The 72,089-nt window shown below is 35.4% G+C and overlaps 4 protein-coding genes, 1 long non-coding RNA gene and 1 pseudogene across 16 annotated transcripts in view; 3 read left to right on the top strand and 3 right to left on the bottom strand.

Annotated features, from left to right (window-relative positions):
• Positions 1 to 23,352: 23,352 nt before the first annotated feature.
• Positions 23,353 to 23,999, bottom strand: LOC147280498 (uncharacterized). Its single transcript, XM_086252218.1, has 2 exons — positions 23,831 to 23,999; positions 23,353 to 23,792 (listed from the first exon to the last, which is right to left on the bottom strand). Exons 1-2 carry the CDS (start codon positions 23,997 to 23,999, stop codon positions 23,353 to 23,355), a joined length of 609 nt encoding a protein of 202 aa, XP_086108344.1.
• Positions 24,000 to 27,129: 3,130 nt separating this feature from the next.
• On the bottom strand, positions 27,130 to 33,126 carry LOC147280497 (Myb/SANT-like DNA-binding domain protein). Of its 8 annotated transcripts, none has more exons than XM_086252329.1 (8): positions 33,006 to 33,039; positions 32,636 to 32,799; positions 32,363 to 32,415; positions 31,890 to 32,215; positions 29,136 to 29,482; positions 28,943 to 29,036; positions 28,333 to 28,838; positions 27,130 to 28,102 (listed from the first exon to the last, which is right to left on the bottom strand). In XM_086252329.1, exons 5-8 carry the CDS (start codon positions 29,469 to 29,471, stop codon positions 27,536 to 27,538), a joined length of 1,503 nt encoding a protein of 500 aa, XP_086108455.1. In that variant the 5' UTR covers positions 29,472 to 29,482; positions 31,890 to 32,215; positions 32,363 to 32,415; positions 32,636 to 32,799; positions 33,006 to 33,039; the 3' UTR covers positions 27,130 to 27,535. The 8 variants fall into 8 exon arrangements, with proteins under 8 accessions (XP_086108455.1, XP_086108463.1, XP_086108460.1 ...); XM_086252337.1 differs by lacking the exon at positions 33,006 to 33,039 and adding an exon at positions 30,501 to 30,568 and having other exon boundaries at positions 32,636 to 32,965; XM_086252334.1 differs by lacking the exon at positions 33,006 to 33,039 and having other exon boundaries at positions 31,890 to 32,010; positions 32,114 to 32,215; positions 32,636 to 32,965.
• Positions 33,127 to 42,415: 9,289 nt separating this feature from the next.
• LOC147280496 (uncharacterized) lies at positions 42,416 to 44,144 on the top strand. The gene is made up of 3 exons (XR_015123642.1): positions 42,416 to 42,604; positions 43,409 to 43,499; positions 44,118 to 44,144. It is a non-coding gene; the product is annotated as an uncharacterized LOC147280496 (long non-coding RNA).
• An 11,910-nt stretch (positions 44,145 to 56,054) lies between these two features.
• On the bottom strand, positions 56,055 to 62,399 carry LOC147280495 (Galactose-binding protein). Of its 2 annotated transcripts, none has more exons than XM_086252396.1 (5): positions 61,485 to 62,399; positions 60,389 to 60,597; positions 57,209 to 58,515; positions 56,991 to 57,076; positions 56,055 to 56,384 (listed from the first exon to the last, which is right to left on the bottom strand). In XM_086252396.1, exons 2-5 carry the CDS (start codon positions 60,543 to 60,545, stop codon positions 56,138 to 56,140), a joined length of 1,797 nt encoding a protein of 598 aa, XP_086108522.1. In that variant the 5' UTR covers positions 60,546 to 60,597; positions 61,485 to 62,399; the 3' UTR covers positions 56,055 to 56,137. The 2 variants fall into 2 exon arrangements, with proteins under 2 accessions (XP_086108522.1, XP_086108523.1); XM_086252397.1 differs by having other exon boundaries at positions 62,045 to 62,398.
• A 2,317-nt stretch (positions 62,400 to 64,716) lies between these two features.
• The window catches only part of LOC147280490 (urease accessory protein F pseudogene), a 54,280-nt pseudogene continuing 46,907 nt past the window's right edge, over positions 64,717 to 72,089 (top strand). The window contains exons 1-3 of one of the 3 annotated variants that reach the window (XR_015123260.1): positions 64,717 to 64,912; positions 66,050 to 67,070; positions 67,144 to 68,437. The product of XR_015123260.1 is annotated as an urease accessory protein F pseudogene, transcript variant X1 (transcript). Of the gene's footprint in view, positions 64,913 to 66,049; positions 67,088 to 67,143; positions 68,438 to 72,089 lie in introns of those variants that run through there. The other 2 variants (XR_015123261.1, XR_015123262.1) reach the window with 2 other exon arrangements.
• The window catches only part of LOC147280494 (TMV resistance protein N-like), a 5,374-nt gene continuing 1,807 nt past the window's right edge, over positions 68,523 to 72,089 (top strand). The window contains exons 1-4 of the mRNA XM_086249942.1: positions 68,523 to 69,264; positions 69,588 to 70,432; positions 70,862 to 71,951; positions 72,074 to 72,089. The exon at positions 72,074 to 72,089 is cut by the window's right edge and continues 260 nt beyond it. Coding sequence (XP_086106068.1) covers positions 69,933 to 70,432; positions 70,862 to 71,951; positions 72,074 to 72,089 — 1,606 coding nt within the window. The 5' untranslated portion in view covers positions 68,523 to 69,264; positions 69,588 to 69,932. The remainder of the gene's footprint in view (positions 69,265 to 69,587; positions 70,433 to 70,861; positions 71,952 to 72,073) is intronic.

Below are 72,089 nucleotides of genomic sequence, written 5' to 3'. Positions count from 1 at the left end.
TGGAGCATCACCGGCTGATGGGGTATGTTAATTTATATATTAATTCTTTTACGTGAAGAGAAGCTTTTGCCCAAAAAATGGTTCACATACTTATCACATAGTTGACCAAATGTCCTTATTTGAGCCAAAATGAAAATTTTAGTCTTCAATTGATACAAAGTGAATGTCATATCCTAACTTGCAACATTAGGTATAACCGTATAAGTGAGATTTTTTTGTTAAGTTTTACAAAGTGAATGTCATATCCTAATTGTGATTTTTATCTACATTTTCACTCCAGACTACTAGATAGGAAAAACTACCATTACTAGAATAATGGCCTTTTAACAACTGATGCAATAGGTACTCTTGCACAAGAGTATGTCATTTTTTCACAAATAACTTCTGATTTGAGCTTCAGTATCAATACATAGTGTAAGTAATTGAAGTTTGTATATTTTTTTAATGAAATCCACTTACACAATTTTCACTAGAACCCATTCATTTTTTCAGTTACAACCATTTTCCTTAATTTTTTAAACTAATATATTAAATTTATCCATGCCATTATTTGTATCCAAGCTCATTCAAAATACTCATTATTAAATACAAAATATTTCAAGTGCGCGCGTCCACCAATTAACAAAAACTATGAAAAAACACATTCCGTCAAGGGTTCCGTCATTGGTGCTGATAAGTGCCAACGTGGACAAGTTGACTTGGTTTTTTAATTAGATGACATGGCAGATTTTTCCTGCCCAAAATTTGACACATGGAGATCCAGGTATCAAGTTTTGGGTGGGAAAAATTCGCCACATCATCTAAAAAACCATGTCAACTTGGACACGTTGGCACTTAATAGCTCCAATGACGGAACCCTTGACGAAATGCGTTTTTTCATGGTTTTTGTTAATTGGTGGACGCATTTGAAATAGTCCCCATAGTTCATGGGAGTTTTTTGTAATTGAGCCTTAAAATTATTAATTTATGTCATTTTGTGGTCCAACAACTAACTTCAGTATCTCTTGTTTATATTTTTCATAATATTTTATTCCAACTACAACTTTTACACTTCATCCCATTCATATATCAATACGTTACTACCATTTTCCCATAAACTTTTCATTATTCATTTTTTCTTTTACCTTATATTATTTGTATCAAGGTTCAAACCCAAATAAAATTGAATATTTATTCAATTTGTTAATTACTCTATCCGGCTTGGGTTGCTTTAAGCCATCTTTCTGGCTTCCTTTTACTTTAAGCCACCATGTAACTGTGTTAATTTAATGCTTATCTGCTCTCTCTCTCTCTCTCTCTCTCTCTCTCTCTCTCCCTCTCTCTCTCTCTGTGGTGCAATTCCACCATGGTCGTCGCTCCACCATCCCTAATCTTGTAACCCTAACCCTAACCCTAACCATCTCTGGCTGGGCATGACAAAGATTATAGCCCAATCTATAGGGCCTTCTCTCTTTTAACCCCACAGTCTTGGGCGATGAATCTATTATTTCCGTCGCCCAAAGATACATGGGGAGACGAACCAAACTCGTCTTCTGAGGTAACTTTGGGCGACGAATGACATGGTGGTCGCCCAAAGTCGCTTTGGGCGACGAACTTATAACTTCTTCAGCTTATGCGACTTTGGGTGATGAAAATATTCGTCTCCCAAATATTTTCTTAATTAATTTAAAAAAAAAATTTTTTACTTTTTTTTTTCTTTTTGTCCAAAACCTATATAATAGAACACAAATTAACACAATTATAAGTTTTTTTATTTAATAAATTTTTATTAACACAAATTAGCAAAATTATAATTTCATACAAAGTAGTAATAACCCTAATGGTCAATCTATTCTAAACCATTAGCATCATCGTAATTCATGTCTGGCGGAGGTTGATGAGAGGATGGTGGCGGGCCAAACCTAGGTATCGCCTTGGTCAATGCAGCGTACAACGCCTCCTTCTCCACTCTCTCAGCTCGTAGGTCCTCCTGCAACTTCTTCACTTGAGCGGACAGCCCTGCGACGATTGCAGATGGCTGAGAAGAATACGAAGACGAGGATCGAACGTCACGAATTCATCCATATCCCATGCCGTGTATTTCCTTACCGAGCCGAACACCCAATGAGTCTATCATAATACGAATTTCGACATCAGGATCGGGTATGGGAATCAACTCCAACGAAGTACCCGAAGGGTGCTGCTCGGCTAAGCTCTCCAAATATATTCTCGATTTAGCCACCATCTTATCATTGAAAATGTTATATACACAAGTAACCAATTAGAAAAATAAATATAAAAAATTGTGAAAAAAATTAAAATATAAAAAACTAACATGTTTTGCCTTGGCTGTATCACAACCGGGATGAACATAGATATCCTCGAAAGTGTCTATCTCCGGGAATTGCGACCCGCGCTGAAAAAGAAAATAATTTTGTCAAAAACGCAAACAATATTAAAGAATATATATGTATTAAATTAAATAATGACGAACTCGACATTGCGATTCCACCCAATATGAGATGGGCGTCGGACCACTATGATGGTTAAACGGCTTCCCTTTCCGGTTTCTGGCGTTGGCGACTGACTTCTTATGTTAAATATTAAGCAAATTATAAATTTATTAGTGTACGTATACAATAATAGAATAAGAAAACAATAATCGGTTTTTTAAAGTCTTAAAATGATAAAACGTATCAAAAACGACGGGCTCATGAAATGATCACACAAAAAATGCCACTGGTCAGGCCGCTCTACCAACTCCATAGGGGGGTTTGCCAATGCCTCAACTGCCGACAAAAATCCCTTGAAATGCGCGTGTAGTTCGTGCTTCCACTGCCTATAGGACTTGATGAGTAAATCTGTCATGTACGTGACGGTGAGGGATCATCCATCATAATGTCAAAGTTAACTTGAAAAAATTGTTAAGAATGATCAAATTTATCATTTTGAATTAATTATTGAGCTATACTCACTGAGATGGAGTGGATCACTTTGTGTTGAATCTCTGCAGGCAATTTTTTCCAAGTGGTTGCAACCATGGTGCACTAGGCAAGGATAATAGCCCCCACGTCGTGCGAGAACAAACTGTCGACGTTAGGATCTAACGGTCGTCGGCCGTTTTGCACACACATGACTCGAATGCGCGCCCCAGTATTGCGCACGATCCGAGAGGACTTCAACCCACGACCTGGTCCCCTTGTCGCAGTGGATGACGTCGCAGTAGATGAAGCGGAAGCGGTGACCTGACTAGAGCGGTGAGATCGACGGGCCCTCCGTGGCATAGAGGGGCTCCCAGTACTCGAGGATGGCTGAACTACATCATCGAAAGCTGACTCCATCGCCTTCCACCTTATAACTAAATTATATTTCTCAAACTAATTAATCTACATTTTGTAATTAAACTAACTTTTATATTTAAAAACTAACAAACTAACTAATCTACATACAAACTACCTAATAAATTTTATAATTAAAAAACATATAAAACTAACTAATTAATTTTATGATTAATTTTAACATACAACAAACTAACATAATATACTAACACCATATATAACACTTTGCTTTGGTTCCTCCTTTGGGGTGAATTTGACATAATAACAATAATCTAAAATGCACTGAAGCTCGCATACCATATGTAACATTCTAAGTCCCCAACACAGAAATCCACAACAGTCATATTAAGGTGAACATTATGCAACAACATTTCATTAGACCCAACAAGAAGGATGTATGCAGGTGCCAACAACCACGATGGTTATCTAGCATAAGAAAATACCAGCAAACTAATTTCCCTAAGAACAATGATGAGGATTAAACTAATTTATTCAACACTAATAAACAAATTTAAGAACAAAAAATTAAAAACACCAGCAAACACCAGCGAAAGAACAATAAAGGAGCGATTGAGTCTTGAGTCTGACCTGAAAAATTTTCCTGGGTATTACTATTCCCTTGGTCACCTGCACTTGATCTCTTTGAAAAAAAGTTGAAGCTAATGAGCAGAAAAACGCCCAAAAAAAAGAACAAAAAAAACCCACCAAAAACCCACAATTGGGTGGGTTTGCTGTAGGTGGGTTCCGGTGGGGTTGCTGGTCGAGGTGGGGGTTGCTAGTGGGGATAGGTTTAGGAGAATGGGAATAGAGAGAGGCGGCAAGGAGAGGGGAAGGAGAGAGAAAGAGGAGGCCGGGGAGGGTTTTGATGGGGGTGGGGATGGGTTTCGGGGATAGAGAAAGAAGAGGGGTGGGGATGGGTTCCAGGGAGAGAAAAAGAGGAGGGGGTGGGGATAGGGATGGGTTTCAGGGAGAGAGAAATAGGATAAGAAATTGGGAGAGAGAGTTTTGGGCGATCGGGAGAAATAGGATAAGCAGCGACGACGTCTAGGGGAAGCGAGAGATGCAGCAGCGAAGCGACGACGGGGCTAGGGCTGGGCGGGGATCGGCGGGGATGGGGGTTTCTGTGGGCTGGGCTGGGGCTGGGCGAGGTAGATTTGAGAAGATCAGAGAAATGAGAGAGGTGAGAGAGATGAGAGAAAACAGAAGAAAGGAAAAAAAATAGAAAAGAAGAAGAAGAAGAAAAGAATAAAAGAAACAATTTTAAAAATCTCGAGACTCAAAAGGTTCTTGGGTGACGACTAGGAATCTCGTCGCCTAAGAACCTCTTAGGCGAAGTTCGTCACCCAAACATTAAAATATATGGCGGGCTTAACCTTGCCAAATTTTTCAGATTTTGGGCAACGAAGAAGGAATTCTGTCGCCCAAAAGAGTCTTGGGCGACAACTTTCCTAGTTCGTTGCCTAAAAGCTGTCCGAATAATTAATTTTAAATAATTAATTATGTTGTTAATTTTACATAATCAATTATGTTGTTAATTTTATATAATCAATTTATTAATTGTAACGATCCGAACTATTCATTTATTAGTCCCTCACTAAAAGATAATCTCTGTAAAAAATCGGTCAAATTGGAATTCATCTAGCCGTTCGATTATCATTATTAAAATCATGATCATTTATACGTTCGATCTCTGATACTTAACTTCTAAAACTTTGATTGAGCTAATTTTTTGCATAGATGATCTTTGTGTGAGAAACTAATAAATGAACGGTTCGGATCGTTGAAAACACGATCGATATATGAGATTCTATATATAAATGAACGGTTTATATATTTGAAGAATAAAATTTCATTAACTCTTTCATTGAAATCTTGTCGTTTCAATAATTGTGAAGACCACAATGTGATTACAACGATTAGAGCCATTCATCATCTATGTTCATACTCAAAGATCATCCGTGCAAAAAATTGGTCAAATTGGAGTTCATCTACCCGTTCGATTATTATTATAAGAACCATGATCGTTCATATACCCTAAACACCAAACCTAACTTCTACATCTCTGATTGAGATAAATTGTTGCATGGATGATCTTTGAGTGGGGCAATAAGAAATGATCGGTTTGGATCGTTAAAAACACAATAGAAAAGTGAGCTTCTACATACAAATACACTTGAAGAGTATAATTCTATTAGCTTTTTCGTTGAAACTTTGTTGATTCAACAATTGTGAAGACTACAATGTGATTTCAACGATCGGAGCCGTTCATTTTATTCATTTATACTCAAAGATCATCTCTGCAAAAAATCGGTCAAATCGAAATTCATCTACTCGTTCGATTAGTATTAGAAAATTCACAATCGTTTATAAGTTCGAGCATCGTTACCTAACTTTTACATCTCTGATTTAGTTAATTTTTTGCAGGGATGATCTTTAAGTGGGGAACTAAAAAATGAACGGTTCGAATCATTGGAAACACGATCGCATCGTATGCGATTACATACATAAAATTGTACACAGAAAAAAGGCAATGAGACTTTGGGCAACGAACCGCACATTTCGTCGCTTAAGATCACTTTGGGCGACGAACATTAAAATTCCTCGCCTAAAGTAACTTAGGGCAACAAACTATTTCCTCGCTCAAAGTTAATTTAGGCGAAGAATTTTAATATTCGTCGCCCAAAGTCTCTTTGGGCTACGAAATTTGACATTCCTCGCCTCAAGTAACTTTGAGCAAGGAAATAGTTCGTTGCCCAAACCTTAATTTGAAGAATAAAATTCTATTAACTCTTTCATTGAAACATTGTTCTTTCAATAATTATGAAGACCACAACAAGATTACAACGATCAGAGCCGTTCATCATCTATGTTGATACTCAAAGATCATCCGTGCAAAAAATCGGTCAAATCAGAGTTCATCTACCCGTTCGATTATTATTATAAGAATCACGATTGTTCGTACACCCTAAACGCCAAACCTAACTTCTACATCTCCGTTTGGGATAATTTTTTGCATGGATTATCTTTGAGTGGGGCACTAAGAAATGATCGGTTCGGATCGTTAAAAACACAATAGAAAAGTGAGCTTCTACATACAAATACACTTGAAGAGTATAATTCTATTAGCTTTTTCGTTGAAACTTTGTCTATTCAACAATTGTGAAGACTGCAATGTGATTTCAACGATCGAAGCCGTTCATTTTATTCGTTTATACTCAAAAATCATCCCTGCAAAAAATCGGCCAAATCAGAATTCATCTACTCGATTGATTAGTATTAGAAAATTCACGATCTTTCATAAATTCGAGCACCGTTACGTAACTTTTACATCTCCAATTGAGCTAATTTTTTGCAATAATGATCTTTGAGTGAGGAATTAAAAATTGAACAGTTTGGATCGTTGGAAACACGATCGCATTATATGAATAACCTACATAAAATTATACAAAAAAAAAGGCAATGAGACTTTGGGCGACAAACATACATATTCGTCGATCAATGTATAGATCAACCACCATTTTGGCGCGTGATTTGAGGTGACGAAGTATTGTCGTCGCCCAAAGTCCCTTTAGGCGAGAAACATCATATTCGTTGCCCAAAGTGATCTTGGGCGACGAGAACTGTATGGGATTAGGCGGCAAATTTTCTGGAACTTTGGGCGACGAATTTAAGTTCGTCTCCCAAAGTTTCGTCGCGCAAATATGTTTTTCTTGTAGTGTATGTAAGAGAGGGTTTGGACACGTACCTATGTTTAAATTCAAAGGGTGCCTTATCATTTGAACACTTGTATCTAAATTGAATGGATGCAACTAACATTCCATTTGAAAAGGGATCTATGTTCAAAGTGAATGGATGTCTCTGGCACCCATTCAGTTACATAGAAACTCACATATGCCAACAATTTGAATATATCAGAAATCCAATTGGTTTAATTCTTTGCTTTTTCTCCTCTCCTCTTCCTCATATTATACAATTTCCTTCTTGAATTTTCTAAGAGAATTCTTTGATTTTGATATATCACAGATTCTAGACTTTGTTGTATCCTGGAAGTGATTTGCCAAGAACCTGTTAGCAAAATCGTTTGAGTAGAGGCAAATAACACTTTAAGGAAACGATCCAAATCGTACCTCAAAGTTGTTCTCCAAATTTCTACATCTACTCTAACACCATTATCCTGCGCTGCATCACATAGTCAGCCATTAAGGCAGCAATGATTATCACCAATTCAAATTGTATTATTATAACATTAAAGCTAAAAACAAGGGAAACTGAAACTGGAACTGTATAAATTACCTATTAGGTACCCCGGCCAGCAAAGGAAACTGAAATCATATTTGTAGGTGATTAGTTGCTAAACACCATTGGATACAAATGACAGATTGCAAAACTAACCAAAAGATACAATTAAGAACAGTTTGCTTAGGCAAAAATTCTAGTAGTGTACGTTGAATAGCATCATCAACAGTAAGTACTTTTGGTAGCTAGGTTTGGTTTAAGAGCCTGAGTTTAACAGCGCAATTAAACTAAAATTTCACATTATATATTTGGTTTGTAAGAATTAAATGGACTAATACATTGTTCTACTCGGAGTCAATATTACACTAATACTTAAGATACAAGTAATAGGTTTATTAATAAGACATAAATCAGCAAGTCCATCTTAAATAGATTACTTATCTGAGTTGGACTAGGAAGACTTAGTTACCTAAAGGCCTTATGTTATAAACAAGGCAATGATCTAGCAAAGTCTTTATAGAGTCCTATTAGGATTGGATTCTGGAGTCCTTGATGGGAGGAACTAGGATTCTATGAGTACTCTATATAAGCACAGGTCCCTGGTCACACAGCTATATACTTAGAACCAATAAGCTCTGCCCCATTGTATGAGAGGTTCATTCATTGCTGTAATGGCTAGAAGACTTGAGCATCTTGAGTGGAGGTATTTAATTGCCAGTAATATGTCTTCATCAGGTTAGTAGTTAGTTATATATTAAGGTTATATGCTTATCAATAGAATCGTATTAATGTCGAGTTATACTTGTGTCTGTTGATTTGTGTATGCTACATAATTTATGTTTTCAGCTATTACATGTGGTATCAGAGCCTCTATACACAAACTAGAGATCAAGATAAAGTTGTTTCAGTTTTTCGATCACATGGTTTTACTGATAAGTTCATGTAACTAAATTTATACTAATGCTTGAAATCAATATAATATATGTATAAAGCACTGAATAAATAAAGCATGCTATAGTTTGTTCAATGTAACAAATTTCAACGAATATAATATTATACATATATATTGGTATGGCTTGCATTATTGGGAATTTGGGAAACACCAAAAGGTGCACAGAGATTAAAAGGAAGCACCATGCGGTGCGTTTTGGGTTAATCAAAGAAACACTCTATCAGACCATTTCCCCATTTGTTTTCTTCCCGCGTTTTTTTGGGGGTTTTCCTCTTTTAGTGTTTCTTTTTGGGCACAATTTTGGTTGTTTTAATCAATGGGTTTTTATTTTAAGATCATTCCAGCACCTATTTCATGCTTTATTTCACCAATTTTTATTGTTTTTTCATGAAATTTGAAGGATTCATCAATGTTAGTTATTGGGTTTTTCCAATTTCAATTTTATGGCAGATTTTGCATGAATCCTTGCTGTGGATATATTCTGAAACTTCTATTAAGCATGATTACAGTGATTATTTGCTTCGATTTTCACTTGCTTGATGAAATTAATTTTTTTTTTTTGGTTCATGATTTTCTGGGCTTGTTGTCATCTTGAGTTATGATTGTTTATTCATCTATACTTGCTGGAATTACTTTTGTATGATGAAAAATTTGTTGGAAAATCAAAGTTCAGGAAATTTCTTATTGGCGGTGGATAGTTTTTCTGTTTCTACTAATTTTGTGGCTGCTAATAGAGTATCTATAATATGAAATTTTATATGGATATTATGATCTTAAGATTGCAGGAACATAATGCAAAAGGTTGTGATTAAGACAAGCAATATTTTTGCTTGACAGTACTGTTTATTTATTTATTTTTTCCTAACTTATTTTTGCAGAATTGTTTTATTTTGAGCACTCTGTTGGGCTAGATGGCATCTGGGTCATCTAGCATATGTTTTTCCTGCAATACATGTTTTATTAGAGTGTTTACATGTTTTGCTATGAACATAATAAAAGAAAAGGATCAATGCTTCTGGTAAGCTCACAGCAAGTGGGCAAGTATTTTATGATCTGCACCTAAAGATTGTCTGTTGAGCATCAAGAATTATATGTGCAGTTCACAAATACATACATGAATTTTTATTTGGTACGATCCTGTGGAGTAATTAAGTTTCATGTTTACAGTCACATAACTATATATATTGGTTGTTCCTTTACTAGTTAATAAATTTAAACATAAGTGTTTTCTATTACCTTATACATAACCATATTGTTTATTATCTTATTGCTGAATTTTGTGCATATATACAGTCCATGTATTTTGTATTCATCAGTTAAGTAAGCATTGGTAATTCAGTATATGCAAGGATTAACTAGGTTATGTATTCTATCCGCTGCAGAATTGTAATAAGTTTAACAATTCAAATTGAGAACATGATCTAGTAGATATGATCATAGTTTTCAAGGTGTCAGATAACACAAATCCTTCTGCATCTTGGGAGTTATGATCAATAAAGCAAGTTCTCATATCATAAGAAGGTAATTCTGCATTCTTTAGGTGGTTGTTGGTTCTCTTAAGAGAGGGAAAGCCATCTGAGCACTTAAAGTGCAGAATTGACATGTCACAGCCTGACTATGAGGCCAGTTTCTTCTTTTGGATATAATTTCTACTAAACAAATTGCAGAAAGCATATTCAGAACAAGGGCACTCATAGCAGATTGGGGACATGATTCATTGCATTCATCTTTTCTACATGAACACAACAAATTCGATTCATGTAGAGAATATTCAGTTTTTGGTTTTTACTAAATAAGGGTTTTTCTCCCAAATCAGACCATTTGTTCTTTTCCATGTTACTTAAATTATGTATACATGTATATCTGCAAATTTTTTCATGAGGTTATGTGTTAATAAATTTTTCACTCCGCTGCATATATTATATATCTGATACGTAACCTTATTAGGTTGTTTACTTATTGATTAAATCCTATATTGTACAAAATGGTAATTCAGAACATGCAAGAATCAATAATGTTATGTACTTACATATATATAATCCACTACAGAATTGACGTTAAACCTATGATAAGTTTCTTGGGTTTTGTTTATAGTTCTCATTATGTCAGAAATAACAAATCCTTCTGCATAATGAGTGTTGTAATCCAGCTAACAGTACTTGACATCATATAGATTGAAAGTCTGAAATTTTAGGTGTTTGTTAGCTTTCTTTAAAGGGATAATTAAAGCCGTCTGAATACTTAAAATACAGAATTCACATATTGTTTCCTGCTTATAATATCAGTTTTCCTATGTAGTTGGAAATTCTGCTGAACAAATTGCAGAAAGACCATCTAGAAGAAGGGATCTTATAATGGAATATGATACATAGTCTTAACTATATGAACATAACAAATATGTTTCATGTGGTCAAGGACACCTGCAGATTGGGGTACATATGAATATATTTTCAATGCAGATATGAAAATATATTCTTTTAAGCATATTTAATCAAATTTAAGTGTTATTTGGTTCTAACTGCAGCATCCATGAGTTTTTATAATCCAACATTGAACCTCTTAATGGTCACAATTTCAAGAAGTGGAAGCAAGACGTTGAAATTATGTTAGGCCTCAATTTAGCTTTAAGAGAGGATATTGAGGGATATTGAACAAAAGGGATTGAGACTTTTTCCAGAATAGGGGTCTCAAATCCGATTTTGAAAACCAATCCTAATAGATGATTTTTTCAATCTGGGTTTTGATATTTAACTTTGCTACAAATTGAGTTGATTGGGCTTTTTGGCTAAAGAGATCGATCTTGTTTTCATTTTGATTATAATGGTAGCCGTATGGAAACAAGTTTACTCGTATTTTTTAATTTTCAGTGTTGCATTGATATCTGCAATTAAATTTCAAACAGCTTTGTTCATTGAACCTATTTTCACTTATTTGTATTCTTTTAGCTGGCAATATATTTCATGTGCATTTTTGTACAAATTTTGTTTGAGCTTGTTATATTTCTTGCCCAAAGGAGTAATATAACAACGCATGAAGTTACAGTTTCAATAACAATATTCAGTCAAGTTTGTTCTTGTCTATTTATGTTAATTAAACTTATATGACTAATGAGTTTTTGTTTACATCATTAGTTGTTAAATTTATATGAATCTTTTTATAAGTGGATTATTTGATTCATGAATAACATCAAGTTTTAATAGATTCAATATAGGTAAGGATTTTAGATTTTGGTTCCAATTCAGTTTTAGATTAATACTTTTAACTGTATGACAAATTCATTAAAGTTTTATTACATGGCTTGGTTGATTTGTCGTGCTCTATGTTTTAAGTATCAATTATGACTTGTTTCTGTTATTGGTTTGGTTCTGACCACATAATAAATCAAACTAATTTAATGGATCAGATTCTTTAGTGCAAATCAAATATATATTAGTAAATTGGCAAACAAGAGTTTATGGCTATTTTGGTTTCGGCAAATTTATTTATTTAATTTCGATTTTTTTTTTTTTATGGTTCATTGTTGTGTATAATATGTATAAGTTTTGTTATACATATATATATATATATTTATTTATTTTTTGGCTGTCACATAATACCTTTTGTGTCCAGTGGTTATGCATATGTGATTACTGCCAAGTCTTACCCTATATGACTTTCATGGCTATTGTTTTAGTTCTTAATTGGTGTCTCTTTTAAGTATGTATAATGTTATTACTAGTTACATATTATATGGTACAAATAAAGTAATCATTTGGTGAATCTTTTTAATGTCATGAATTTTTCCATAATGTTAAAATCAGTGTCTTAGAAATACAATGGTCATGCTGTAGAATCCTTTTTGGTACTTCATATCTCTTTTTGCATGACTATTATGTTGTGTGATTTCTAAGTCATTGGGGGGGGAGATTTAACAGTATTGAGTGCAGTTGTGACATTTTCAGTATACAATTTTTCAGTGTATCAGTCTAGGGATAGTAGCACTTTAAGAAGGTTTAATGTATGGTTTTCGGCTAATGGACAATTTTTTTGATTATGTGATAGTGTTCTAAAATTTTTGTTCACATAAGAAATTTAAAGTTTTTTCCCGGTAACTCACTTAAGTAATTTTCAGCTGCATGGAGAAACATTCATGATCAGTTTCTTAGTTTTGCATATTTTAGGTGAATTCAAAAATACTTTATTTACTATTTTGAGTATGCAATAAAGGACATTTAGTAGCATATTATGTTTCTTGTCCGAAAGTGTAACATAATCATGCATGTAGTCTCTTTGAACATAGAAATTGTGTTCATTAAATTTCTACTTTATAAGTGGCTTTTATGAGACCCCTTTTTGATTAGTGGGAGCTAAAATATTTGTAAACTTAAGGGTTAATGCTCACTTATATGTGGATGCTTCACTTTTAGATGCTTCAGTTCAGTGGGAGCTTTAGAAATAGTGAGAGCTTCAGTTTTGTCAGTACTATTGATTTTCTGCATTTTAGTTGTTAAGGCAGACAATAAGTGCCATACATTCAATTTCGGTTATTTGAATTTTTTCAGTTATATTAAAATTGAACTAGACTTATCATGATTTCAGTTTGTCAACTCAATTCTAATATATATGGTTTTTCAGTTTAAATTTTAAAGTATATATATACATACATTGTGGTATTCACATGTGTACCTATATAGATTGTGACATTGTCATTAAGATAATGCAGACAGTAATTAAGGCATAATGTCTGTGCATGTGTATAGAGATCTTGCTAATAAGATTTGGTGATCTTGCATTTGGAGAAGGCAAAATCATTAAGAAGGACCGAGTTTACAAGTTTAATACTGTGTAAGACACAGCTACTTTGTAAACCAATTTTCATTTTCATGCCTTGTAAATGACTTATGTGGGATATGGTATTGGCATCAATGACTATGAGTGGGTTAAGCAGTTTAATGACTTAATTGCTTCTCATAATCTGGTGTTCAATATAATATCTTGACAAAGTTGAGCTAAGTCTTGTTAAATAATAAAACCAGCGCAAATTCAGATTACTTGCAGTATTGTGTAAATGTGATGATTAAGAACAATGATTGTCCAAGTGGGAGAATGTAAGAATTAAATGGACTAATACATTGTTCTACTCGGAGTCAATATTACACTAATACTTAAGATACAAGTAATAGGTTTATTAATAAGACATAAATCAGCAAGTCCATCTTAAATAGATTACTTATCTGAGTTGGACTAGGAAGACTTAGTTACCTAAAGGCCTTATGTTATAAACAAGGCAATGATCTAGCAAAGTCTTTATAGAGTCCTATTAGGATTGGATTCTGGAGTCCTTGATGGGAGGAACTAGGATTCTATGAGTACTCTATATAAGCACAGGTCCCTGGTCACACAGCTATATACTTAGAACCAATAAGCTCTGCCCCATTGTATGAGAGGTTCATTCATTGCTGTAATGGCTAGAAGACTTGAGCATCTTGAGTGGAGGTATTTAATTGCCAGTAATATGTCTTCATCAGGTTAGTAGTTAGTTATATATTAAGGTTATATGCTTATCAATAGAATCGTATTAATGTCGAGTTATACTTGTGTCTGTTGATTTGTGTATGCTACATAATTTATGTTTCAGTTCTTACATGGTTCACACATGCATCATTTATATTCTTTCTTTCTGTAAATTTAATAGCTAAATATCTCCAAGAGCTGATACTTTATAATTTCAACATCACAATACAATAAAAAAACTTTCACCTCATCTGTCACCTCTATTTTCTCCCAGACCAACTCATGACCTACTTATTTGTGTCATTAAGTTTTCAAATTTTCTTCTAAAGCAATTGATATACTAGCATGGATCCATGATCCCGCCTTTAATTCATTAGGTCTTGCAACGTTAATAAATACTAGCATGCACCTTTGGCCAAACTGAGTATGAAGATTGAAGAAATTAACTTGGTTATTTCTTTGCTTAGCTCTTTGGAGCTTGTTGTTATCCTGGCTGCTACTGGTAGCATGGTTCTTTTTTTATTAATCATTCATTTACCCAAAACAAGTAAAAATAAAAAATAAAAACTTTGTAATTGTGTAAGAACTTAATTATCTCTCATGCATCTTTAGAAATAGTACGTGGGGTGGGTAATCTCAGATATATGAGAGGATGGTTATGGTGATTATTTTATTTAGTATTATAGGATTTAAATTACAAACGAATTGAACTAAATCCTCAATATTATAACAGAGTCCTAGCATAAAATAATGTGTTTTCACGTCCTTGTGGAGAGGACAACCCAAATTCAAAGATACAACTTTGGCTATTTGAATCAAGCCTACATATTTGATTGGTTACAAATTGATCAAAAGCAACTGCATTAATAATATAACACCAGGTTATTAATTTTTCATTCAATCAAGAAATTAAATATTATAACATATAATTTCCAACAAGCAACTCCAAGGAGCAGGAGGAATAAAACTCTAATGTCTAAAGAAAGTGGGGAGGAGGTGCATTGAGAGTTTGGTGGACAAATCTTTGACATTGATTTGCCTGCAAAATGAGTGTACGTAACACATTGAAAATCAATTTGATGTGAGCTGTCTGTATAAATAAAAATATAAAAGTATAATGTCTAAATAAAGTGGGGGAGGAGGTGCATTGAGAGTTTGGTGGAAAAATCTTTGGCATTGATCGATTTGCCTACAAAATGAGTGTAACACATTGAAAACCAATTTGAGAAATAAAACTCTAAAAGTCTAATGTCTAAAGAAAGTGGGAAACTCCAACTGTTATCCAACTAAATCTCTATCACTGGGAAGTGAGATTTATATGAATAGGGCAATGCAAGACAGACCCAACATATTGATAAAAAAAAATCTAAGAACTTTTGTAGTATATTGAATGGAAAAAACACTTCACCTGCAATGACGTTTTGTGCAAATCCAGTCCTATATAAGGAAAAAACACTTCTCTGCCATGAAGGAATTTAGAGCCTCCTTGAGCAACATTGATGTAGAGCAGTGACCATTTCCGTTCGAGTGAATGAATCCATGTAGAATGGGTTTACAATCATGATTAATAAAAATTAAATGGAGCATCCAGTGGCTTCCTCAATTCATCGAAATGAGTTAGTGAAATAAGTGAATCATTTGGTCTCCTCCAATATCTCACTAAACTTCTAAACATATTACCCTTCCGTTTAAATTTTTAAACTATAATATATGGCTCAAAGCAGTATTATTTACGGCTAGAAGAAATTTGATGGGTGAAGATATATAATATGATATTTTGCCAGAAATTAATTAAATTCATGAAATAAATGCAATATGATATGTCACAAGAACTGTAATTTCTGTGATTACTCAATAAATGTATGATAAATAGTAATCATGCTATATGCATGACTAACATCTCTCTATGCCTTTTTTCATATATGTGAGGTAAATGTCTATATAATTAAATTAAAAAATGATATATATATTATGACAAAAATTATTTAAATTAAAATTTCAAGATTTCAAATGCATTATAAATCCTTAATTAATTACCTTTTTTTTTTTAGCAATGATAGGGATCAAACACAAATGTGGATAAAAAATTATGTTTCATTCTATGTCACTATTTTACTTGTTATAAATAAATGAATTTTTAAAGTAATAGTGCGCTTCAGGTAAGGACATCAGCATTTTTTTAAATTTGCAAACATGCCTATTGGACGTTGGATGAAGCTGAAATAGATCTAATGGCTATAACTTAAAGATTGGTCCAGTCATTAAAAGAACCCATTTACAACAATACCCATCAGCTTTAGGAACCTACATACAATGAAGTTGTTAGCTATAGGATATTATGAGCTCTGTAGAGTATTCATACCAATAGAGGAATGGAAGAGGGATATTATGACATAAGATCACCTGTATTTCCTCAAAGTTTAAATTTTGAGGTTGCACGCTCCCACTAGTGTCGGCATCCTCAAGAAACCTTGCATTTTTGGCTTCAACTATCTTAAGATTGTGTGAAGGACAATAGAACCTATAACCCTTGGATCGATCTGCATAGCCAATGAAGTATCCACTGACTGTTTTCGAATCCAACTTCCTTTCATGTGGATTGTAAATTCTAACTTCAACTGCACAACCCCAAATATGTACATGTCTTAAACTTGGTTTCCATCCGTTCCATAACTCAAAAGGAGTTTTAGGAACTGCCTTAGTGGGAACTCTGTTTAAGATGTACACAACGGTTTTTAAGGCATCATTCTACAAGAATAAAGGAAGGCTAGAATTGCTAAGCATGCTTCTCACCATGTCCATCAATGTACGATTCCGTCTTTCGGCTACACCGTTTTGGTATGGTGAGCCTGAAGTTGTATATTGTGGGACAATACCGTGTTCCTTAAGGAACTTAGCAAATGGGCCTGGGTTCTGTCCATTTTCTGTATATCTACCATAATATTCACCTCCTCTATCTGATCTTACGATCTTAATTACATTTCCAGTTTGTTTCTCTACCTTGGTTTTATAGACTTTGAAACAATTTAACGCTTCGGTCTTTTCCTTAATGAGATAGAGATACATGTAACGTGTATGATCATCAATAAAGAAGATGAAATATTTCTGACCTGTAAAACATGGTACTTGGAATGGACCACAAATGCATGTCGGTATGAATTATCTCAAGGGTGAGTACTCCTTCTGGCACCCTTTTTGGTCTTGTTGGTCTGTTTGCCCTAATACAGTCCACACAGGTCCCGAAATCAGAAAAGTCTAATGATGGAAGAACTCCATCCTTTTCCAATCTCTTAAGTCTCTCTATGGAGATGTGTCCCAATCTCTGGTGCCACAAAAAGGAAGATTCCTCATTTGTAATATTTCTTTTCATTCCAATTGTTTCGTTTGTAGCAAAAAGATTATAATCATATGTGGAATTCAAATTAAATTTAAATAAACCACCTTCCATAATACCATTTCCAACAATACCAGAATATTTTTTTTGGTCATGGTAAAAACATAATCCTCAAAATTAAAACGAAACCCCAAAGGAGTGAGTTTTGAAACTGATACAAGGTTTCTACTAAATGAGGGAATATAAAAAATGTTCTCCAAATCCAGAGTAAATCCAGTTTGCAGAACGAGCCTGAAAGTCATCGCTGCTACCACACGGGACCGCATTTTATTTCCACAGTAAATGTTGCGCTCATTATCCGTCGGTTTTCGGTGATTTAGAAAACCCTGCATCGTATTCACAACATGGATTGTAGAACCCGAATCAATCCACCAAGTATTACTACTAGTGTAAACCATATTAGATTCATAACAGACAAATGAAGAATTACCTTTCTTTTTAAGCCAGTCTTGAAACTTCTCAAAATCCTTCTTCATGTGCCCCTTCTTTTTACAGAAGAAGCACCTTATGTGGTTGATGGCAGTTTTCTTTATTGCCAGCTTCTTGTCCTTATTCTTTGACTTGTGGTGTCTAGAAACCAGATGGACACTCTCAACAATTTCCTCCTTCAGTCTGCCCTCTTCTTCAACACACATGCTTAGCAAATCATTAACTGTCCATTAATTTGTCCTTATGTGTGTTATAAGAAATCTTAAAGGGGCCATAGGCAGGTGGCAAAGAGTTAAAGATCAATTGCACCAGAAAAGTGTCAGGTATAGTAACATTAAGACCACTCAGTTGAGAAGATAAATCCCTCATTTTCATAATGTGCTCACGCACACTATAAAGAAGATACTCTAGGCCCATCATCTTCAAGCCCAGGCTGGTCTTGTACATCATAGTTATCTGTTGATTTCAGCATGTGGGTTTTATTCTTAGTTATTGAATCCCTTTGTAACTCTAGTATAGATATCAGATAAGTCTTGTTGGCTTACTGATAAAGATTGCTTAAGCTATCTGCTTTCTCTGTAAAACTCCAAAACGTGTACAACACTTGTAGTTATATTATAAATACAATGCATCAAACCTCAGTAAGATTATCCTGAGGTATTCAAAATCATATTATGGTTTCAGAGCAGTAAGTCACACGACAAAGCTCTACTTCTTTTTCTTTTTCTCCCAATACTCTTGCCATATATCATGTCTTCAACTTCTGAAACTCCAGTCATTAGTCAAAATCAAACACCTATCATACCAACATCACTGCCCATCTCCACTATGGCCACCGATATCAATTCAACCATGTCCACTACTACCACCACGGTTTTTTCTTCAGCTTTTCCTGCTATTCCTGTCAAACTCACTAAACATAACTACCTGGCTTGGCGTGGTCAGGTTACTCCTCTAATCAAAAGTAGAGGTTTATGGAGTTTTGTTGACGGCTCTAATAAGTGTCCGCCTACCTTTCATGAAGGCGATATGGTGAATCCGGCGTTTGAAGAATGGATTCAGAAAGATCAAACTGTTCTTAGCTTTATTAATACTTCACTCTCTGAACCTATTTTGGATGGAGTTGCTCTCAGCACTTGTGCGCACGATACCTGGATGGCTCTCGAAGCCCGTTATGCCTCTCAATCTCAGCATAGAATTCTAGCCTTGCGCAATGAATTATTGCGTACTACTTGGGGTGATGCTTCTATTTCTGCTTATTTTGACAAAAATTAATCGTCTTGCCGATCTTTTATCTGTGGCAGGACAACGTGTTCCTAACACTAAACTTGTTTCTATTATTATGGATGGAGTTGGTCCATTATATGACAATGCCGTTAGCTCTGCTCAAGCTCGTGATGATCTGATTTCCCTTGAGGGTCTTGAATCACTACTCTTAACTGCTGAACGAAGGTATCGAAACCAAGGCCTTCTCAGTCATGAGATTGAACCACAGCTGCAAGTTATGGCAGCAAATCGTGGACGCGGCCGTGGAGGTCGTGGTGGCTTTATTAATCGTTTTCCCAGTGCTAGGTTTGGGCGAGGATTTAATACTCACCAGGGACCTCGTGTTTCTGTCTCCTTCTGTGTTCGCTCAAGGACCTGCTACCAATCAATACTTTCCTCACCGACGCACTACTCCAGGTATGTTTGCTGCAGGTGGTTCAAGTTCTTTTAGTACTCGCAACTCCTCTGTTCTTGGTCCCGCTCCACATGGTTCCTCCTCTTCTGGTTCATCAGTTGGCAGCCACTCCAACTCTGCTTTCTCTACTAATACTGGGCGTCCTCAGTGCCAAATTTGTAGGAGACTTGGTCATTCTGCTATTGACTGCTATCAACGCATGAACCATGCATATGAAGGACGCGTTCCTACTAGCAAACTCTCTGCTATGGCTGCTACTACACAGGGTGGACAGGATTCAAATCAATGGTTGTTGGATACTGGTGCTAATGCTCACATCACCCACAATCTTGACAACCTTCATCAGCCACGTGACTTTCATGGAGATGCTGTTGGTGGTGTCATTACCGGTTCAGGTTTGGATATTCATAAGATTGGTTCTCACCAATTCTTTCATAACTCCAAATCCTTTTCTCTTTCTACTCTTCTATACTCTCCACATGCATCTACTAATATACTTTATGTCCATCAATTTCTTAAGGATAATAATTGTGATCTCTTACTTTCTCCTGATTTCTTTTGTCTGAAGGATCGAATCTCGGGGAAGATCCTTTTCCAAGGCTCGAGTAGAAATGGTCTTTATCCCATAATTCTTCCTAGTCCATCATTCAAAGCTTATCTCTCTAATAAAGTTAATGCGCATCGGTGGCATGAGCGTTTAGGGCATCCATCTTCTGCTGTTTTACATTTTTTGAGTTCTAGTCTAGGATATTCAATAAAGGATATGCCTTTTTGTGGCTCTTGTCCTATTGGGAAATCTACGAAGTTACCTTTTGGTTCTTCAAATTTTATTGCCAAATTTCCTTTTGAGTTAGTGCATTCTGATGCATGGACATCTTCTATTTTATCTAATGATGGTTATTTTTACTATGTTAATTTTGTTGACCACTTTACTAAGTACACATGGGTTTTTCCTTTACGCAAAAAGCATGAGGTTTATGATGTGTTTTGTTTCTTTCTTAAGTATGTGTCTAATCATTTTTCCACTTCTATTAAAAATTTGCAAACTGATGGGGGTGGTGAGTATATGAGTACTCGCTTTCAAAATATTCTAAAAAACAATGGTATTTTCCATAAAATTACTTGTCCTCATCATCCTGAACAAAATGGTGTTGCTGAGAGAAAACATCGTCATCTTATTGACACCACTTTAACTTTACTTGCTCATGCCTACATGCCATTATCTTATTGGGTTGATGCTTTGCATTCTGCTACTTTTCTTATCAATCGTCTGCCTAGCTCTCGTCTCCATATGAAAAATTGTTTAACCGCCAACCTGATTATTCGTTTTTCAAGGTTTTTGGTTGTGCTAGCTATCCTTATCTTCGACCTTATAACACTCAAAAGTTTGCTTTTCGTTCTCAATAGTGTATTTTTCTTGGTTATTCGTTAAATCACAAAGGCTACCGTTGCCTTGATCATGTCACGGGTACGGTTTATTTATCTCGACATGTTCAGTTTGATGAGACCCTTTTTCCATTTAAATTATTACCTTCTTTGCCTACTACTAGTCTAACTTTTTCTTCTTCTGCCCAGGTGGTGTCCTTGCCGGATCTGCTCTCGCCCATCTCGACCTCGCCCCTCTCTTCTGGTCCAGGCCTATCAGTTTTTGACTCTCCTCTGGTTCAGTCTATCACTCGGACTGTTGTCTCAGCCCCTGCCTGGGTTCTCTCTCTCTGTATGTCCCGGATCCTCTCCACGGGTCAGTTCTTCCCGTGGTTCTTTGGGCTTCTCGTCTCCAGACCTTCGTTCCCCGCCATCTTCTGATGGGTCTGTGCCAGTCTCTCCTTCAGTTCCTGCGAGTGGGGCGTCTGTGCCTTGTTGTTCCAGTCACGCCGGCAATTGCACCACTTCCTCCTTCCTTGTCTACTCATTCTGATCACGATCCACCTCCCATCACCAATACACACTCCATGCAGACTCCTGGTAAGGATGGTATTGTCAAACCAAATCCTAAGTGGGCATTAACATCTTTATCTAACCATCTTGATGTGGAACCTAGTTCTTTCGTACAGGCACACAAGCATGAGGTTTGGCGAACGGCCATGCAACTTGAATTTGATGCTTTTCAACGTGCTGGCACTTGGACTTTAGTTCCTCCTCGGACTGATGTTAATCTTCTTCCCAATAAATGGGTTTTTCGCATTAAGCGTAAATCGGATGGTACAGTTGAGCGTTATAAGGCTCGTTTGGTTGCAAATGGTTTTCATCAGCAAGAAGGTATTGATTATGGTGAAAATTTTAGCCCTGTGGTCAAGCACACCACTTTACAGTTTATTTTGGCTCTTGCTGTTAGTTTTAATTGGCCGGTTAAGCAATTAGATGTGCAAAATGCATTCTTGCATGGGTATATATCTGAGCATGTTTATATGAAGCAACCTCGTGGATTTGAGGATTCAGCCAAACCCAATTATATTTGTAAACTCAATCGTTCTCTCTATGGTCTTAAGCAGGCCCCTCGGGCTTGGTTCTCCTGTTTTTCCACCTACTTGGAGGAATTGGGTTTTCAGTCTTCCTCTGCTGATCCTTCTCTTTTTACATATCATCATGGTTCTGTTGTGGTCTATTTGCTTATTTATGTGGATGATATTCTTATTACTGGGACTGACATTGTTACCATTAATGATCTCATTTCTCAGCTTGGGTGTCTTTTCTCTATGAAAGACCTTGGGAGTTTACATTATTTTTAAGGTGTTGCTGTCCAACGATCAGCTACTGGAATGTTTCTTAACCAAGACAAGTATGTGCGTGATCTGCTTCTCAAAATGGATATGCTTCATGGTAAACCTGTTTCTACTCCCTGTACTCCACTCAATTGAGTGTTCATGATGGTGTTCTTCTGGCTGACCCGTTTTCTTATAGGAGTGCTGTGGGTGCTCTTCAATATCTCACCATTACTCGTCCTGATATCACCTTTGTAGTTAATTAGGTGTGTCAGTTTCTCCATGCTCCTACAACTACTCACTGGGCTGCTGTCAAACGCATTCTTCGATATGCGAAGGGCATTATTTCTCATGGACTTCTTTATACTCCTGGTTCTTTACGCATTAACGAATTTTGTGATGTGGATTTTGCCGGTGATCCGGATGATCGAATATCTACTGGTGGTTATTGTTTATATTTGGGTCCTAATTTAATTGCTTGGCAATCTAAGAAACAACGTGGTGTTTCTCGTTCCAGTACCGAAGCTGAATATCGGCAGCTTGCCTATACCGCTGCGTCTATCTCTTGGTTACGGTATCTGTTTCGGGATCTTCGTTTGCCTCTTTCTAAGCCTTATTTATGGTGTGATAATGTCAGTGCGATTTCTCTTGCTTCTAATCCAATTTTTCACTCTCGCACCCGACATGTGGAGGTGGATTATCATTATATTCGTGAGAAGGTGGTCCACAATGAACTTGTTGTCCGGTTTGTTTCTTCTCATGATCAACTTGCAGATATTATGACAAAAGGATTGCCCTCTTCTCGGTTCCAAGAACTGGCCTCCAAGCTTCCTGTTCGTTCCGTCCCGTTCAGCTTGCAGGGGCGTAAAGAAGATACTCCAGGCCCATCATCTTCAAGCCCAGGCCGGTCTTGTACATCATAGTTATCTGTTGATTTTAGCATGTGGGTTTTATTCTTAGTTATTGAATCCCTTTGTAACTCTAGTATAGATATCAGATAAGTCTTGTTGGCTTACTGATTAAGATTGCTTAAGCTATCTGCTTTCTCTGTAAAACTCCAAAACGTGTACAACACTTGTAGTTATATTATAAATACAATGCATCAAACCTCAGTAAGATTATCCTGAGATATTCAAAATCATATTACACTAGACGTACCATTGTACTTCATGCTTGACAGTTTGCTCATCAGGATAATAAAGAAAACTGCCATCAACCAGATGGACACTCTCAACAATTTCCTCCCTCAGTTTGCCCTCTTCTTCAACACACATGGTCAGCAAATCATTAACTGTCCATTTGTCCTTTTGTGTGTTGTAAGAAATCTTAAAGGGGCCATAGGCAGGTGGCAAAGAGTTAAAGATCAAATGCACCATAAAAGTGTCAGGTATAGTAACATTAAGACCACTCAGCTGAGAAGATAAATCCCTCATTTTGATAATGTGCTCACGCACTCCAGATGTACCATTGTACTTCATGCTTGACAATTTGCTCATCAGGATACTAGCCAAAGCTTTGTCAAAACTTGCATATTGTTCCTCAATGGATTTCAGATACTCCTTTGTGTTGTCATTTTCCTTAATGGAACCTCGAATTGATTTCGTTATGTGAGACTTAATGACCAACAAGCTGAGGCAGTTTGCTCCCACTTTTCAAATGTGGCCTTCTCAGCAGCACTGCTCTCAGCTATGAGTGTAGCTGGTTTTTCATTCAACAGAGCAAAATCGAGTTCCTTACAACCCAAATGGAGGTACATCTGATCCTTCCAGTCAGCAAAGTTCTCGCCACTCAACATGGGAACATTATCATAAGCGGCAAGATATTTTGTAAGGAATACAACATGTTTAAACATATATTTGAAGCAACGTACATTTAATTTAAAACATACATGAACATCATAAAATCCCTTTGGGTAAAGATTATAACATGCATATATATTTTACTTTTATGATGAGTCTTAGTTAAAAAGAAAAAATTCCTCATGAGTATATTATGTATCCTATGGGCATTTAGCATTACTTTAATTTTTCTTATATTAACTATCTCATCCCAATTAGCAATAAAATTTACAAAATTCCTTTGGGCATAGTTTATAATTTTTAAATCTAATCACAAGTGTTCATAAGCAATCCTGTAGGATCCTAGATGCTTTGGCTACTCTAGGATCTAGATTTCACGCTTTCTTAATGTGAATTTTAGAACACAATACTTAACATGCTCATACTAAATAATCACAACAATCATGCTCTTGCATATAACTTCTTAACATGCATCAAAATCCATTTGTCTCTATATGCATGTTTCCTAATCATATTAATTAATTAAACATGCTGCATAGACAATTTAATTAAAACAATATTTAAATAAAAATTAATTTTATTTACTGTAGTGCAGCGGCAGAAAATTGATAGTCCAGAAGGTCTGATACCACTAAAGGCATGCACATATCTTTAATCATGCAAATCTTAAGACCAGAAGTCAACTAGAGGTATAGGCTCTGATACCACTACTGTAAGCATATTTAATCATACATATATGCACATAGAGCCAATACAAAATACAGCGGAAGATAAAAGATCATACCTCCAGCCATAGCAACCAAATCTCAAGATCCACAAGATAAACGAAGTGCCGTCAAAGTGAATCCTTCTAACCACCCCCTTGCCTTTATTCCTGCCTGAAGTGATGGATAGCAGACCACCAGAGAAGATGGAGAATACCTCAGAACCTTAGTGTTTCTCTCTTTCACTCTGTGTGTGGTTTCACAAAATAGGACAGTACAAGGTATGGTCAGAGACCCACTTTGTATAGAATTAGTATGCCTTCCAATCAAGGCATTAACCGTGGATCTGACTCCTGACTAAATGGAATTAGATCAATCGCAATAAAGACACCTATTTAAAGAATCCTCTAATTACCCAATCAGCTGATTTATGGGATTTAGACTTAATGAGGATTATAATCCCTCTAATTACCCAATCAGCTGATTTATGGGAATTAGACTTAATGAGGATTATAATCAGTCATTTAACTTAATTATGGGATTAGCCTAATTGCTGAATACATCAAACCATTTGAATGGTTCATGACGCCGTTCGGATAGCTGACATCAGTACAAAATATGTGGCACGTGGGTCATATATTCTTACATATATAACTTATGAATCAATAGAAAACATAAGCAATAGAAAAATGTGAGCATATTAATTATTCATAAACAACTTGCAATCAAAGTGTGTATGTGGATTTCATCATGAAGAGCACACAATCAAGTTTTCTATAAATCAAAAGTTCTAGGGCATGAATTTTAAGCAAAAACCATATAGAGAAAGAAGCATTTTATATTGATTCATCTAAAAACCTAGAATAATATTAATGAAAGAGATATAGAAGTTTAGAGATGTATTAATGGTATTAATGGAGTTTGAGTGATTAAGAGAAGAGAAAAACCTTGAGATCGAGAAAAATTTTCTCGATTTCCTAATGAAATAACGCTAAGAATTGATTGAAACAGAGGCGGAGAAAGCCATTTTAAATGAGTTTCCCAGCTCTCAGGAAGGCTAGTGATCCCTTGGTGGGGGGTGTTGAGTACTCGGTAGTTCTCGCGAGCTCTCAACACTGAAGATTTCTACGACCTCCTCTTTTTCTCATGTGGTTTCTTATTCTTTTTGTTATGAAATTCAGCTTTTGATTATAAATAAATCAACACTAAAATACTTTGGTATGCAAGTTAAGACAAAAAAATTTCTAATTAAATCAGTGTGTATAAACTGTAAATGACATAAAATTTAAGTTGGATGAATCTATGAATGAAAGTACAAACTTTATCTAGTCACCTACGCATCTAAGTCACTGAGTTATTTATCATCCTAAATGAATCAGAAGAAGAATTTGTATTTGTAGGTGCGTAACTTCAATCATAACAAGGATCACAAAGACAGTAAGAATTGAATTAAGACAGACTCAGATGTATTTGTTGACAGAATAATGTCAACACCAAAATGTTGGACATTACAATCTCTCCCTTTGGCAATTCTGTGACAAAGCACTCATAGAAAACAAATAAAAATGTAGGAAGCATGAAATATTACATGACTCCATAAGCAATGAATACATAAGAAGTAACATACATAGAAAACTGCAGATAGAGGGAAGTGAGTCTTCAAACATAAAGCTGAAACACAAAACCAAAACAAAGATACCGAGAAATGCATATTGTGAGAGATAATGCAACATGTAACTAAAGACTTCCATCCTCCATATGTGAACCCCTCCTAACTAATAGCTCCCATTTTAATTAAGCATGCTTTCTACTCCTTAAATTTTCTCCACATTTTCATTGTGGAATGAACAAATGAATGATGACAAGCATATGAAGAGTAGGTGGAAAAGCAGTTATAAGTGTGATCACAACCACAAAATGATCACAAGATATAGAGCTATATGATAAGATGTACATGCATGTTGATACCATTCTTTTCTTTTTGATAGTACATATTGTATTGTAAACAGCTGATTGGCTATTTTTTGAGAAGTCCTAGGGAAAGTGAAGTAAGAAGACTCCCCCGAGAGTTCTCTGCTTAGGTCCAATGCCCAGTCCGGTTAGTTCTTCTTTGTTTTGTTTGGTCTTTGGCCCCCATTGTAACCAAAATAAAAAGAGCTGGAGACTTTGCAAAAGTATCACCCTCTAATAAAGTTATTTTTGTTTTTGTTTTATGATGAGTAAGGCATTGTTTAAGTCTTTGGACAACTATTTTAAATTTAACTGTCACATTTCAATTTCATTCGTTAAATGACTGAAATAACTAAAATAATCAATTTCAAATCCTTCACGCTTGCTGGGGAAAGAGGCATTTCTAATGCTGATTATTGAGATGCATTCAGCATTAGTGGTGACTCACATAATTATATATAAAGCATGAAGATTAAGATCATTGTCACCCGTTGACTGCAATTATTGGTAGCTACAGGTATATAGCTGATGGGGCAAATACTAAATACTTAAATAAATACATAGTGAGGTGTAACTTGAAGGAAGCATATATGTGGTAGAGAAAAATTTAAAACACAGTTGCAGATTGCCTTAACCTTGCTAACTGCAAAAGAAAACCCAACCATGACACTTACATGCTCTAACCTTTGTCATAATAACTGTCGGATGAGAAAGCAAGTCCACAACAACATTCTTATAATAACCATTAGTTTTAAAATGGCTTATCAAGAGAAAGCAGCTAGTTGATATTACTTTTGCTTCATGCATGAGATCCAAAAGTCGTTTCCATTTCTATGTTACTTGATAAACTATCTAGGCTGCTTTAGAAAGTCAAAGCCCTATTGTGGCCGAAGTTTCCTCATCAACCACTTCTTTCGTAATTTAACATCCAATGCCATGAATGTTTTTGCCTTCTTTTCATCCTCTAGCAAATCACAAGCATCTAATACAAGGTCTTCGTCCATGTCCGGTAATGCTTGAACTGCTTCAATCACACTTTCTATTGAACCTGAGATCAAGTTCTCATTATTTCTCTTCTTCTCTGATAATGAAGAAACTGCAGACGCCATCTCACGAAGAGCGCTAGCCATGCCATCATCCTCTTCTCGGGATCTTTTTGGATGATCCTGATTTGAACTGTTTTCTAGTTGACGTTTTTTCTTCTGGCACATATGGGTCGACTCCTCCACATCACCAACTTGATCTTCAACGGAAACTGATGTAGATGGAGACTGAAAACTAGTTAATGCTCCAGAGAACTTGGTGCCTTCAACTTGATTTTGTTGCTCTAGATCTTGACCTGAAAAGCAGTCTCTATCATCAACGTCACTTGGATCACATATCATGCACAAATCCTTATAATATGGAACAGGTCGGGTCATGAACTGTCGTGCATCAGTATGTTCCTGCACGTTACCATAACAAATTTCTCTTGAAACTTTGTACAAAGATGCAAGTAATCATCAAGATTATATTGGGAGGTTTTATGTCTACTACAGGTAAAATTGACTCATTTCAACCATTACGAAAAATAGATGAACTCGATGGAAATCTTATGTATGTGCAATACATAACAGATTGATTTCATACACAGTCTTCAGTTAAATAAATATGATGCACCTAAATAGATAACTACCTTAATATAATCTTGCCAAACATAATCATCAGCAGTCACCATTTGTCGTGTATCATCCCAAATAAACCCATCCAATTCAAGTAGATTCTTCATAACATTATATTGTCTTTTCAGAGTTTTGTACCGATTTTTAAGAACATCTATATCATAATTAAAGCCAAACTTAGCATTGAACGATGCAATCATCTCCATCCATGCTTGTTTGCGGAAAACACCATCAATCCTGCTGCCTTTCCGCACCTGTTCTTGCATAAGGTCAATGAAATAACGGTCCATGGGTGGCTGCCAGTAAGTTCTGGAGCGACTACTTGTGGTGGGTCCATGAGCACTTGTTATAGCATGCTGCACAACATCAATATCTTTTTCTGACATAGATATTCCATAATCCTTGCCAATCATGATATCATGAAGAGCCTCTGCAGTTTCCTGATTAACATTCCTCAGCTGTGTGGCTGCAGTTGTACCATTCTCACCCGAACGTGATGACTCATCAGGAACATTATCACCTGGCATCAACATTAGTAGCAGCAGAATGAATAACTCACAACAAATCAACTGTTCCTAATCCTAAATTTATTTTTAATATTTGCATTAAGGCTAAAATGATTACTTTTCGGTTCAATGGCTGCATCACCATATATCAAACACAATTCACGATAATAAGGGATGGTTTTTATTCTGAATGATCGTGCATCTTGGTGTACCTGAAACCATAATCTGTAAGTCTCTTGACATGGTCAAGAGAAAAGAGAAATTATAAAAACAAAAACAAAAAAAAAAAAACTAATGATAAAGTACTGCACCTTTATATATTCATCCCAGACATTATTATCAGCAGTCACCATTTGCCTCATTTCATCCCAACTAAATCCCCTCTGATCAAGGAGATTCTTTACAGCCTTGTACAAATTCCTTAGCGTTTTGTGCCGATTTTTTAGAACATCTTTTTCATATGGAAACTTGAACTTGGCATTGAACAAGGATGTCATATGCTTCCATGCTCGCTTGCTAAATAAATGATCATCAAATTTATTTCCTTTGCAGACTTGCTCTAACATGAGATCAATAAAATACCGATCCATTTCAGGTGTCCAGACCGTTCTTAGGCGATCACCACTAGTTCGGGCTCGGATACCCATACTGCTACAATCTGAGGGAGTATCAGTCACAGTAATGAGCACAAAAAATCACTGAAGGCATAACATTTCTGGATCAATTTATGATCTCTAACATAACACTAGTCAAAATATTGATTTCTGTCAGAGAAATATAGTGCAGCAAAGTCCAAATCAGGTTGGTCATACTTAAACTTTATGCAAGCAGAGCCAGTTGGCGGCATGCATAGGATGAGGATTTTCTTATATCCTCCCATTGCAGTCCTTGAAGCAGTAGGATAGCAGAGATATTCAATTCTTTCTAAGCAAGTCCGCGCAAAAAGAGCCTTCGTGTGGGGAATTCTTCTTTGTTTTATCATTATTATTGAGGAATTCATAGGTTGCTTTAGTTTAAAAATCAAGGAAAATGATGAAGGCTTTAAGTGAAAGATAAAGGACTTTTTTTTTTCTAAGGTTATAAATGCATTCTTCAAATCTTCAAATTAATGTCAAAGCAAACTACCTCTCTCCTGTCTCCTTATTAATTTTTAAAGAGAGGAGAACACTATGTTCGTAGATTTGAGGGGGGCGGATATAGTCCTATATAACCCTTGGAAGAAAAATGATGCTCAAAACCAGAAAATCCAGAGTAAGTTTAACAAAATTCAACTGCATTCAAAATGCTAGGATCCAACTAGCTGTTAGTCAATAAGTATTTCATTTCCCAATGTTAGAAGAGGTCTTAAGTTCAAATCTCCACTCCTAAAAATGTTAACATTCCCCCATTAGGATCAAGAACTCCATTTACTCGTATATCATCTCCACCCACGACAGAGGGAGAAACTGACCCATGTTCATATTAATTTAAAAAAAAAAAAAAAAAACACAGCATTATATTATCATCATCATCAAAAAGTGACATTAAAGAACCAAGTTTGAAAACCCAGAATGATATAGGGAAAAAACAAAAACATATAGACAATATACTTAATTCTCTCAGAGCATAAATTCATTAATGCATGGAATAAGATAGCAATTGTAAGGGGAAAATTTGAGAGAAGAGTTAGCACCAACCTGGAATAGATTAAGAAGTTCTGGGACTAGTGGAGTGCATTTCTGTGCTAGGTGGGGATAAGGTTTTCCTGGATAAGGTTGAAACCTCTTCCTAATTAGAATAGTACACTAGCCCCACCCGTAACAAGGCTTTAATACTAACCCTAATAGGGGTATCAATTATGATTAAGGCATAATTGCCCTACTTTTGATGGCATGTTTACTTACAATGAATGAGAGTGGAATGAATATGAGTCATTCTCATTCCACTCCAATCATGTGTTTACTTACATTCGGGAATCAAAAAGTAAGTGGGCTCCACTCCAAAAGTAGGTATCACACTCCTTGGGGGGAACTAAGTATTGATTCTCATTCCACTTGGAGTCATAGTTTCATACCAAAATTACCCTCAAACTTTTTAAAAAACCCAAAAATAAACATTAAGAAAATAATACTTTTTTTGCAACTCTTAAACTTTCTAGTAATTAAACTAGATTTTATTCTGATTCATGATCATTAGTAAACACATTAGTGGGAATCAACTTCATTTTCATTGTGATTCCAGATGTTTAGTAAACAACTTAATGAGAATGACTCCTCTTCACTCCAATTCCTTCTCTCCCCCATTCCTTCTCACTCTAATTCCTCTTCTCTCTTATTCCATGTTAGTAAACGTGACCTAAGTAAGTGTTTTACTTACTTTTAGAAAAGTTTTTTTTTAATTATTTTTAAGGTCGAATCAGAAAGGGTTAATTGGAGAAATAGTCCTTCCAACTTTTCTTTGATTCCCATTTTAGTTCTCCAACTCGTTTTTTAGATTGAGAAGTCCTCAAACTTTTCCAGTTTTCTTACTTTAGTCCATTCCGTCTATTCTGTTTTACATTCCTATTAAAATTGGTCATGTGCCTCTCATGTGACCACTGTTTTAAGGGCAAAAACATCCACCCACATATGTATTCAAGGTTGGGTGTGGATTTTTGGCACAAATGGAGGGCGAGAAGGCTGAGTGTGGATTTTTGGCACAACGAAGGGTGAGAATGGAGGGACGTTGGGCGAAATAACTAGGGTGAGAGGATGGAGAGGTTAATAGTGTCCATGGACGTTTTTACCTTTAAAAAAGTGGTCATGTGAGAGACACGTGACCAATTTCAAAACATTGCAAGTCAAAAGTTTTCAAAAACCTATACAGGATATTTACCTCAATTGCTAAAACGAAATCCATAGGTAAAGGAATGGTTTTCATTTCTTGGCAACCAAATTCATAAAATTCACATTTACATTTCTCTTAATTCTTTTCACTTTTTTTTTTTTTTTCCACTATATTTTCAGGGTTGGGGAAAATAAACAAATTGTTCGTTGTCAGATTAAAAGGAAAAAAGACAAAAACAAGAAAGAAAATAGAGTTGGTACCTGGAGGAGGAGAAGAGGCCCAAAAGCTTCATCATCTTTGCTACAGCCAGGGACAGAGCGAGGATTTGAAAGTGGGATGGACTAAATCTCCAGCAACTAAGATTGAGCTTGAACCTGGCACCTGAAATAAGCAGGCAATCCCACGTCAATCAAGTAATCATTAGACCATCGAATAATATTGTGCTTCTTTTAAAAAAATAAAAAAGAATCATATTGTCCTCTACTGCTCTCTATACAACTCCAATCACACGCATCTCTTCTTTTTTCTCAAGCATAATCGCACTGCAAGTTTCTCCACTCATCTCTTCTTTTTTCTCATATTTCATCTGCTAATTAAGAAAAAATTGTTAAAATAAAGCAAAATGATCCGAAACACACTTTCCTAGCAGCCAGCTAAAATCCCAAACACACTTACAAAAAGATTGGCAGTATAATCAACCGAAGAAGTTCTAAAGAAAGCAAATTGATCTGACCTACGAAATGGGCATCTCCAATTCTCCATAATCAGCCCAAAATCCAAATGGTTCTGAAAATGACACAACCCCAAATTGGTTTTTGTTTTTGTTAAGTTAAACCCCAAATTTAATCTTACACGAAGTCCCTAAATTCAGCTCCAAATCGGAAACGAAAAAGAAGGAAAGGTAGGCAGACTCGACAAAAGCTGCAAACTACGGTTCGGAAACCTCGTGCAATCTAAAGAAGACATAAATCAAACTTAAAAAAAAAAAAAAAAGGGAGAGAACTACCAGCCAATGCCCAAGATGAAGATTGAAGAAGAATAGAAGATAATTTGAATGCGTGGTTCACTGGTTGGACTTGGAGCCGAAAACTGAGAAGTGAGAGTGAGGGATCGCTGGTTAGCCGTACAGCGTACTGGTTGGGGAGGGTAGGGAACAGGTAGGGTCAAGAACTGCCGTGCATTATATTATCATCATCATCGAACAGTGACATTAAAGAAACAAGTTTGACAACCCAGAATGATATAGGAAAAAAACAAAAACATATTAGACAATATACTTAATTAGTTAATTCTCTCAAAGCGTAAATTCATTAATGCCTGGAACCAGATAGCAATTGTAAGGGGAAAATTCGAGAGAAGAATCGGTTAGTACCAACCTGGAATAGATTAAGAAGATCTGGACTGGTGGAGACGTGGAGTGCGTTTCTGCGCAAGGTGGGGATGAGGTTTTCCTGGATAAGGTTGAAACCTCTTCCTAATTATAATAGTACGCTAGCCCACCCGTAACAAGGCTTTAATACTAACCCCAATTGGGGTATCAATTATGATTAAGGCAGAATTGCCTTATTTTTTATGGCATGTTTACTCACGAAAAATGAGAGCTGAATGAATATGAGTAATTCTCATTACACTCTAATCATGTGTTTACTTATATTTGAAAATCAAAAAGCAAGTGATCCCCACTCCAAAAGTAAGAATCACACTCATTAGAGGACTATGTATTGATTCTCATTCCACTTGGAGTTGTTTACTTACAAAGAATAAGAGCTGAATGAATATAAGTAATTCTCATTATACTCCAATCATGTGTTTACTTACATTTTAGAATCAAAAAGCAAGTGATCCCCACTCCAAAAGTAAGAATCACACTCATTGGGGGACTATATATTAATTCTCATTCCACTTGGAGTCATAGTTTCATACCAAAATTACCCTCAAAAGTTTTTAAAAACCCAAAAATACACATTAAGAAAATAATACTTATTTTGCAACCCTTAAGCTTTTTAGTAATTAAACTAGATTTTATTCCGATTACGGGTTAGCTTCATGTCAATATACTCCCAATTCTTTCAAATTGTTATTGGACTTTGAGAAATTGATGAACTTTTATGGTATTGAGTTGGGATTGGATGAGTTTAGGAGCTTGTGTCAGGTATCCCTCTTTGAAAAAGGGAGGGTATATGTTACATGCCGCGGGCGGGAAAGTGGGAAGGCAAATCTTTTTTTGAATCATGATCATTAGGGTAAGAGTCACATGGAGAATGTGGTGGTGATTCCGGGAAATTGGGTTAGAGAATTAGAGGTATAGTACCTACCTCCTTCAATCGGGAGGGTTTAAAGGATTTGGAGCGGTTGAACTTTGTGGAGAGCTTCTGAGCTGACCTTGTTGATGTTTTGTACCACATTGTAAACGTGGAGCATAGGGACCTTAAGTGGCTTCTTGATCTGGCACGCCTTGGTCCACAGGGTCTTGACTCTGTCGTGCCACTCAGTTCCCACATTCTCTCGCCAACTTTGGTCACCCCTAGGATTGAATCTGCGGGTATCTTGCCTAAAAAGATGGCGGTGAAATAGGTGAAGAAGAGGCAACGTAGGAGCTCGCTGTTGAAGGGAGGTGAAGGTATCTCCAAAGAGGATTCTGAGGTCCTTAAGAGAGAAAAAATTGATAGACCTTTAGGTGATGTGGAGATGGCAGTACCTCTCCTTTGGGTTGGTCCGCAGAAGAGAGGTCCTTTCAAGAAAAAGGGAGTGGACATCGCTAACATGGAGAAAACCTTAGTTGTGGCGGACGCTTCCCAAAAGTACATACTTTGTGTGATAACCTAGGTTGTAATTAAACTTTAGAAGTTAACTTGCATTGTTATTATTTGTTTATTGATGTTGAGTTGTGACTTTGTGTTTTCTATTTTAAATGATAAATATATACATATATGTTTCTTTGTTAGTTGTGCCAGTTTCCAGCACCCACTTCATTCATTAAGACAAAAGGTAATGAGATGCTCCTATCTCTTCTCTCTCTTCCCCCTCCAACACGTGATCTTATGTTGCTTCCTCTTGTTCATTGTGGTTCCTACAAATCATCCATTTCATTTTATCTATTCCTTTCTAGAACTATTTAGAAGGTTGCAAAAGAATAGAAAAATGATAATGACTAATCTTTCTTTCATTTCTGTCCATAAATTCTTCACACTTCTACCTGCTTCTTTCTTTTCTTGGTTCTACACAAGAACTCTCCAGAACACCTCTCCCACCACTGAACCACCCATTCATCTTCATATATTTATTTTTCCTTTCCCTTTCTCACCCGTTGTTCTCTCACTTACCTCTCCTTGTCTCTAAAAGCTAATTCTTCCCACCTCCTTGCACATAATTAAAAGTGTAGTATACTCTAGAACCTACTAGTAGCATATGGCTAATAGATGTTCTAGAGAAGTCAAGAGGGTTCATCTACTCTCTATATATATAGCATGTACCCATATCTAAGTATAAGCAAGAGGCAATACTAAAAGCCACTAGTCCTAAAGTCCTATTGTTCTAGACATCTACATCTCCTTGTATCCTCATCTGTTCATCAATAAAAGATACTTTGTTTTATAATTCAAAAACTTCTCATATCAAGCATAGATAGCTAATAGAAGCTTACACAAGCCATTAGCTACGAGTGTCCTAAACACCCTCTAAATTTCTAACAGTGGTATCAGAGCTTGGAACTAATCAAAAACTCAATAGAATTAATAGGAAAATCAAGGGCTGCCATTATATACAGTTTTTGTCTCACTGAGTCACTCGTTCCTTCTCACTATTAATGTAGTTGAATTGGAAAGAAAATTGTGGATGCTAACTTGTGGGTTTGATATCTTTCTCTTGGGTGCTTAGTAGCTCACTTTACAAACTTGAGGTAAAACACAATTATGTTGTAGCTTTGACTCTAACTTAGTTGTGCATTTGGTTTGACCATTTATATAGTGTTGATAATATTGGGTAATTCCTTTAATGATTTATTTTTGTGAAAGTAGAGTTAGTATTTGTTATATATATATATATACAGGCTCCTTCTATTGAGGTATACCTCAACTTATTTATGTTGAGATATACCTTGTTAGGGCCTACACGAGTCGTTTTTGTGTCGATCCGAACCGTTCGCAAGGATTATCTTCATTGATAGATCCTCCTTGCAAAAAATTAGCCAAATCGGAAATCATTTGTCTATCTAACTTTGATCAAATAAATGGACGAACAAAATATTTTCGATGAAACCGTCCATTTGTTTTATCAAAGTTAGATAGGCAAATGATTTTCGATTTGACTAATTTTTTGCAAGGAGGATCTGTCAATGAAGATAATCTTGGCGAACAGATCGGATCGACACAAAACGACTCGTGTGGGCCCCAACAAGGTCATACCTCAACATAAATAAGTTGAGGTATACCTCAATAGAAGGAGTCTGTATATATATATATGAAACAGATTTATAATTGTAGTTTGGATATTAGTTTTATGAGTCGTTTTCATACAATCTCAAGCTTTCACTCTTATGGGTTAATTTGGGAAGTATTTTGTTTGTATTTTGAGGGTGGAATGTCCTTTATTTCAAGGTTATTAAATACTAATTTTTTGTATATAGGTTGAGATTTATCTTTCTTTGACACAAATCAGTATACACATATTTGAGTAATTAGCTGAATTAAGTTTGTTTGGAAATAAGGATATTGATTATGTGAGGATAAATAAGAAAATTATGGAACTTGGATTGAATATATGTGAAGATGTTATGCCTGATGAGTGGTTTAAGAAGGGATTGTGTCTCCATAGGGTGAAAGACCTAAAACTTGATCAGGGTCCGCTTGTGAGGGTTGTACTTGGTGGCCAAAATCCAAAGCAGTTGTCGTCACCAATGATGAAAGTTCATGAATACGAAATTGAGCATTAACATAGGAAAAGAAAATATCTATCACAAGTCTGTTATCTAATTCTGTTATCTAATTCTGTTACATCAGTTTATCTTGTTTGATTTGAAACACTTGAAATTATATTTCTCTTATCTCTTTAAATGTTTGTGAGTGTAGTTCTTAGTTGGTTGTGTTGGTTGTTGTTATAGATATGGATGTTTCATTTTACTCTCTTCATAGTTTTTCTTGAGACTGATCGATTAAATTTATAAATGTGTTTTACATTTTGAATGCATGGTAATATAGAATCTTGGTTACAATGGATGGTTTTGTTGTACTTACTGAGCTTGTGGAGCTCATCCCTTTCATGTTATTATTTCAGGACAAGAGCACAAAGGTGAGATGAGTGATGTTCCTGAGTTATCCTGAGGAGATGAAATGTCTAGCTCCACTCTCTTTTGCTAAACTTATGTGATATGTCTTTGGAAGAAAAGTTATAAGACATGTATATGTTAAAAGGTAGCTTATTTTGAGATGCATATATGAAACCAATGTTATATAAAGCTAGCTAAATAGTACGGATGTTTAACCTGATGTGGTTTTGGTACTGCTATTATGTGGTTGATGTTTTGAGCAGTGTAAGATGTAAATTATTGTGTTATGTATAAAGGAAATCTTAAGAAATATTGATCATTTCTACAAGTTATAAATTTTGGAAAATAATTGAAAAACAAATGAAACTCCGTCAATTTTTTTTTTTTTAAATCACATTTCTTTTCCTCAAATAATAAGTTTTGTTGTTTAGAAATATTTATTTTAGTTTACAAGAGTGAGAGCAACTTTTAAAAGAGATTAATAGTATTGTTTTTCATATTACTAAATAAATCCACCACTTAAGTCATGTTCCGAGTTTCTGGGTGTGACACGTTGTCATGGTGATACCAGGTTCCATGTCAGTGCGGGTAGTCCACTTCCTGAAGGTTTTGACTTGGAGTTTGATGGAGTGGAAGAGCTTCTTCCCACATTTGAGATGACCTCATCGCGCCTAAGAAGGAATGTCGTTGAGACAGGTCCTTCCTACATAGAATCAAATGAGGAGGTAACTCAAGGAAGAACAGACACATTCATGTCGAAGCCTTGATGTCCTACTTTATTTTCCCAAGGCATGAAGGTGAAGGAAGACTCCTCCGGCCTTGAGGACGATGGTGTAGATGCGGCTATGATGCGTGGAGTTGTCCTCTTCTCAGACCATGCCGCTCTGGAGAAGCTTAATGCCGGGACGCTCAAGAGGAAGCTCTATTCCCACTGGTACTCGATGAGTTTTATTGCTTTTTTGATTGGTCCTAATAATTGTTCTATGCATGCTAAACTTTTATTTTAGGAGTACCTTTGTTGTTGGTACCTTGTTAGGATAACATTTTGTTGTTGGTACATTGTAAATTTTTCCTTGTTAGGTTGAAGCCACCATGGAGAATTACATTAAGGCAATGGAATCCATGAGGAAGAGAGACCGGTCCAGTCCACCCTTGAGTACCATGAGGCCAAGAAGAAGACGAAGGGAAGAATTATCCAAAAATGCGCGTGGAACTTGATTTGAAAGAAACGAAGGTGCTTGAGCTTGAGCACGAGGTCCGATCCTTAAGTGATAAATTAGGCAAGGTGCAAGGGACCTTAAAAGAGAAATAGGAAGAAATTAATGTCCCACAAGGAGGAGGAAGCATTCGTCAACCTCAAAGAATGTGTCGAGATTCAAAAGGTCCTTAGCAAAGAAAAATTTGGATAGAGCAACGGCTGCCTTGAGGTTCAACTTCCAACAACAACTTGATAATGCTTCGGAGGTGGAGTTCAACATGAGATTCTACTACCAGATGATGGACGAGCGCCATAAGTATGGTTGGGATGATGAGAATGTCCAAACTTGGGCTACTGAAAGGAACTTTTCAGAGTCTTCAATACCGTCCACCTCCGAGGAGTTAGGTTCCTGCGCCATCCTCAGGGATGGGACCTCGGACGACAATGCAACAGAAGTGAGAAAGGGTGCCGCGAGAGATGGTGGCAGTACCCAACCGTGAGGCGTTCTTTTGTTTGTCCTTGTGGCATGGCTTTGAACTTTAATTTTATGCCTTTTAATTTGATGCTTTTCCTTGATTTCAAAGTCCTTGACGAAGGTACTTTACTTTTCTTGGTTGGAGGTACCTATGTTTGTTTTCTTAGAAGTACTTGATTTCTTTTTATGAGCATGATGCCTATTTTTTCCAAGGTGTTGGAACCTTATTTTGCAAGTACCTTTAATTTGAATTTATGCATGTTATCTCCGCGTCCTTAAGCTTGCACCTTCTTTGCTATGAATTTAATTAGCATCTTTTCTAGGCAATTATGCTCTTAGACATATGGGGTGCCCCCAATCGAAAAAATTTGTCAAAAGACTTTAGCCCATAGTTGCCCCCATTTATTTTGAAGGTTCTTATGCTTATATTTTATTGTTAAACTAGAGATCGATCCTTTAACTTAAGATTTGTATCTTAATGTTTTTAGACCAATAGTCAAAAAATTTCCCCCGAGTGAGATACTTGAAAGAATGTTATTATCCTATGTGCGTATGCTCGTTAGGCCGGCAGTTCATGGGTCAATGAGGCCTATGACCCGCGAGACCTTGACCTTTAGAGTGTAGTATAGACCTTTAGAGTGACGCCAAACTTGTCTCTGTTAGAAATTAATCATATAAACGCAGCAGAAAATAAAATTTTATATGATCATACTTTGGATTGAGATAATGATGCAATAATTTCTATAATTTACAAAATAGGATTCATACCTTGTTCCCTTAATTGGAAACCTACCAAGGTGCGAATCCACAAGCTCTCCAGCAGTTGGTCCTTCTAGTCACACAAAGATGTATGACCTCTAATTAGTCCACGCTAGGAGAAGATGGAGGGATTGAACTTTCTAGAGAATGGGAGTGCTAGCTTTCTTTCTCAAGAGTGGCTTTTTGATAGAAAGAACGTAAAGTGATTTCTCTGGAGTTTCACTTGACCAGACAACTTGACTAAAAGTCCATATATATAGACTTAAATGGAAACCATTATTCCACTAAAGGAGGGCCGATCACCTAGTCTTGTGGACCAAGTTTGTTGGTTCATTTGACTAGGCAATTAACTATTTAATTATCAAATTAATTAATTACTAAGCCCAAAAGTCCATCACTTTAATTTCCTTTATAGTATTTTTTAGGCCCAATTAATTTACCCATTAATTAATTATGTTTAAGCTCATTTCTAATACCATCTCACACCTATTTGCGTGTGACCTCTTAGGTTCCAATTGAATCCGACAGTGAATTGAGGCACGTTCCAAAAATAACATAATCCGAAAAAAATTATCATTTTACCCTTAGGTCTCCACAAGTCAAGATTGACGCTTAGCAGAGTGTCATGACTACCTGGATTAACCAGAAAAGAGAAGAACCTATTCCGTCTTCGATTGCAATACAATACGGTCTCTCTATCATCCTATGTTCCTAAATTATGGTCGGGTATGAAATTCCGTGAACCCTAGCATAATCCTTGAGGCCAAACACTTATGTATAGATTTTATTCAACCAATTAAGAAACCTTATTTCCATGATCTAGTACTTTGGCCAAAGATTTCTGAATCTACACATATGTTGCCTCTGGGAACATCTTCCCTATTACCAGGAGTGAAAGATCCTGTGTTGAACACACATATGCCCCTGTACGTCAATGACTATACCCAATCAGCATCTTTGACTATATCTAGGAATAAGATTTTATGATACAGTTAAAGTATAGCAATCACTACAAGAATATTGTCAATAGATATCACCCATTTTATATCAGATTTGAATATGACTGATATTATAAAACTTATAATATCAGATAATTTTTTAGCTGATTTCTAAACTCTATTAGATATCACATGGTTTTTTTCAACTGATATATAATATTTTCATTTTTCTAAGAACTTATAAAGACATCAGTATAAATTGTTAACCGATATCTTAAAACAATACTTATAATTTTTTATCCTAACACTGATATGTAATGTATTTTTTCTGACTTAAATTTTTTTGTCCTACTCCCAAGTCCCAACACTTAGACATATACAGATATACTAAAAATTAAAAACCTAGGTCTAGCCCCAATTTGGCCAAACTCCCAGACCCTTCACTCTCGATCTACCTCACCCAAAAAGGCAAAAACCTAAAACAGAAACACTCACGCTCTTGCGCTGCCCTCTCTCTGTCTCCCTCAGTCGCCTCTCTCGTCGTCGACTCTCAGCCTCCATCGATTACTAAAATCAACCCAGACCCTCACTCTCGATCTACCTCATCCAAAAATCACACTCTCTCAGACTCTCACTCTCTCTTCTCTCAGAAAGCCAGAAACCCAGAGGTCCACCGTCATCTCGCCCCTCTGTCTCGCCGTCATCTCGCCCTCCTCAGTCCAGAGGTCCACCTTCGCCGCCGCTTCGCTGCTTTGAACCCGTCGACTTGGTTGGGACTTCTTCACCGTCGCTTCGCAACTCAGCATCTGTCCGGCCGTCGCCGTTGCATCGCACCCTAGCCTCTCTCCACCCCAGCCTTTTTGGTGTTCTATATGTGTTTGGGTTGATTTTGCAGGTTAATTGATTTTATGCTATTTTTCTCTTTCAATAATTGGTTGATTTGGTGTTCTATATGTGTTTGGGTTGATTTATTTGCAGATTATAATCTGCAACGATTATGAAGATGGCCATCAGACAATGACTCCACCCATCTCCAATCCAAAGATATCCTAAGCAAGGTACTTTGCCCATTGATAATCTCTTACACTCGCTCATTTTTAGTGATTTGAATATGAATTGCAGCCTTTGTTGGGTTTCATTGTTTTGTCTTCTGTGTTAGCTGTGTAGCTCGGTAACTGTTTGATATAACTCCTGAATACTTGGGTTTCTTATTACTCTAAACTAAATGACTGAAAATGTTAGTTCTTTTGGCTCTCAGACTCCTCAAAATGTATGAAAAAAAGTGGATTTGAAAGCTTACCTTATGATTTGTGTACAGAGAGTTAATTCAGCGAGACCATATTGCACCAACTATAGTACTACTAGTATGTGGGTGTGCAGTATGGTCTGTATACTATAGTACTACTAGTATACAGGTTTCATACTCTCAAGTTGTGATTTCATTACAATGTTTTGGGGATTTGAATCAACTATGGCTTTATTCTGTCGAAACTTATTTAGAATTTCAATAGGAGATTGCATCTTTGCAAAATATTAATCAATTTCTTATATTCAAGGAAAATATGCTACTCCTCAGTCCAGAGGTCCACCGTCGCTGCCACCTCGCCGCTTTGAACCTGTCGACTTGGTTGCGACTTCTTTGTAGTCGCATCGCACCCCGGCATCTCTCTGGCCGTCGCAGTTGCTTCGCACCCCAGCCTCTCTCCACTCCAGGTCTCTGGCCGTCGCCGTTGTTTAAGCATTAATTTATTTTTCTCTTATCTGGGTATGTTCTTTAATTTTTTTTTTTTTTTTGGGCTTTGAATTTTTTTTTATTGTTTTGAGATGGGTACCTGTTAAATTATTGATTTTGGGTGATTTGAATTATGAAAATGGGATGGAATTTGGTGTAGATGAATGCATGGAGGGACAGGAGTGCGGCTTGGCCCGTGGCCAACCCTGTTGTGACTTGTGCTTCAGTTACTGATGCTGGTTTCCCAAGTAATTTTGTTGCTGATCCCTTCCTCTACTGAAGAGATAGACATCCTGACCCTTTTTATCCTTTTTTTTTCTTTAATTACTTAGTAAGGAAGGGATCATGTATTTTTAATTCCTTCTGCAAACAAAAATATGTTTAACCACAGTTTGTTATTAATATTAAGTTCATACTTTTTCTTATTTGTAGGAAGTTTCTGGTGCTCCAAAGTTGCTGAAATTTTCATGGACTATTTGTAAATAGGAGTGTTCTTGGCTCTCTTAGCCACTCTCTTCATTTCAAGGATTAGAATTAACTGCCAGGAGTCTTGGAGTTGCCATATCTTGAACAAGGATAGCTTGGGAATTTTGTTGTTGATAAAGCAATGGTAAAGTGACCATTCTTTTTGTATCATGCTTTTTGCGTTGTGTCAGGGAATTATCCTTTCTCAATGTTGTGGCTTTACCTTTTGATTTGTTAAGTCAATCTTGTGTTAGATGATTTCTCTCCATTGTCATTTGCTTATTTTTTAAAAAATTTAAATTAGATAACCGAATTGCCTATTGGGTACTAATATTTTGAAAAGGAAAAAAGAAAAGAGATGCAATGAATCTAGAATATCTATGAAAAGAATATAAACCTTGAGAGTGCTTTTAAAAGTTATAAAATAAGTTAATTATTACAATTTCTTTGGTTTGTATGATCATAAAGGAGACTGCTTCATGACGATTGCATAGGCTTTGAATGAAATGGTATGTGTTCTCCCCTTCAGGATAGTCATATCATATAGGAATTGAAAGATTGCAGGAACATTACTTCTAAATTGATTAGGTATTTTTCCAAATCATATGCCACGCCTTATGCATTATGGATGCTTTATTTGATTAGTTACCACAACAAACTGCTAGAGAAATCTTTTTTGTTGCCATCTCTCTCTCTCTCTCTCTCCCTCCCTCCCTCCCTCCCTCTCTTGCCTTTTAAATATTGACAAATTAAAAATAAATTTGATGGTTCCAAAGGAGGAAATTCTTGTTGTATGGGTGTTGTTATTATGTATTAACAAAGGTCGGCATATTGTAGCTATCAGCAAAGGTTTTCTAAGAAATTTATTTGTTCAAATTAATTTTCCTATATGCATTGAAGTATGCACTAATGTTGTATATGTCCTACTGTTCCAAAACTATTTGAGCAGGGAAACACTGTTGTTTGCTTGCTCTATGCTGCATGCTCGGATCTGCTCAATAATAAGGAAATCTGGCAAGAACATAGAGGAATTGAAAAAAGTAAGTTCAGCTGCATTATGTCACATTATTTCTGATCTACTTGGTTGGTCCTACTGTATATTGTACATATATTAGGCCTATATACCCACATGCATGTGCTTACATGAGTTCAATATGCTTATATTATTTATACATATGTATTCTTAATACTGTTGACCCAAAACTTCTATCCCACTATATGTGTACATATGTATTCTGAATACTGCAATTGAATTGTATGCTTTCTTGTGCTATTTTGTAACTGTTGTGCACTCTTTTTCAGAAACCATTCTCAACTTTGTGCCGGAAATACGTATTTCTTGTGCTGTGTTAGTACGTACAGGTTCAAGACTAGTGCTAGTTCCCACAAAGTGGGATCTTAGAAATAATGTTTTGGAGATTCAATTTGAAGCCGTTTACTCTCGGTAGTTTTGAGGACTGGAGTACATTTCATCCAGTTTTGAAATGTACTTAAGGCAGTTTTGGTGTTTGAAGTGTATTTATGCCGAGTAAGTGTATTTATCCACTTATAGTGTGGTCTCTTTGTAAGGATAAGCAATTTTCTTAAAAGTACACACAAATTTGATGTTTGATGTTTGTGATTAAATTTAAGAATATATGTTTCATTGATGTTTTCAGTGGTCCAATATGAAGACCAAGCGAAGCAGATATGCACAAGATCAAATAGATGAGGTGTGGTGGAATGAGGAGATTTTCTGAACAATTATCTTTAGACCGACGAGTTAATTGGTAGGTGGCGTACGTTTTGCCTTTTTTGTGGATAGAAGAAAATTGTCGTGCATGCTCATTTTTTTCAAAGCATGGAAGAAGATTGAAGATTTGGTGCTTTTAATTAGATCATACATGCTGCCATGAATATTTTGTAAAGGATGGAAGAATTGAAGTTAGAACTAGCTAGCTAGATATAGTGCTGATTTACAGATTAATTAGGCTAGGTGCTGCCATGCTATTTTGTACATGTAGGCAGCGTTTGATACATTAATTACAACTTGTTTTGGTTTTGTAAAGGTCTTAACAAGCAGGTTTAGGCAATATTGCCTTAGTTATTAGGCTGGTGGTATGTTTAGACCTCTACAAAACAAAAAATATATGGTTATCTTGGTATATACTTGTAGGCAACTTTGAATATTGTTATTGGTGATTATTGAAATATATGGAATGAGAATGAAAGATTTTATGGCTGCACAAATTTCTGGCCAAATTTTATAGCAAGCTGTATTCCAATTATCTTTTGTGAAACCGACATACTAAACAATATCAGTTTTGGACTAAAAATTTATATTTTATAACGTTTTGATATTAGATTCTTTCTCTGACTTGATATATAAACAATGTTTAGATATCAGGGTATGTTTCATACCTGATATTGATATCAAGTATATATATCAGATTCTACCATAGACCTGATATTGATACCATAGTTTTATATCGTATTCTACCTCAAACCTGATATTGATATCGGGTTATATGTCAATATTAGTATCCAATACGATATCTATTGACCAATCCTGTTGGTACTTGGATTTTATAGAAATCAGAAATAATATCAAATTGGATATCCATTTTGTATTTAGGATATCAGGTTGAAAAAGAAAAATGATATAATAAACAATGTTTACATATCAGTTTAAAACTGATATCTAAAATACCATACATTAGATATCACGACGCGCTATATCAGACGGCTACCCAAATAGATATCAGTCCACGACTGATATCTATCGACATTTTTCTTGTAGTGAATCGAGTGCACATGATAACTGTGGCATCTCAAGTCTAGATACTATTTGTATTCTTAAGACTTAACGAATTCATGTTGACGTGTGTGTAATACTTCATAATAGGTATTCGTTATGTCAGTCACGTTCAATGAACCATATACTTGCACCCATGATCTTCTCCTAGTGTCTCTACACAGATAATCTGAGACCGATTATCCTAGACGTTAAATATAGATAGATCATTTTGGTCTTACCGAATATATATTGTCCGGTTATCAATCATATAACCATGAACTATTTAGACTTCAAGTACTAAGGGATATAAGTCTCAATGTCCTAACTTCTTTAGGACATTATTCCCTTAACATGAAATCATAGACCTTTTTTATGCATTTTCACATATATAAAGATATAGTATGTATATGAAAGATAGAACATAAAAGACAAGTTTGCCCATTGATATTAGAAATATACACAATACGTTTATTAAAACGATTTTTATAAGTGCATATTCCAACAGTCTCCCACTAAAAGATCACGGGCCTTAATTTTCCAACTCTCAAAATCGGTCTTCAATTCCCATCTAACTTTATATTGTTGCAGCAAAAGAATGAAAGAACAATGTTACCCGAAAAACTCAGTAGATGTAGATGATTCTTGGGATGAGTTGCGTACAAAGTCATTCTTTTTAAGACGTTTCGCGGCTCTGCCCAAGGTGTGCAAGCAATTTGATAAAGGCCACGACACCCCAGAATCTCCTCTGTCTAGGTTCTTCCTTGCACAGAGGAAGGCCTGAACATAAACACCTTTCTTAGATTATTGGTTGGAATACTTGATTTTTTCAGAAACTATTTGAGAGGGATTGAAAGAGAGTAAAAGAAGACTGTATTTTTTCTATATTTGGTCAAGCTACTGCTACTTCTATATATTTTCCTCAAAACAGAAAAAGACGTTGTGACTAGCAAATAGTAACGTTGAAGTCTAAAACATGGAGATAATTCCAAGTTGTTGAGAAATACTAGGTCTCCTACTAAGCAAGTCAAATAACGTTTAAAACAAACTGAATTAGTTTTTTTGTTTTTAATAAACACAAAAAATTCAATACTCCTCCACTTGTTATTAAAAAATAAATTCATCAAGCAACATACCATAAAGCTATGCATAATTAAAAGTGTTATTCAACTTAAACCTTTACATAGTGAAGATGCTCCAAAACAAACAAGAGTAACACGTAGTTTTGAACTCTACCTCTGACAGCACCTCACACACAACCTTACTAGGGTGAAGTTCAAAAAGCAAACACATTACGGCCTTGTGCTTAAATCCCGGTGTAGTGAACGCTCTAGAAGTTTGCCCACAATTTCACATGAAGTGCCTCACTTCCACATTCACATAGGTGAGTCTATCAAGGATACTCCTGCAGCTAGATATCCCACTCAACATAGAGTATAGACTTCATTAAGAATTATAATTCAACCTTAATTATTTTGCTTCAAGATGTCACGCTTCTAAGGGATTGACATGGAGTATTAACCCTATATGACAATACTATAGCATGACTTTACTCGTATCATTTTGTTACTTGTTATTATCCATTGAACCTATTTCTTGGGATCTCTAGTTTATAGGTCGGGTTACCATCACAAGTGACTAAACTATCTAAGGGCTTTAGTCTCATCCCTTTTGAGGTTTTCCAAACCATTTCTCGTGATAATCCTTTCGTCAAAGGATCAGCCAAATTCTCATCAGAACGTACATGATCCATTCATATAGCCCCAGCATCAAGAAACGCTCTAATGGTGCTATGTTTACGACGTATTTGTCGCTTCTAACAGTTATAATAATAGTTTTGAACCTTTGTAATAGCCGAGGTACTATCACAATGGATAAGAACAGCCAGTATTGGTTTCTCCCATAAAGGGGTATCTGATAGCAGGTTCCTCAACCATTCCGCTTCCTCACTAGCCATAGCTAGTTCTATCATCTCTGACTCCATGTGGATTGAGCCAATATAGTTTGTTTCTTAGACTTCCATGAAACTGTACCACCTGCAATATTAAATAAATATCCACTTGTGGCCTTGGAATCATATGATAGATTATTCCAATCAACATCACTATATCCTTCTTGTACAGCGGGAAACTTCTGATAGTGTAATCCAAGGTTCATCGTCTTTTTAAGTTAACGCATGACTCTCTCAATAGCATTCCAATGCTCTTTACTAGGTCTACTAGTAAATCTGCAAAGTACTCCACAACATAAGCTATGTCAGGCCTAGTGCAATCAGTAGCATAACGAAGGCTACCAATGATGCTCGCACACTCAGTTTGACTAACACCGTTGTCGGTGTTCTTGAACAATTTAAACTAGAATCATAAGGAGTACATGCTGGTTTATAGTCAAAATAATTATATTTGTTTAAAATTTTCTCAATATAATGAGATTGATCTAAAGAAAATCCATTTTCTGACCTAGTAATTTTAATTCTAAGAATTACACTAGCTGCACTCAAATTTTTTATTTCAAAATTGACACATAATAAAGATTTGACATTATTCACAGCATAAATATTATAGCAAAAAATAAGCGTGTCATCCATATAAAGACCTATAACAGTGCAAATGTTATTCTCATACTTAAAGTAAATACATTTGTCATTTCATTGATCTTAAACCCATTTGAAATAACTAAACAATCAAATCTTTCATGTCATTGTTTGGGTGCTTGTTTCAACCCATAAAGAGATTTATCTAATTTACATACTTTATTTTCTTGTTCAGGAATTATAAATCTCTCAGGTTGGTCCATATATAAATTTCTTCTTCCAACTCACCATTTAAAAAAGTTGTTTTAACATCCATTTGGTGCACAACAAGATCATGAATAGCAGCTAAAGCAAACAAAATACAAATAGAAGTTATTCTAGAGATAGGTGAATAAGTGTCAAAGCTAGAAATCCACATTTTCTCTTTGCTTATAGCCCCAGGCCACAAGTCGTGCCTTTATCAACTGAACCATCAAGTTTTAATTTCCTTTTGAGAATCCATTTACAACCAGGTGGAAGGCCTACCAAGTGCCAAGTTCTATTAGACTTTAAGGAGTCCGGCCATCTCATCATTTATAGCTTCATGCCATAAATTAGCATCTAAAGAAGACGAAGCTTCTTTTTGTGTGGTAGGATCCTCTTCTAATTAAGTTGTAAACATGAAAATCAAGTCCAAGAACTTTAGCAACATGAGCTCTGTTACTCTTTCTTAGTTTTAAACCAGATTCATCAATTCTAGTTGAAGGCATACTACAAGAAGTTGAGCCCCCACTATTTCTCAATTTAAAAGGAAATTCATTTTCATAAAAATTGGCATCAATAGATTCAATCACAACAGGGTTCTTTAAATCATAAAATCTATATGCCTTACTATTAGAAGCATAACCAATAAAAACACATTCATAAGTACTACTACCCAGTTTTGATCTTTTTGGGTCAGGAATATGTTCATAAGCCGAGAACCCATAGGTTCTAAAATACAAAATATTGGATTTCTTATTTTTCCATATTTCATAAGGGTAAATTTTTGGTTTAGAGTTGGGAATTCTATTTAGCTTATACAATCAATAAAATTTCCCCCCACCAATAAGAAGTAGCTCCTGAACTAAGTAAAATAGCAACAGTTAATTCAGACAAGGTTCTATTTTTTCTTTCAGCTTTACCATTCATTTTAAAAGAATACGGGGTTGTTGTCTCATGAATAATTTACAAGATAATTATATAAGTCAATAAAATCACTAGATTGATATTCTTGACCTCTGTTACTATGAAATCTCTTAATTTTCCGATTAAATTGATTCTCAATTTCATTCATGAATAATTTGAACATATCAATAGCTGCACTTTTATTTCTCATAAGATAGACAAAAGAATAATTCGAACAGTCATCAATAAGTGATAAAGTACCGTTTACCATTTCTAGTTGCTACTCCATCAAATTCGCAAATATCAAAATGAATAAGATCAAGTGGTTCAGATACCCTAATAACATATTTATGTGGAGTTTTGGTGATTTTAGCTTGACTACAAAATTCACACTTCTCAAAATCATTCAAAGAAAAATCAGGAATAAATCCTAAGCTACTCATATTTTTAACATGACAAAGTCTAGCATGCCAAGTATTAAAAGAACATAGCATATAAGAAGGAGATATTTTATTAGTATCAACATTCAATTTTAATATTCATTAATAGCATAACCCTTACTTACAAAGACACCATTTTTAGTAAGAGTACGTATACATATATGCTCCAATAATTTGATGAGTGAATCCAGCCTTGTTAAGAAGGTGGCCAAAAATTAGATTCTTCCTTATTTCTGGAGGATGCAGGACATCCTTAAGGATGACAGTCTTTCCCAAGGTAAATTTCAATTCCACTTCTCCAGTACCAACAACATTGGTTGAATGAGAATCACCCAACAACACTTTCTTGTCCTCAGTCGCATAATAGGTACGGTCTTGAAAACAACACGATCATAGCAAACATGGCGAGAGGCGCCAGTGTCTACACACCACCCCTCAGTTCCACCAACTATGTTGATTTCTGTAATTATAGCAATTAGTTGCTCTTCAGTAAGGTTCGCTTGAGGAGCAAAACAACACTTATTCCGACAATTCAGAGCAAGGTGTCCCAGCTTGTGACCGTTATAACATATTGTTACCCCTAAATTAAAGTTCATAATAGAGATTGTCGAGAATCCTAGCAAGAACATTGTAGTCCTTTAAATATGTTTGTGGGTGTGCCACTGCTTTCAGCTGAGAGCCGTTTGTAGAATAGTATGTGTTTGATGCATGTTTTGCTACGGATATCTAACTTCATGTCTAGTGATTGCACTGTAAGTAAGGAACATGAAACTCATCTAAGGTTCTTCTTTGCCTTGATCCTCAAGGACTTTAATCGTAGGTTTTAGTGACTGTGTTCTCAAATTCGTAAGTGCGAACAAATGTGTTTTAAGTAATTGGATTAATAGAAAAATTATGGACTTTAATGAAAAATGTATGAATAACTTAATTATCACGAAAACGAATAACAATTGTAGTTCTAACAATGAATCTCATGATAAGCAAACATGAAATCAATGACTAAAAATCTCAAACAAAATCGATACTTAGGAAAACCAAACCCTAGAAGAGCTAAAAACAAAGAACATAACTTGAAAGCTTGAGAAATCTAAATGCTTGAGATCCTGAGAATTCTGAAATTGTAGGTTGCACTAAAATTTGTGTGTTGATTGTGTTGAGAGAGAGATTTCTTCATGCTTGGTGCCTCTTTATATAGTGATCACCTCCATATCTTCTAGGAAAACTTTTTCCTTCTTGAACTCGAACTTCTAGCCTACTTTTCCTTCACGTCCAAGCCTTCTCCTCTACTTGCGTAATTTGGTTTCCTAGTCCACCAAGGAGAACTTGGTGAAACCAAACAAGAAACTTCTAGAATCTCGCAACTTCATGGATCCGGTCTTGTAGCTGTCGGGCTTCAAATAAAACATAAATGTGGGCTTATATCCGACTATAGATATAAGCCAATATGAACTCGGCCCAAAACTAAATAGGGGTGTAAACACATATAAACTGTCTCGAATCATCATCACATGAGGAGGGTTGATGCATATTCTGATTCTGTTCAAGATTTCGATTTCGATTTTGATTTTGATTTTTGTTGTTGTTGCGATTCTTGTTCTGATTCTTCATATTATTTCCATTTGGTTTCAGAACAACAGGAGTCTGGTTCTTGTTGAAATTATGAGTGTTCTTGTTGTTAGACACAACTAGAACCTCATCCTTCATATCTTGTTTCCTGGCTTCCCCTCAATATGAAGACGAGTGATCAGACTTTCCAAGGAGAATTCCTTAATTAGTCTTGTTTCGCAGAACATTCTTGAAATCTTTCTAGCTTGGGGAAACTTGTCACTGTTAACAACAACTTGAAATTATTCGATCATTTAAATTCATGCCTTCAAAAATAATTTCATGTGTGTGGGGCCAAAAATTAACAGGTAAGAAAAGAGGCCGGATCTTGGGTTAGGCACGGAGAAAATGACAAATGGGTCATAGTTTAAAAACATGAGGAAGGCCAAAATAACCCAAAGGCCCAAGATCAAGAATTTGGCCTGGACTTATGCCATTAAATTAAAAAGAACGTTGGCAACGTTCTATTTATTTAAATACAAGATTACCATAACATGGCCATTGAAGAGCATTCAAAAGGAAATCAATTACATATACTCGGCATAAAGGAGGAAACGTTATACACATGACCTATAAAAACAAGTAAGAACGGTCAGGGGAGGTATAAAATTTCTTTTCAAGAACCTCTTACAGTAATTCATAAGACTAATTTGGGCGTCGAAGTGTCTTTGGCAGGTGGCACTCTCTCAATCAAGTTCTTCGAGGAGGATTACATTAAGTCTATTTGTTCGTCATAATTCAAATTATCTCATCCACATATTGATTGGTACGTAAATTTCTGTCTGAGAAATTTTGCTCCAACAATTGGCGCCGTCTATAGGAAATATCGTGAACAAAAGAGTTGGACATAATTATGACTATCACCAACGTAACTGATGAAAATCCTCCTGAAACGCTAAGCTAGTCGGATAAGTAGCTAATCGTGAAGTAATAAGTGGTTGTCTCTTCCTCATCCTGACGCTCATTCCACTGATAGAAGTAAAAGAGATCGACAAAACCTAAAGATGCACCTTGGGTGAGGCCAAAACCTAGCAAAGAGGAAATGAGCTGGTAACAACTCGGGTTCAGTTGGAAGAGATGAACACCCATAAAGGTGAGCACGATATGAAAAAGGGAGTGAAGTGGAAACCGAATATAAGGAAGAGAGAAGGCCAAAATCACCATGGCTCTTTCTGGAACTCCTTCCCCAGTGATGATGTTAGCTTCAGATGGAAAGGGGAGGAACTGAACCTCGTTAGGAATAGAATAGTCACGGGATAAATCCTTCAGTTGTTTCTTGGAAGGGACCCAGAAATCGTAAATCACCTTACAGGCTTTTCCCTTTTTACCCATTGATAAGACGAAGAAAATAAATTCCCAAAAGGAAAGAGAACTTACGCAAGGCTCAGTTCGGAGAGGAATTGCAGTTGGAAGAAGCCTATGCAAACAACGAAAATGGTGGAGAACCGAGAAGAAATCTGAAACTATAAAACGCACAAGAACGAAGAAGAGCCGAAAAGTTTTTGATTAAACTGAAGGGAAAAATAATAAAGTGAATTCATGTCACAATTGGAGGTTATGGTTTAAAGGATGTCTTGGGAACTCAAGAGGCGCTAGTAGGACATTCAAAGCCGCAATTTCCTTCCTAACTAACCAGCATTTGACACTTGGAAGTAGAAAAGGAAATGGGGGCATTGTGGGGCCAAAAATTAACAGATAAGAAAAGAGATCATCCCATATTTTTTCTGTAGTGCATCCCATATTTCTTTAGCAGTGTCAAAAGAAGAATAATAGTCATAGAGATCATCACACATGTCATTCAGATTATAATTCTTGCAAAGAAAACCATTTTTAGTTCAAGTCTCTAAGGTCTTGATTTCTTCATCAGTAGGTTAACCAGGGACAACAGGTTTATCTGAAGTGCAAATAAATGCTAATTTTTTCGTGGTGAGAAAAAACAACATCTTCTCTCTCCACTGTTTAAAGTGAAGACCCTCAAATTTGGAAGCTTTGTTAAGGTCAGAACAAACGTCTTAAAATTGTTGCAGCAAAAAAATGAAAGAACAATGTTATCCGAAAAAATCAATAGATGTAGATGATTCGTGGGATGATTCGCGTACAAAGCCGTTCTCTTTAAGACGTTTCGCGGCTCTGCCCAAGGTGTGCAAGCAATTCGATAAAGGCCATGACGCCCCTAGGATAAAACAACCCATAATCTCCTATGTCTAGGTTCTTCCTTGCATGGAGGAAAGCCCGAACACAAACACCCTTCTTAGATTGTTGCTTGAAATACTTGACTTTTTCATAAACTATTTGAGAGGGATTGAAATTAAGAGAGCAAAAGAAGACTGTATTTTTTCTATATTTGGTCAAGCCACTGCTGCTTCTATATATTTTCCTCAAAACATAAAAGATGTTGTGACTAAGTAACGTTGAGGTCTAAAAACAAGGAGATAGTTCTAAGTTGTTGAGAAAGACTAGGTCTCCCACTAACCAAGTCAAACATTGTTTAAATTAAACAAACTGAATTACTTTTTTTTTAATAAACACAAAAGATTCAATAATTTCTAAACCTCTACTAGATCTTGACATCATGAAAGATCCAAGGCAACTGGAAACTGGCCTCTAACTCTGAATCTTGAAACTTGTTGAACCAAGGCTTGGATACAGTTGTTAAGAATTTAATGAGTAAATCCCTAGCCCAAGTTCACAATAATATGAAAAGAATGAAAAATTAATTAACTTAAATGAGTAGCATCCAACAAGTAAACAAGAACACGATATAATGTGGTTCACCCAATGTGATTAGGCTATGTCCATGGGCGTAGGCGATGAATCCACTAAGATGAAGAAGATACAAACGAAGCAGAAATAACCTCTTCCACACTCTAAGTATTCTCTCTTCACTCAACCCAATTCTCAATAGAGAATCCCAATACACCAAATCCTCACTTATTTACAAATCTCACTTAGAACCCTAGAATTCTCTTTTAATCTCTCACAAAGAAGAACAATCTCTCTAACAGGGTTTACTTGCTTCTCACATATATTTAGGACTCTAAAAGTCATAATTTATAATGTATAAAGACTTGGGGTACAAGGTGGGTGAAGTAGGGAGCAAGAAACTTTCAAAATGTGTGGAAAAATACCCAAAAAAAATGCATAAGGAAAACAGGGGTTGCGATCAACATGTGGGATAGATCCCATAGAACTTGCTGCCTCTATGTGGGATCAATTCCAAATATAAAAACTCTTAAATCTTGCTCTTTTTCATATTTTTGCATCGCAAAACCCAATAGTTTTGGGTTCAAACCTCCAACTCTCAACTTATTCCCATTTGTTTGTCCCTCTACAAATAGGATGTATAGGCTTTCCACAGTGATGACTTGATTTTGATGCTTAAATGACCTTATTCCTATATGGATAGTACTGAGAGTAATTCTTATATTTGATGTTCCGTAGTGGTGATGAGAGTGATATTTGAGAGTAATATGTTGTACTAAATTAAATTAGGCTAAATTTTTATTAAATATTCATTAATTTTTAAAATATAATGTAATTATTTATGAAAATTATACCAATGTCATTATTTTAATAAAATCTATAAAAAAAAAAGGTCAAATATTACTTATATTTACATATTAATTATTTGAAGGCACGAGAATTTCTTTTTTTATCTTGATCAAATCCACAAGAAATTTGATAAAAACATTACACATAACGGAATGATGCACGTCTTCATGATGTACTCAAGATCATTGGCATTCCATCCTTTGGTGAGACGTTTTATAATTTTTCATTTCGCTTTCAAAATGTCAAATGCCCTTTCAACATCCTTCTTGTATACCTTTTGATACTTTGCAAAATTTATGTAAGATTTTTGAAGAGAAAAAAGATTGATAAATGTGTGAAATGGATGAAGTGAGAGAGGTATTTATAGCAAAAATATGAAAATAGCCGTTGGATTTTATCACATAATTTTCAGAATGTTTTTTTAAAACTTTTCGGTATTTGTTTAGTAATTTTTCTCATTTTTTATATTAATTATTCAATTAAAATTAAGTAGCATTTAATCTTGTCCATTAATCTCGAACGGACAAGTCAGTATAGCCGTTGATTTGCAACGGTCAGCAGTGCTTTTTTTGAAATCATGTGAATCGCAGTCATTGGATTTCAACAGTAAAATCGTCTACGCCGTGCATGTCTCACAAGCAGTTGAGTGCGGCTGTTTTGGAGGCGCGACATCATGGGGTCCCGCGTCAGAAAGTGTGTCAGCCACTTTGTTTGGCTTCTGTCTTTGCACGTGAGCCGGGCCCACCTCACATATGAATGAAACTCAGTAATGTCCATAGATGGACATCACTAATTGGGCTCAATCCAAATAAAAATCACTCTTTCCGACTAGTGTGAGTTGTGATTCTATTTTTGAGTCCAATAAATTGGAATCAAAATCAAAATCAAGACCTTACTGTGGATAGCCTAATTGCATGTAAGGGAGGATGTCAACTTAATTATTTTTAACTTTTCCACCAATTAGCAATTGATTTTGGATCATACGGTTTGAGTTTGGATCCTCACGTAAGCACTCTCTTAATCGGTGGAAACTAACATTCACACCTCCATATTCTAATCAGTGGAAACTAATGAGAGAGTGCTTTTGAGAGGATGCAGATCCATACGGTTTAACTTCCTTAGCTCTTCCACTTATTAGATAAGATTCTGAGGGCCCGAGATGCGTCTTTTCATTTTTCGAAACTAAAACAATGGAATAAGCATTCAGTTGTCTATTTTCAAAAACAAAATTTAGGAAACGCGAGATTGAATTCCCCCTGTGCAGCGTGAATTTTGAAAACATCTAATTGATAATTGATGTTTCAAATGAGATCGCTGCATCAAATTAAGATGGTTCAAAATTGCTCAAATTAAATATTGGGCAGTCCATACCTCAAAAAAAAAAAAATGATTTCCTTGAAATTGACAACAATTAGCAACAAATTATTGTTCGTCCTTCCGTATTACATAACGAGCTACCTGGTTAAGTAGATTAGGTGAGATGCTCCCTCAAACCAGTCTTGGATCCAAATGGAATGTTAGATGCAGTAATAAATAAGTAAAAGCATTAACCACAAGAAAGCCAAATAGCTCTGAGATATTTGACCATTTAGTTGTTAGAAAAAGAACAAATAAAAGAAGTTGCCATGATTATAATGATAATATAAAAAGGACAAGGATACAACTCACTAGTAAGCAAAGCCAGGAAGAACTCATCAACCAAAATTTCCTGGACTTGTCTGTTCTCTCAACACTCAATTCCATATAAACACTAACCGCCACATCTATAAAAATCCTCACGAGGGCCAACAATGAAAAAATTAAACATATAATAAATATTACGATACCCTTATTATCTACAGATAGCTGCTTCTCCCTGACCTTTTCAACCTCAGATCTGGAAATCAAGAACAATTTATTAGCACCAAATGATATAATAACACCCATTTAAATTGTCCACTAGCAGAAACAAGTAGATGAAACCATAGCATTCTTAAGGTAGGCTTGGCTGCAGTATAAATACCAATTATATTCACAAGTCAGAGAGACATGTGGACCTAGGCATGCAATATCGTTAGTGAAAGGCAAAATTGGAAAACAAGCACAAGGTTGCCTACTCCACAAGATAATCCCTGTATATTCTAGATAACCCTTTACTAATACATATTGAATATTGGCATAATTTCAAACATATTTGTATTCCAAGTTAAAGAAAATATGGAGTTTTAAAACAACTTTTAGTACATTGCTAGGTAGAGTGTTCTTTTTTATTATTTTTTCAAATCATCCTCTTTTTTCCTTTCTTGCTGTAACTTTAAATTATCCAATAAGTTAAAACAATAAAGGAGTTTAAAGAGGGGGGCTAAAAAGATTGTGTAAACTAATAGATACTTCCATAAAAAAAAAATGTTACTCTGGCAACTTAACACTGCATGGATTGAGAAAAGAAAAATTCAATAAACAATAACTGGAGAAGTTAATTACAAAAGATCAAAATTCTTACCTGAGGATAGCATTGTCTCTGACTAAATTATCCAATTGCACGGAGACAAGGGACTGCCAAGACATAAGATTGCGGACATCTTTAGCCTGCAAGGACAATGAAACCATTACAGAAGTAATAATGCAAATACTGTTAATAACGAAAATGTAATACCAATATTTACAATAATAAAAAAGTTGATAACAGCCAAAATTCTCTGAGGTAAGAGTTCTACATACAATGACTTCCTGGCTTTCAAAGAGACTCCTAATGTCTTCTCTGATCTTCTGTAAATCTATATCTTTCTCTTCCATATCTTTGTCGAATTCTTTGAAAATACTGCCATATCTGGAATTTGATTCCTCCAGGTATCGCTCCAGAACTGATAAACTGAAATCAAATGAACGAACTTTTTGCATTAGTATTTTAAGAACGGTATCCCCGGGCATCCTGTTAACTTGTTGATGGCGAGCTTCTTTGACAGGATCAGGCACACCACTTTTGACTATTTCACTATTCACATTAGAGTCTCCAACTGCAGCTTGAGGTTCCATTTCTTCAACAATATTTTTAAAAAATTCATCGCCGTCATGGGAATCCGGGTGGGAGGACACAGGTTTCTGGTCAACAGTTGCTCCCTCAGGAGCAAACGAACTGCTTTCGGCAGAAATCAAATCCTCAAGCATTCGCTCAACAGCATCCACTCCATAAAGTTGAATATAGCTGAGTGTGCAATAGAACTCTGAACCATAATGGCTTAAAAGATTCAACTTTATATATCTCACCCACTTGGGTTCCTGAAGAACAAACCTTTGTGCAAGCTTATTATTAGCAGCAGTAAAATTTCCAAGCTTCACCCATTCATCTGTTGGATAAACCAAACTGCCAAGCAGCTCAAAATCCTTTAAATTAGACGAATAGTGTTCAAGATTAGCTATTTCAATTGTATCCACCAAGGTTTCTTCTGAAAGCTCTATATCGACAAATTTTCCTTCTGCAGAACATGGATTGCGGAGGTACTTGTCCTTATCTCTGCCTAAGATATTAGAGGCACCCTTAGCTTCCTTGTTAAAAGCCAAGACCTTGGCTCCCTTTGCAGCTGAAGCATAATTGTGCTCTGCACCACCAGGCTCCACTCTATGTTTTATGCCGCCAGCCTGACCAATTCCAGATTTACCTTTGGAACTAAATGTTTTGTTCTTAAATTCATCAAGACCAAGTGGCACAGAACGAGGCAGGCGGCCATTCTTTGGACCATCATTTTCAAGTTTCACATCTGCTGAACTAGAGTTCTCCACCTCAGGTTGCTCACCAACAGCAGAGTCATAAATTGTACTTCCTTCAGCTGAGGCATGATTTCTACTTTCTTCACTAGCAAGTGGTTCACCGTTTAAACTACCGGTTTCAACACCATTTGAGCACACACCTCCAGAAGAGTAGACCAAATCAGTTTCTTTTTGTGTATCGACACAACCAGAGTGTTCATCATCATCCAGCTTAGCTTCGTCCCAAGTAGATAGACCAACTGGAGATACTGTGGATCCATCTACACCCGAAAAAAGTAAACCATGAACAAAGTAAACCATAAGAATCACATCAAAAGTGAAAAAAAAAAGAGGGGGAAGAAAATAAGATCAATGCATAGCATCTTGGAAAGCACACATAAAAAAAGTCAAAACTGTTCCAATTGGACAACATCAAAAGCAGGTTCTTGCATACCTTTTACCTATCAAATAATAACTAGAAGGCTTAATTACTACTTTGACCCCAAGCTTATTCCCGAATCTCACTATACCCCCTGAGACTTTATTTGTCACACTTAACCACCTGAAAATTATCCCTGGCCTCACTTTTCTCAATTCCATCGGCTCCATCAATGTAGTCATCAATTTTATCTACTTCATATCAATGTGGCACCGAAAGGCCTATTTTTTTTGCTTATGTATGATGCCACGTGGTAAAAAAGTTGATAAAAAATTATTTAAAAAGTCTGATATTTTTAAAACTTTAATTCAAAAAATTAGAACATTAGAAAAATAAAAAACTTCAAAGTCTGTAAGATACCTCCTCTACAAATAGAGATGATGAAAATAATGAAAATTTTGAGCCCCTAGGACCTCTATGTGGTACAAATTTGCTCGAGTAACTCACCATGTAAAGTATAAAATGTAAATCATTTTAAATGAAAATTTGAGCTATATTCAGTCAGATTTCCATGACTACTATACAGTTTTTTTGAGTTTCAATGTCTGTCAGTGCACCCTATATTTACCCTAACATATAAACCTATTATGCACCTACAATTTACCAAACTCTTTCAGTCAAAATAGTAAATAGTCGACTAAATAAACATTTCCAAATGTTTCATTCAAATTTTCATGTATGTTCTCATTATTCCTGTCAGTTTTCTTAAAATTTTACCAATATTGTTTTGTCGACATTTTCGTGTTTTTGGATCCTTGATATTTCTAACTTGTATTTCGGTTATGAATCTTATGGTCTGCACTATTCTTTTTAGGCTTTTTTACATTTTATTCAACTGAACTTTGTGCTCGATCTTACTTCACCACCCAAAAAAAAATTGTGCCAATTTACCACCTGAATTAAAAAAATTGTTGCAATGTACCACATCTGGCTCATTTTATCTAAACTTTTGTTAAAAATAAGGGTGTTTTGATCTTTTTCAAGTTCCTATTCTTAGTTTAAAATGACTTTTTTACACTTTATCGGCTTTGACACAATAGAAAACTGACTTGAAAAGACCAAAACACTCATATTTTCAACAAAAGATGGAATGAGCCCAAAGTGGTATAGTAAATTGACACAATTTTTTTTAGGTGTTGAAATGAGATCAAACTCAAAGTTTAGGTGGGTAAAGTGTAAAAAAACCTTCTTTCTAATTTTTTTATTATGTGAATAGTCATGGAGCATATACTCTTAGGTACACCGTACACATAACCATGATGACATTCCTTTATATTTCTTCTATGTAGTATTTCATCCTTGTGTCCTCCACAATTATACACATGCATGAATTTTAAAATCAGTCATATATTAAATTTCAGCCTACTCAATGCATCACATCCGATGATCACAGCTAAATAACAGAATCACTGAAGCAAAACTGTTGCAAATAACACCAAAACTTTTAAATCACTATGCTGAATCACTGATCCAAACAAAGGAAAGAGAAGAAATAGCAATCAATTTGATTTTATCAGGTAAACACGATTAAGGTGAGGCCATGGATTCTAAAGTATGCAAAACATCAGAAGCAGTATTGCAACCCAACTAAAACATGGTGATCCGTCATATTCAGTGCAGAACCTTAGTGCTTCAGATATTGTTTCAGACATTCAGTAACAGTTTATAGGGAGAGCCAACAAAAGAATATAAAGAAAATTCAGTAGAGAAGTTACCTCTGTATCCATCACCACGACTGAACCATAAGCTGAAAAGGAAGACAAGCCCCCACAGAATAAAAACTAAAGATAGAGAGGTATACAAGCGGCTCCTTCCGCTAATGGCCTTCGCCAAAGCTCTTCTATGCAGAAGAGCTCTACGTGACCTCTGCATTGCACATCAATTCCAATCCACTGATGAACTGCAAAAATAGAGAAAAGAGTACCTGTACCAAACAACATGGACTTGAATTGATTTCCACTCTTCAGAAGAAAAATAAATAAATAAAGAAGATAACATGCATTTCACAAGAGAAAAATAATAAAAAGGTTATGATGCTTGTAAATGAATTCCCAATCCAAGTCAATGGAGGGGTATTCTTTTTTTTTTTTTTTTGGCCATGAAATGGAGGGGTATTCTTGAATCAATCAGAATACAAATATATAAAGCTTGAAGATTCAGCTACATGCTTCTACATTTTCAAGGAGATATGAAAAAAGCATCTTTGATGGAACAAAATGAAGTATTTAGATTGCAAATGAAGCTAGATACCTACACAATTCAGAGAAAAACTTGATGGGTATTACGGTATTATTTCAAACTGAATTATCTACTAGCTGTGCAAATTGAAAAAAAAAAAAAAAATAAATAAAAAGAAGAAGATCCAGTTGTACAAATTCACCTTAGCAGTCGAGCAACAACATTTTGATCCTAAAAGAAACACACTGTTTTACCAAAGTTGATGGAGTGAAATGAGTAAAACTAAAAAAATCCATTAACTAAATTAAAGGCACCATGATAAAACGCAATTCATGCAAGCTTGATTCTGCCTTTGAAACCCAAAAACAAATTAAAAAGAATTAAACAAACTTACAATTTTGCGACCAAAATACTTCCTTTTGAAAGACCCACAAAAAATTACAAACACACACACACACACACACACACACAAATATATACATTCATACGTGTAGGAAGATCTTAGTGTAAGACTGTAAGTAAATGATCCAATAATTTCAGCCAGAATTCAGCATCCAGAAATATCATATCCAATTCAAATTCAAAAACCAACCAAAGAAGAAAAAAAAGTTAAAATAAAAATCACATGCATACCTTGTGGGCCTGTGAAGCAGTTGGTATTGAGATCAACAACAAATAAGAACAAAACAAATTTAGCAAAGTGGGGAATTTTCGAGATCAGCGAAAGCAAACGAGAAATTCAAAGTCATCGTAGAAATAGAAGAGCGCAAAATGAGGGTTGAAACGGCGTAGTTCAAGGAGATTGTCCGCGTTATTGCCCTGAGCGTTAAACGTCGTCTCCTTCTTACTCATCGTCTTCTCCTTTCTCTCTCTCACTCTGCGTCGCTTTCACACTTGTAACCGTTTTGCCTCTATTTGCTTTCGCCGAATATTTAGGCCCCGTTTGGTATCCTTCTCAGAAACTATTTTTCATTTTGAAAAACAAGATATCATTTTTAAAATTGAAATTTGTGTTTGGTAGTCCTTTTTCAGAATGAGAATTCAGAAACAAACTCAAAAAGGGGCTGATTTTAGGAAACGATAAAAGATCATATTTCTAGTTTTTCTTCAAGCTTTTTTCTTTCGCAGCACAATGAGAAATCAAGGGAGAGAACTAAGGAAAATAAAGAAGGTTATTAAGGAGAGAAGAGTACATCGGCGAAAGCCAAATCCGACGGCGGAAAAAGCCGAATCGAACGGCGAAGAAAGCTGAATCAGACGTCGGCGACAATCAAATCGAACTTTGATGAGTGCCGAATCGAAGATCGGGCTAGAGCCGAATCTTTCTCTGATGTGGACAACTTGGCATCACCGTCATCATTGTTGAAGCTCTTTGCAGCTGCAATTGATCTTTATTTTGGGGCAGAGCATATCATAGATAGAAAGATGATAACCCAGCCAAGGCTCAACGACATCTCTATCAGCCAAGACTCAACCATGGCTATTATCTTTTAAAATTGTTTTCAAGAAAATGAACCAAATAAGTTTTTATCATTTTTTAAATTTTAAAACTGATTTTAAATTTCATACCAAACATGCTTTTATATTTTAAATTTATTTTTTAAAACTCAAATTTTCAAATTGGATTCTCATTTTTAAAAATAATTTTGGAATAGAATACCAAATGGGGCCTATGTTTTTGAAAACACACTCTCTCTCTCTCTCTCACTCATTTCTGTTAAAAAAGAAAAACAGAGAGGCTATTTTGGAATTGCCTTGGCCCTTTTATAACTTTTAAAAGCAGGTTTGGGCAGTAATTGAGGTTTTGGTATTTTGAACATGGTAAAACCACTAGTTGGGGAATTTACACAAAAGAGAAAAAAAAAATAAGGAGAAACAATTTTAAAACAAGCATGACATCAATAAATAATAAAATAATAAAACAGTGTATGAATCTTGTAGAAGAAAAAAAAAAACAGAGTGTATGAATCAATTAAAAATAATGACAAAGCATATGAAAACATGGAAAATGAGTTTTTGTACCTCTTTTACTAATGTGGCTTTTACCTTGTGCGTTAAGCCATACCAGCAATCCTGGCTAATCGAAAGAAATTTCAGACTTGCAAATTGCAATGGGCAGGAGAGTGGATATTTATAAAAATGGGTAAGTGATGGCACTAATAGTAGGGAAGGATTTTTTTTTTTTTTTTTTTTTTTTTTTTGTAACTGTTAGCATTTCTAGATTTTTTTCTATTTGTGCCTGCAAAAATAAGAAAAACAATAAATATAATTGGGCCCTTTTTTTTAACAAAAAGTAATAATTGGACCTTTATATATATATATATATACTTTTTTTTTTTTACTTCATTCTTTTTTATTTTTGGCCATGGAACTGAAATCCCTTGCTTTTGATTGCCAAAAGCTGAATGCACTTCAACCTTTGTATTTTAAAATTATATTGTGCCTTTTCAAATCAACTTAAGAGATAGCTCTACCCCTGTTTATTTCATGCATAATCATTATATAAGCATTAAAATTACAGAAAATTTGGCACTTGTCTTGTGACTCTTGTGGAACCTTGACATATATACACCCCAATCAAGCGGTTTAAGTTTGTTAAAAAAATATGAATTTATTAATTAATAGATAAATACCAATCTTCCTTTCAAAAAAATGAATTAGTTAAAAACCTTCCATGCTAGTGAAGCTGCTTGGATTTGCCCCTTATGAATTGCAGATTCCTTTCCATGATGGTAAAGCTTGACAATAAGCCAACGGCTGTCCTTGCCAATTAGTCACTTTTTAATTTTCTTTAAGAATTAAAATTTATTTTCATTTATATTTTATCAAGCGAGATAGAGAATAAGAATTCAAATTTGAAAGAGGGATATACATTTAAATCATTAAAGCTACATACTTTCACTAATTAGATGATATATACATTCGAATTGGAATAAATATCTTTAAAATTATTATTAGAAGAGGAAATTACAGATTTGGTCAACTTATTTTATACCTAACTCAATTTTGGTCCACGATTTTTTTTAAGTTCTGTTTTGGTCCACTAATTGTTTTATTTGTTCAATAAAGGTTCAGATCTGTGACTTTAAATCATTTGAGTTGTGTTTTCTTCAATTATAATTAAAGTATAAGTTATATTTCATCATTTCTTAGTCATAAAAATAAATTGAAGTATTAGAATCTAAGAGAATTGAGATTGGGTAAAGTTTGAAAAAATTGGCAGTTTCAAGTACCTTACTTTGAGATCAATTATCTTGAGTTTTAGAACTCCAATTTGAATGATCTTTATATGGTTGTAAAGAAAAAATGTATAGTTTTAAAACAAGGATATGTTTGCTGAATTTTAGTGAAATTTGATAGGGTAAAAGACAGAACAAATTTAAGAAAACAAATCTGGACCTTTATTAAATAAGTAGAACAATTAATAGACCAAAACAAAACTTAAAAAAATATTATTGACCAAAATTGAACTAAGTATAAAATAACTGAATTAAATTTGTAATTTCCTCTTATTAAAACTACTAATATCCGCTAAAAGTCAAATTTAATTAAATAACATAAGAAAACTCATGTAAGGTGCAGTGCATTATGGTGTTACACATCAGTTTTGGTTAGACGTGAAAATGACCTTAAAAAACTTTTATAATTATTGTTTGTCATAACGTAACGTAGGTGAATGTTTATTATTTTGAATTTAAATTATGTGAAATAAAATAATTTAATTTTTGTCAGTAGTGAAGTGAGCTGTAATCGCACATCATTGGGAAAATGTAGTTATTACGTGGCAGTGCCAGTATGCTTCTCACACGTAATGCATGCATTGAGTCAACCTTAGCTGTACCTGCCTTGGCGCTCACTTAACAGTTAAACTAAACTACTGCCGACGTGAGATACAAACAAAATAAAAAAATTAGTGCCGACGTGTCCAATCTGACGCGGCCTCAGCTGTTCTCCAGAATCTCCACGACTCCAACACCTGCGTCTCCGTCGAGTAAATTAACATTATCTCCTTCAGCTGCTCAAAAGTCAAAACGAAACCCTTCTCAGACGACAATCACCAGGTTCTTCTTCCTTCTCTCTGATACAGGACGGTACACTGATTTTGGTCTTTGTCTGTTTGCTTGCTGAGACAAATAAGAGGAGTTATCTTTCTTTCATTATTCAATTTATTCTCTCTTGGATTTCCCTGTTCACGAATTTACAATCATGAATCGAAGTTAAAAAATGGGAACTTTCTTGGAAAAAAAATTGAAGAGCTGGTGGGTATAGTGAGCTATTGGGGGTCCAATAGAATTTTTCTAGATTGCACTGTTAAGAAAGTGTTTCTGAGTTCTCCTTGGCCACTCAACCGGTGTTTTTTTTATTTATTATTATTTTCTAATTATCTGTTTTGAAAAAAGTTTTGAAGAGTTGAAAGTTTTTGAACTCCCATTAATGCAATCAGGTCTTCCTTACATGAATTATACAAAGTTAGACGAACTGAATAACTCACCAGAAAAAGGAACTGATTCTAGCCCAGATAATATTTAGGAGAAATGTTATTGACAATTCTATTCAAATGACACTGTCTGTGAACACTTGCAGGATAGAAAATCATTGAACATCAAAGAGACACTATCCAAAACAATTTAAAGTGATCGTTGTAAACATTTTATAAATTTTAGCTTTTGATTTTGGTTTAGAGTTGCTCAAGTTGATTCTTGTAAATCTATTACTAGGTTTTTGAATAATTGTTCGAGCAAAGAAATAAAATGAAAGCAAAAAGTAAATAATGTTGTGTTACCAAGCATGCTTTAGTACTTTTGCTATGTAGGAAAAGCAAATAGCTTGTTACCAAACATGCTTTGCACTTTTTAGTAAACTCAGAAAGCAAAAAATTAGTAAGAAGTACTATTTGAAAAGCAAAAGGCAATAAGTAAAAAGTAGAACGAAATGGTATTTTAAGCTTCAACTGCCTTCCAACTTTTGTTGTTTATAAGTGCAATCAGTAACACTAAGTTACTAATATGGTTGAGCATGCAAAAATGAAAAACATAACACATTTATGATTTTGTCGTTGGTCCACAGTTTTAATGTTACTCAAGAATTGTAATTCAAATGTGCATCCCACTTGCATAAGCTTTCTTCCACCAATTGATGACCAAAGAAACAAAGAAATTGTTTTGATTTAAGTATATGGTGTTGTCCCTTACTTACAGGTATTTCAATATGCTCAAAGCTTGATTGCTCATAGTGTATCAGCCAGAGTAGTTTCATTCTTCCTATTGAGAATGGGATGGAGTTAAACAAAGAAAACAGGAAGCGTGCTTTGCCAGACTCCCTTTTACAGCAGAGCGAATGGCAACTGCTCGATTCTCACCTCCCAACTGGTGGTTTTGCTCCTATGGATATAGACAAAGAAAACAAGAAACGTCCTTCATCAGAGTCCTTTTTACAGTGGAGCCAATGGCAACTGCTTGATTCTATCCTCCCAACAGGTGGTTTTGCTCATTCTTTTGGTCTTGAGGCTGCAATCCAAGCTCGCATTGTCACTGGTCCTGAAGATCTCAAAACTTTCGTAATCCATCTGTTGGAGAATACTGGCAGCTTACTCCTTCCTTTTGTGTATTCTACAACAATATCACCTGATTTGGAAACCAGGTGGAAACTTGACAAAATGTTGGATGCAATGCTAACTAATGAAGTGGGTAGAAAGGCATCAATTACACAAGGGTCCGCACTCATGAGGGTGGCTGCAGTTGTGTATTCAGAAATACCATCTCTTAAATATATGAGGGAAGCTTCTTTAAGTTCTGGGATCGCATCTTTCCACCATGCTCCTATATTCGGGCTTATATGTGGACTTCTTGGGTTGGATAGCAGTACTTCTCAAAGAGCTTATATGTTTATTACAATGAGAGACATTATCTCTGCTGCAACAAGGCTCAATTTGGTAGGACCCCTTGGTGCGGCTGTACTGCAGCATCAGATTGCTCCTATTGCTGAATGTATTCTGAATCAGTGGAAGGACCGTTCAGTTGAGGAAGCATGCCAAACTGTTGCCTTGCTTGACATTGTACAGGGTTGTCATGGCTACTTGTTTTCTAGACTGTTCTGTTCTTGAAGTCCCAAACAAATGCATCAACTGGTGGAGCCTGCTTGAACTTTTTATTCTTCATAGGAAGCGGAAAACTTCATCTTATAGGAAACACTGGATGAACTATATGGTTGGCTCTGTTGGTACGCTCTATACCTTATGGGTGATTGCATTTTGTTTTTGAGGAAATACTTAATCCAAAATGTTTCTTTTCAGGATTTGGTGGTTTATTGATTTCCATGGTGTGCTATTTATTTGAAGAAGAGACAACATAAATTTTACATCTTTAAACATATTTAAGATTTAATGAGAGCAATGTTAGTAAAATGTCTAAAAAAGATGGTCTAGTTTCAACTGTATCTCTATTATCTATAGTGTTTCTTCAGATTGCAATGCATTTTGTATGCTTTTAAACAGTATGCAGATAATGTCTTGTGCTTTTTTTGTTTTTTTTTTTTCTCTAGTATAAATAGGAGCAATGTTTTGCTATGTTAGTAATTTGCAGCATGTAATGCAATAAAAGTTTTGCCTTCACCAGAATTCTGTCTATCGTGTTTGAGTGGTGGCATAGCAGCTCAATAAAAAATGTGCAAGAGTAGTTCCAATTTCTTACAGTTTCATGGGATGCTAGGAATAGGTAAGACATCAGTTGCCCAAGCTGTTTTATGATATTCATTGTCAAGCTTTTGGCTGTGGCTGCTTTTATATATATACATATATATATATATTTCCAATGTTAGTAAAATGTCTAAAAAAGGTGGTCTAGTTTCTTTTCAAGAAAAACTTCTCTCAGAGTTCTGATGGAAAAAATTGGAAACACAAAGGATGAATATCCACGAGCTGCTATGATAGAAAGACAGTTGGGTAATATAAGGGTTCTTATTGTTATTCATGAAAAATTGGAAAAATTGGCTGAAAGTGTAACTGTTTGGTCTGGGGAGTAGATTTATCATAATGAGTACTGATGAACATTTGTTGAAGACACATGGTGTTGATAGAATATACAAGGCTACTGGGTCAAATTATGATGAAGCTCTACAAGTTTTGGGTTTGAAAGCTTTAAGAAAAGCCTCCCCACCTGAAGTTATTTGGAGCTTTGCAACCATATCGTTGCATATGCTCATGGCCTTCTATTAGCTCTTGTGGTTATAGGTTCCTTTCTATGAGGTGGAAGCACCAACGCATGGAAAAGTTCAATAGATAGGCTAAAGAATAAACCAGAAAGAAGAATTATCAATGTGCTTTGTATAAGAAGTTTTGATGGACTAGGGGAAACAGAAAAAAAAATTTTCTTACATATTGCTTGTTTTTCTAAGGGGAGGATATGAATAATGTTTTATAAGTTTTGATGAACTGCCATCCTCCAATGATCTTTTAAAATATTGAAGATTCAATTTCTCATGGATGTGAATGGTGAAGTGGTTTGGGGATCTTCAAATAAGTTTTGCCTTCCAGATTTATGCAAAGAGTGATACAGAGCCAATGAGTTGTAGAATGGTGAATGACTCCTCTGCTCGTCTCGACTTGTACAGTTAGAGATCCTGACTCTTGTTTTTATCACAATTCACAAGTTCGTTACTATATAAAATAGCTCGTATCTTTGGAGTATAGTGGTAGTGGACTCATCAAAAACATATATTTCAAAACAATACTATAATTTTACTTGGAAAACTGCATTCTGGTACTTAAGATGGATTCATTTTAATAAGAACCAAAAGAGATCACATTATTGGGTCATCATCCAACGATTCGAACTGTCTAATTTTTAGATCCTCATTAAAAAATTAATCTTGCAAAAAACGAACGAAGTCATAACTCGTTTGACTAGTCTATATGATTATGATCATGATCATTTAAGTGTTTATGGAGAACACAACCAATAAACTATTACAGAAATTTTATTTTATTTTTGGTACGTGGTGGGCCTAAGCCCCAAAAAGAAAAGTTATTATACATCAATGCTATAATTTTTAATCAGATTTATTTTCAATGCAAAAAACCACTTGTGTGAATTCAGACCTTGTTTAAGTATTCAGACCCTGAAATTTACTAATATTGTAAGCGTTTTCCAGGTAGATGCCTGCAACTTGACTTGAGAGGAACTCCCACTGAAGTTTTGACCAAAAATAATTTAACATTCCTCTGCATCTCGGTCTCTCATCAAGTCCCAAAGAATTAATCCTACTCTTACCCATTTCTTTTAGGCAATCACCAACACACAACACAATTAAGCTACCTCCTCACACAACTTGACTTGATCAGCTGCTAGTAATTCACAGATCTCAAAGAAAGCTAAAGGAACTTGCAGCCCAACTTCCAAATTGCCAAGAAACCCAGGTAATCATCTAGCTAATAGCTAACTGGCCTAAGCTATTTTTGGTTATTTACTTTAGATCTCTGCATATACATGTTTTCCTAATTTTCTCTTTCATTCCTTTTAAACTTAAAGTCTTTTCTCTAATTAATATTTTGGTCAATGATGTATTGTTCGCTTGATGTCATACTACGGAATAATATATGCATTTTTCAGCTGCTCCTAAATGTTATACTCTTCTATATATGAATGCACCATCCATCATGTTCTGATCGAGGTATATATAGCCTTTTTAGTTTAGCAGGATGACAATAACCAAAAAGTTAACACACACACACATATGAAGAGTGAGTGTGTATGTGTGTGTGTGTGTGTGTTTGTTTGTGTACTAGATTCCGGAGCAAGATGAAGCAGAGCCACAACAACAACCATAAAAACCAAGAAAGCAACTGATGTTCGCAACTTCATCATACAATTGTACAACTCTTTCTAGAATTAATCAATATTTATAGCATGCACATGTTCACAAGGAAATCATTCATATTTTCTATCTTCTTAACTTGCAGTAGGAAATAAAAAAAAGTGTTTGTTCTCCATGCCAGTAGCAAGCGATGATATAAGAATCATTCTTATTCTTATAGTCCTTGAACACAATTTTCAATAAATAGTCACAAACAACAAAGTAGTTCCAATGGAGATGAGCACACTTGGAATGTCTACATCTTTCCCTTCTTCAACTCCTCAATGGAAATATGATGTTTTTATGAGTTTTAGAGGTGAGGACACCCGGAAGGGTTTTGCAGACCACTTATACACTGCATTGGAACAACAAGGAATAATCACTTTCAGGGATGATCCTGAACTTCAAAAAGGGAAAGCTATTTATCCAGAACTTCTGACTGCAATTGAAGAATCGAGATTTGCTCTCATTGTTCTCTCTCGAAATTATGCATCGTCAACGTGGTGCTTGGAAGAACTTTCAAAGATTGTTGAATGCATTGAAGCAAGAAAAACAGTCATGCCAATTTTCTATGATGTCGATCCCTCTGATGTAAGAAAACAAACTGGGAACTTTGCAGAAGCCTTCACTAAACATGAAGAAAGGCTTAGCAATGACACAGAGAGGGTGCAAAGGTGGAGATCAGCTTTAAGACAAGTGGCAAATTTCTCTGGGTGGAATTCAAAGGACTGGTATACGTTACTTATTTCTTTCTTTCCTTCTTTTAGGAAGTTAGAAACAAAATGGAATTCAATGTATGAGGAAATATCATACATTGAACTCCATTTTGTTTCTTACTTTCAATGGAAATATATCAACAATTTTATTTGCACAATTAAGTGGAATCAATACGAATAGTACTTTCAATATTGCATTACTTTAATAAAAGTGGACTTTTGTATTTCTGATTATGTTACAATTCAAATGGGACATTGGTAGAGGACTTATCGAAAGCTAAATGTCAGTAGAAGAATAGAAAATAATTTTTTAATAGATTTCAGGCCCCATGATAAAAACTAGTAAAAGCATATATATCTCTAGATTTTGTTACTTTGTGCATTTAAATAATATTTCATACAAATAACATGCTTAATTTTTTTTCCTTATTTATTTTATTGTAGGTACGAGTCAAAGCTCATCAAAGATATTGTTGAAGTTATATGGACAAAATTGCAACCTACATTATGTAGTTCTCTGGAGAATTTGGTAGGAATTAATTCAAGATTGAAACCAATCAATTTGCATTTAGGTGCAGGGGAGGATGACGTTCGCTTTATTGGAATATGGGGGATGGGTGGAATTGGCAAGACAACTACTGCTAGAGTTGTTTACGAGAAAATCTCTCGTGAATTTGAATGTAGTTTCTTCGTCACCGATGTTAGAAATACAGTTGAAAAAAGTGGTCTAGTTAACCTACAAAAGCAACTTCTTTCTGGGATATGGAGAAAAAAGGATGATATATCGGACTTTCATCAAGGAGCCACAATAATAAGCAGGTTTTTACGTCACAAAAAGGTTCTTCTCATTCTTGATGACGTGAACCATCTAGACCATTTAAAATATTTGGCTGGAAATACAACGTGGTTTGGTCCTGGGAGTAGGGTTATCATTACAACTAGAAATGAGCATTTGTTAGTCAGACATGGAGTGGAGAGAAGATTGAAGGTTGTGGGACTAAATTGTGATGATGCTCTTAAGCTTTTTAGTTGGAATGCCTTTAAAAAAGATTACCCAGAACAAAATTATCTAGATCTGTCAAATCATGTTGTGAGTTATGCCCAAGGTCTTCCATTAGCTCTTGAAGTCTTGGGATCTTTTTTGCATGGGAGAGGTCTAAATGAATGGAATTGTGCATTGAGAAAACTAGGAAAAGTTTGTAACTCGGAAATTTTTGACATACTTAAGATTAGTTATGATGGTCTAGATGGGGAGGAGAAGAAAATATTCCTAGACATTGCATGTTTCTTTAACACAGAGAACACAGATCGAGTAATAAAAATACTTACTGCTTGCGATCTTTCTGCAATTATTGGAATAAACGTTCTCATCGAGAGATCTCTCCTAACTGTTTTGCATGGAAGACTACAGATGCATGATTCTCTACAAGAAATGGGTCGGGAAGTTGTCATCCGAGAATCTCCTAATGAGCTAGGCAGGCGTAGTAGGTTGTGGCTTTGTGAAGATGCTGATTATGTCTTAAGCAAAAATACTGTAAGGGATTTAAGTACAAGAATAAGTTGTTATTTGTTAATATATTATGTAACAATTAAAGTACTATACTAACCCTTTTTCTTGAGTTATGACCTTCACTATTCTATATTCTTGTTTAATAGGGTACAGAAAGAGTAG

Source organism: Dryas octopetala, chromosome 7 (assembly GCF_963921425.1).
Source record: "Dryas octopetala chromosome 7, drDryOcto1.1, whole genome shotgun sequence".
Taxonomy (NCBI): domain Eukaryota; kingdom Viridiplantae; phylum Streptophyta; class Magnoliopsida; order Rosales; family Rosaceae; genus Dryas; species Dryas octopetala.
Note: the sequence above shows the minus strand (reverse complement) of the source record. Positions and strands in the feature narration are given on the sequence as shown.

Coding starts and splice junctions, on each gene's coding strand:
- LOC147280498 (XM_086252218.1), bottom strand. CDS start 23,999: ATGTTGAGTGGCGAGAACTTTGCTGACTGGAAGGATCAGATGTACCTC. Junction 23,793..23,830: donor GGAGCAAACTGCCTCAGCTT/GTTGGTCATTAA, acceptor AATCAATTCGAG/GTTCCATTAAGGAAAATGAC.
- LOC147280497 (XM_086252332.1), bottom strand. CDS start 29,471: ATGGGTATCCGAGCCCGAACTAGTGGTGATCGCCTAAGAACGGTCTGG. Junction 29,037..29,135: donor TCTGGGATGAATATATAAAG/GTGCAGTACTTT, acceptor TTATGGTTTCAG/GTACACCAAGATGCACGATC. Junction 28,103..28,332: donor TTTGGCAAGATTATATTAAG/GTAGTTATCTAT, acceptor GGTAACGTGCAG/GAACATACTGATGCACGACA.
- LOC147280495 (XM_086252396.1), bottom strand. CDS start 60,545: ATGCAGAGGTCACGTAGAGCTCTTCTGCATAGAAGAGCTTTGGCGAAG. Junction 57,077..57,208: donor TTGAAAGCCAGGAAGTCATT/GTATGTAGAACT, acceptor TTGTCCTTGCAG/GCTAAAGATGTCCGCAATCT. Junction 56,385..56,990: donor AGAGACAATGCTATCCTCAG/GTAAGAATTTTG, acceptor CTTGATTTCCAG/ATCTGAGGTTGAAAAGGTCA.